At 36.7% G+C, this 51,969-nt stretch overlaps 3 protein-coding genes across 3 annotated transcripts; all 3 read right to left on the bottom strand.

Annotated features, from left to right (window-relative positions):
• Positions 1 to 18,000: 18,000 nt before the first annotated feature.
• On the bottom strand, positions 18,001 to 19,044 carry LOC140006865 (uncharacterized mitochondrial protein AtMg00810-like). The gene has a single exon (XM_072049534.1). It carries the CDS (start codon positions 19,042 to 19,044, stop codon positions 18,001 to 18,003), a length of 1,044 nt encoding a protein of 347 aa, XP_071905635.1.
• A 97-nt stretch (positions 19,045 to 19,141) lies between these two features.
• Positions 19,142 to 22,132, bottom strand: LOC113743566 (uncharacterized). Its single transcript, XM_072049533.1, has 4 exons — positions 21,382 to 22,132; positions 21,191 to 21,330; positions 20,837 to 21,052; positions 19,142 to 20,017 (listed from the first exon to the last, which is right to left on the bottom strand). Exons 1-4 carry the CDS (start codon positions 22,130 to 22,132, stop codon positions 19,142 to 19,144), a joined length of 1,983 nt encoding a protein of 660 aa, XP_071905634.1.
• A 12,521-nt stretch (positions 22,133 to 34,653) lies between these two features.
• LOC113688424 (uncharacterized) lies at positions 34,654 to 35,568 on the bottom strand. The gene has a single exon (XM_027206236.2). The coding sequence runs from the start codon at positions 35,566 to 35,568 to the stop codon at positions 34,654 to 34,656; it is 915 nt and encodes a 304-aa protein (XP_027062037.1).
• Positions 35,569 to 51,969: the final 16,401 nt, after the last annotated feature.

Genomic DNA, 51,969 nt, shown 5'->3' with positions numbered 1-51,969 from the left:
TAGGGTTGCATTTTTTATTTTAAGACTTTTTCGCCTCGCGCGCGTATCAAACTATTCCCTCATTCACGTATGTATGATTGGTTGATTGGATGTATATTTTACTTGTTTCATGTAGCGCTTTGCATTGCATTTGGGTGGGGGACTTACCCTAGAGCCTTGCGTGGGTTCTTGATCCCTCCCCTCCAAACGAGCACTAGCATACGTGCATATGCTTTATATTTATCCCTCCTTTATTTTTCCTTTTAGTGGCTTGTCACGCCACTCCACCCTATTAGGATTTTAGGCGACTCACTTGGACTTGTGATCACGACACGATGTGTGCGTAGCATGTTCCAATGGGTCACTCAATCTTCCGCTTAAAGCTATTGGTTGATAGCCTTTAGCTTTTGGTCGAAGGTTGAGGATTTTGATAGATTCACTCAAACATGTAGCCGTGACACGATGTGTGCGTAGCGGTGTTTGGGGAATCGCTCGAGCCACCGACAAAGAACCTTGGGATTGATAACCCTTGGTTTCTAAGTCTGAAGGCTCGGGGACCTGAGCTCATCGAGTCTAGATGCATTAACGAACCCCAACCTCATGCATCCATATTAGAATTGCCTAGGGTAGAGTCGACCTTACCCTAAATTAGGGACACGATTCACGAGGGGAGGGGTCCAACCCCTTTCTCCTTTTTATTGCTTTATCTCTCTGTATTGTTTCGCTACAGTGTGTTATGTGTATTTATCTGACTGAACTAACTTTTCTTGGTTTTGTGTCTCCATTGCATTCACAAACCCTAGCAAATAAGAGGTCTGGCATGACCTTCTTTTAGAACCCACCCTCGTAGATAGGTTATTGCACGTTTAAAGATTTTGGTATATTGCATTCATAGATTAATAATTGCATGGCATTCTAAGCCTACCTTGGCGTACAAAAGGTCTTTTTAGGTCATGATATCATTTCAAATTGCATGTTTTACTGCTTTAATAAACTGGCATCATGCATAAACCCTAGAAAGGGAATGCCATTTAGGCGATCCCGTGCTAGGAATAAGCCACCTTGTGTCTCGGATACTTAATCCAGTGAGACTTGCACGTTTACATTTTGTACCATCCAAAGGGGTAGTGCACAAGGTAAGGTAGGATCCGATCATTTTCATAGAGTGATCTTTGGAATATGAGCGTTTAAAAATCACTTTTTGGCCATTTTATCAAAAATTGGTAAAAATCCCGTGCGTGAAGGACATTAATTTGAAGAAATTCACAAATGATTCCTCCTATTGAGACGATAAATAAATTGAGGCCAATTTGATTTTTTAGAAGGTCATAGGCTAGTGCACTTCAATAATTTTGAAATAACCAATGGTCGGATGATTCAACCAATCCATTTTGCCAATTCATTCAACAAATCATCAATTCATTTGACCAATTTACCCTTTTTAGGGTCATTCGGTCGATTTTGAATAAATCATCAATTCAATTGACCAATTTACCCTTTTTAGGGTCCTTTGACCAATTTACCCTTTTTAGGGTCATTCGGTCGCTTTTGAATAAATTATCAATTTAATTGACCAAATTACCCTTTTTAGGGTCATTCGGTCGATTTTGAATAAATCGTCAATTCAATTGACCAATTTACCCTTTTTAGGGTCATTCGGCTGATTTTTGAATAAATCCCTAATTCAATTTCATTCATTTGACCAATTTACCCATTTTTAGGGCAACCGAGCCGATTTTGAATAAATCAAGTTTCGTTCAATCTATTTGATCAATTTACCCTTTTTAGGGTGATCTGATTAATTTTGGATAAATTTCATTCAATTCATTTGACCTGTTTCCCTTTTTAGGGTAATTCGGTCAATTTTAAATAAATTGTCGACTTCATTCAACCCATTTGCCCTATTAGGGTTTCATTGTCAAATTCCAAATTGGAAAATCTAGTCAATTTTGAAGAAAACCGTCCATTGCATCTAACCACTTGATCAATTAGGGTTTTGACCCGTAATTCGCTGAGAAATTTTATCAACGAATTCCAATCTTTTCGATAGGAAGTTCGTCAAGGTCAAACCCGTGCGTTTTTGCAAATTCTTGTACCGATCAAAAGTGATCCATCCATTCGGACGTTGACCTCATTTTGATAAATATCTCTCGTCACCCTAATTGACCAAATTCTTTCAAAATTATTTTTCGCTCAATGAGTTGATCAGATCCATCAGGTATGGTATGGTGCCTACCTTAGAGGATTGCATTTTCATGCTAGGCCTACCCTTGGCATAAAAAGGGTTCCCCCCATAGGACATGCATACCGATTTTGCAGTTTTGTCTACTAACTCGGGGTATTTTTCTTTTGTTTCCCCCCTCCCCTGCATTCATAAAAATATTTCAATAAGACGAAAATGTTCTTCTATATCTGATGATAATTTTAATCCAATAAAGTTTGAAGATTACAAGTGTTATTTGATTCTTGGGCGGATCCTACGATGAAAACCCTCTGAGAGATGTTATAATTGTTTTCCAAAGGGAAATTTTGTATATTTGAAAAGGAGACAAAAGTGTATATGTGGAGCTCTTTACAAGTTTCTCCCTTCTCACTTGTATCGTAATTGAATGAGAAAATTTGTTTCAAACTTTTTCAGCAATAAACTGTTTGGACAATCATTGTTTTGTGTATATTTATGTACATTTCATTCTTTATTCTTACTCCTTGGAGAGTTCATGATGAATTTTGAGAAATAAGACCAAATTGAGGTTTTTTCAACCTCTAGCCTGAATTTCACAAGTGTATACTCTCTAAAATCCTCATGTACACTAAGTTGGTGATCCGAGCTATCCAATAAGAGTGCTAAAAAGATGGTCACTCAAAAGGCCCAATGAGATACCTTTTCTCCTTCATTTAACCCCAAAATAAAGTCAGTCACATTGATTGATAAATTGCAAATTGGGACAATCTTTGCTTGGAAAAATCTCCATTGGTTTAACCGGATTCAATTCACATCTAAGTGAAAGCAGAAATGTGCATCATCCTTATTCGTTTGGAAAATTTGGAATGATACTTTGAGCATTTGTTTCACTATCTATACAGATTTTTATCACTTGCTCTCCCATTTGAGCCTATGAAAAGAATAATTTCGTTTCAGATAAGAGCCCTAATGATCACTACCCTATATTGGAAAATTTTCAAATATCAAATAGGGGAATGGATTTTCAATAACCGTTTCGTTACTTTGGTTGTCATGAGGTGTAAGAATGATGCTTTGGCCGTCGTTTCTACAACCTAAACACTGATCACCCCTTGCATCCCCATTTTGAGCTAAAATTGGTGGTTCTTTTCTAATGCACTCATGGTTGTACCCCACATTGGGGAGGGAGATTGGAGAATTTTCAAAAAAAACAAAAAAAAAAAAAAGAAAAAAGGGAAAAAGCAAAAATGCTAGAATAAGGAGGGAACTGCAAATTGGGGAAATTTGATTCCACTTGGGTTCCAAGTTTGAAAAAAGAAAAGGAAGGGTTTTTGTCCATGTGAATCGCCTATGTTTCACAAATATGGATGAGCAAGGGTCTTCCTCAGTCAATTAATTCAGATACACGCAAAAAATTTCGTATTAACGAAAGTTTCCTTTCAGAGTTGTTGTAAGGAATGGAATACAAGTCAGGCCATCTTCTTTTCCAATCAAACACTTTATCCCTAGTTATCCCTTTTGAGCCATCAGAATAAATTATTTCGTTTGGCAACCCCTGAGAATCGCAAACCCCGCACTGGGGGCGAGTTTGAATTGAAAAGAAAATTTCAAGAAGTGAAGAAGTGAAGAGCAACAAAATCAAAAGCAAAAAAAAGAAGAAAAGAGAACCTCAGTTCAAAAATAAACTGGGGCAAATTTTATGAAAGTTCAAAAGAATGGCAAAAGGCCGAAAAGTCAAAAGAAAAAGAAAATGAAAGAGAAAAAGCCTCAATTGAGCAAAAACTGAGGCAAATTCTGATTTTACCCTAAAATAGGGTTGGCGCAACAATGCGATCTCAGATTCTTCAAACCAGTTCTGAAATCTGTTTTCAAGCCTTAACTTTTCTAAGCACCCCACCTGACCCCATTACAAAGCCGAAAGTCCTGACTTCTGTTCTTTGCACTGGCTTTGTCAAGGAAATCTCTGATGTCGAAAATTTTAGCTGTATTTCTGAATTGATTAGGTGTGAGGTTGACACTGCTCTTCATGTGAAACCCCGCGAGGTTATTTTTGAAAAGGGGGAAAAAGAAGAGAAAAACGAGCGAAATGAATGCCAAAAAAAAAAAAAGAGAGATTTGATGCCGAAAGACCCTGTTGAGTGATGACAAAAAGTCAAACAAAGTCCAAGATCTTGGAGTCCAAATTGAGGGTAATTTTGAGAAAAACGCGATCTTCGGTGCAATGTCCTTGAAAATTATTTCTTTCTTTAGCTATCGTTTTCAAGCCAAATTACAAGCTGATAAAGTCCATCGTTGACTTATTCCTTCATGACAATCCAAAGTGGCGATTATGCTCGTAAGCCATCAATCATTTGTGATCATGGGAGTATAACCAGTTTTCACAGGTTTAGCTATCGTTTCTACCCATTTTATTGCAAGCCTATCAAGCTTGTATGTTGACTAAGTTTTCTTGGAAAATAAGGGTGACAAACTATTTTGCTTTCATGAAGACGTGATATCGAATGAGCACAAAATAAGACAAATCTTGGCCTCCCATTTCCAAGTCAGAAATAACGCCCATTACCCAAAGCTTCGATGCTAAGGTAAGGAAGAAATATCTTGTAATTTGGCATTATTTTGAGGAATTCATCATGAAATTTCTGCATGAGTTCAAACTTGACGATTAAAGTTTCTTCACATTGTTGTATGTGCACTCTTTTCTAAATTTTAGAAAGTGCGGTTTTTCTTTGTTCAAGTAAATGGGAAATCATCTAAACCAATTTTTGCAATCAAATGGGCCCAAACTGGGGCAAAATTTTTATTTGCAAAATTTTGCAAAATAAGCCCACACAGGGGCAAATATTTTTGTAGGCCAATTGAGGATTTCGTCCAAGAATCAAAATAATGCATTTTTCAAATCAGTCACGCTCATTTGAGTGCACGTAAGCCCTGTGCAGGTATTCACAGTTGAAGTCGACGAAAAGCATCTGGCGATGTAGAAAGCCGATGCCGAAGAAAGAGAAGAAAGAAGGGAAAAGGGCCCTACACTGGGGCAAATTATTTTTGGAAAAAAATTCTCTCGAAAAATCAGAAAAATTCAAAAGTCAAAAATCGAAAATCAAGTTCAAATTTTTGTTTCTTGGAAAATCAAAATTTAATTTCTTATATCTTGACAGATCAAATCCAATTTTACATTTCTGTCCGGGTCTATCCCAATTTTACATTTCTGTCCGGGTCTATCCCGTGGGTCTATCCCAATTTTAAATTTCTGTCCGGGTCTATCCCGTGGGTCTATCCCAATTTTACATTTCTGTCCGGGTCTATCCCGTGGGTCTATCCCAATTTTAAATTTCTGTCCGGGTCTATCCCGTGGGTCTATCCCAATTTTAAATTTCTGTCCGGGTCTATCCCGTGGGTCTATCCCAATTTTACATTTCTGTCCGGGTCTATCCCGTGGGTCTATCCCAATTTTACATTTCTGTCCGGGTCTATCCCGTGGGTCTATCCCCAATTTTAAATTCATGTTCGGGTCAGTCCCATTTTAGAATTCCTGTCCGTTCAGATCATTTTTGCAACCGAATAACACTGGTAAGTATTTGGTGTCTACTTCTTTGTCTCAAGTTTTTTCAAAACTCAGACAAAGAGGGGCAAACTGTAGACACCAAATTTTTGGTGTAATTTCATTTTTTTAGTTTTTATTTGCCGTGTTCATTTTTAGTTTTTAGTTTCCAGTTTTATTTTTATTTTTAAGTTTTATCATAGAATATGTTGAAAAAGAAAAAAAGAGAAAAAGAAAAGCATTCAAAAAAAATATGTTTTAGTCATTTTGTTTTTATTCAATGCTTTCTTGAAAGAAAAATGAAAATGAAAATGAAAAAAAAAGGGAAAAAGGAAATTTGTTCACAAAAATATATTTATTTCTTTAAATGCAACCTTTTTGCACTTTAGTTATTTTTATTAAGTTATTTTGAAAAAAGAAGAGAAAAAAGGAAAAATGAAGAAAATTTGGAAAAATGGACATTTTGTTGTTTTTATTTATTTATTTAGTTTGTTTTTTTATTTGTTTTCATTCTTATTATTATTACATGGTTTTGGCAATTTGTTATTATTTATATTTTATCATTTCTGTATTTATTAAGTTTAAAGTTAAAAAAAAAAAAAAAAAAAAGAAGAAGAAACGCGTAGCATGAAGGCTGCGTTTTTGCCGCAGCTTGCAAATGGACTTTGGGGAGCTCCTTGGCTGCAAATTGCAGAAGAAGGACTGAAGGTTTAGGGTGAGGGAGGTGCCATATAAATAGCAAAAGAAAGCTACAGCCGCAAGGCAGGGGGAGCATTAACGGACAAAGAGAAAGAGAGTCTAAGGAGAAAAAGGGAGAAAAATCTGAACCAAAGGGGGGATTTTTTGGAGAGCATCGACAGGCCGAAAGAAAAACTGAGCAAGGGTTTTGGGGATGAGAGGGGAGTTCACGGCTAAGAAAATTGGAGAGGTCTGAGTGAGGAGCAAGAGAAGAGCTACAGGAGAAACCCACGAAGAGAGAGAGAGGGCCGGGAGAAGACAGAAAACAGCAAAGGAAAAAGAAAAGAAACCTACGGGCTGAGGGCTTTTGAAAGAAAAAGAGAGGACTGGGCGGCTGAGAGTTTGAGAGCTTCGAGAGAGTTGAGGGCCGCGAGGTTGGAGAGCCAAGGGAGAACTAGAGAGGGGCGGCGCAGCAAGGAGGAGGAGCCCCAACGTCACCATCATCATCTTCGATTCATCAAGAAATACAAGTACTGCGTGAGTTTTCGGGACTTTGCTCATGGAAATCCTTGTTTTCTGTCTACCCTTCTGCCTTTCCTGTATCATGTTCCCCAAGATTCCGTTTCTTTGTTTATGAGTGAAAAACCAAGTCTTGTGAATGTGCGTGGGTCGTGTTTTGAATTTATATTGTGGAAAGTTTGTGAATCTAAGAAAAAGCCATCAACTTGCATTTTCTGTCCCAAAATTTAATGGACATGGCTCGCGGTTTTATCTTGGATAATAACTGATATCACAAAGATTTGATTTTTTTTTTATTCGAGAATGGTGGAATCTTTGTTGCTGTTTGAAACTTGTTGTTGCCGCATGAAGTTGCTAGATTTTGAAACATCAGAAATTGCATACGCTTCCTCCCAATTTGCATGTTCACACACCTGTTTTGTTTCCTTTGCCTGAGATCTCGCTGTGGTGACCTGATTTTGTCTTTAGTATCTTAAGGTTTTCCCTTCCATTGTATAAAACCATAAGCTCCATGTTAGCTAGAACAATCATTCGTTAAAATGCTGCACCACGACTTGCACAGCAACCTATTAGCCCCCACGCACATTTTGTTTTGTTAATCTTCATCCGGATAGTGATGGCATCATCATATTGTTTGAATCTATTCCATGGCCTGGTAACATTTCATAATTAGGAGTCTTGTGGAGTCTTCCTTCTGGAATATATGAGGATTTTGTATCGAGTCAGTGCTAGATTAGTATAACCGAGCATTCTTCTTGATCATGTTTCAGCCGCGCAAAACAGATTTTTTTTTGTTTCCTTCTTTTCGAGTTGCTGAAGTTGTCCTGTTAGCTTACTTTTAAAGATTCATTTGTTGTTCCTGGGTTGCATTGGTTCTTTCTTTTGCTTTGGGTATCACATGGTGCAATGGGTGTGTAATGGACATATCGTTCTTTGCAAAAGAAAATTTTTCTCAAACCAGAAAACTAGCAAGCAGAATGTAGTCCTGATGTTTTTTTTTCGGTCTATTGGCTTCCTGTTATAACTAAGCAAAGCTACCTGTTTGGTTTTTGGTCGAAATTCATTTGTCTATCTCATGGTAATGGTTAGTTTGTGCAAGTTATCTTATGGAAAAGGAATAACGCTAGTCTTGGTGGTTCGAATAAGAAATGGAGAAAGCTGCTGCAGTTTTAGTTTTTCGAATGATTGCATGTTGTCCCAGAATGTTACCTGAAACTTTTCTAAATTGTTCTATCTATTTGGATGATGGTGATTAGGTAGTTTGTTGCTAGTTAAAAGCTTTCATATTTGGGTTTGAGATCTGAATTAGAAGACACGTTGTACGTTTGGGTCTTGTTTCGGTTGCTGAAGGCTGAATAAGAAAGATTGCAGAAGTGAATTGAAGTTCCTTCGGTGCTTTGCATGTTTTGCATGGGAAAATTTTCCAAATATTGCAATCTAGTCCCTAAAGTTTCTCCTTGTGCTACTACGGCCCATAAGTTTAGAAAAGTTAAACAATTTCGTCCTTTGACATGTTGTTTTCTCTTGGTATGCTTTAATTTGATTTCTTGGACCAGAATATTTCATGGGTGGTGGAGTGAGTTTTCGGAGATTTGAGGATTTATGACAGTTTCATATTTTTGGTACAGATTTGGGAATTTGATTGTTTAAATATAGAGATTTGTTTCTTATTCTTCTTGTGTAATTTTGGCATTTGTTTTTAAGACATTTCATTTTAAGCCATCAACTCTAAAAGTTTATTTTAAACCCTTTTCAAATTTGTTAGTTATCTTAATTAGGTCCCTATTGCTCTAATTTCTTGCGTATAGATGATTTTCATTTTATAAAATACCTTTAAGTGATTACACTTTGTGTTTGATGTTTAATTTCCATTTCTATGCTTAATGGTTGTTTTCTCTGATTTATTTGATAATTTAAGTGGTACCTTGACCTTTTTATTATTTTGGAGGGTAAGTTAGTAATTCCACTACGTTAGGGCGTCGCTTCAAGGGAGGTACACTCTATCCCTCATTTGCACTTCATTTGACCCTATGTGCTCCTACGTGTTATGTGAATATGCCTGTCTACTTCGCTTTCCTTACCTCCTTGCATGCGTTTACTTACTTTTACTTTTATTTAAGTTTTTATGGGGTATGTGTACACCTCTTGGCTTGTAATAGATAGTGCTCGGAGAGCATCTGGTCCATTCACCCTTTCCCTTTTATGCTTTTATGGGGTATGTGTACACCTCTTGGCTTGTAATACGTAGCGCTCGGAGAGCATCTGGTCCATTTCCCCTTCCCCTTGGTTGCTTGTTTTTGTTGCTACATGTTTAATTGCTTTAGTAGGCTCTTGCATCTAGTCGAGCATGCTAAGTGCTACGTGCTACGTGTTTACGAGCGTTTTGGCATGTCTACTTGCTTTCATAACCATGAATGAATGGAATGGATGAATGTACGTCACCACACTAGTCCAATGCTAGTTGTGGCTCATTAGGCCATCCCTTTTTGTTAGTGCATATTTGCCTGTTCACTACACATCATGCATTTTTCCTTAGTTTTATCATCTGGCATGCTCCTCGAGCCCCTTTTCCCCTCATTTTAGGATTTTTGCATCTCATGCTAGTTATAGGGTACATTTGTGTGAGAGTCCCCTTAAATATGGGATATAGACGAGTGTGGCTTTTCCTAAAGCCTTAGCACGCTTGTATCCTCTCTATAAAAGGGCAAATTGAGTCACGATTTAGGTCTCCCCGTACCCAATATGCATGAATTCCCTAGGCTCATGCATTCTCAATCCACTCTATCATCACACTTTCGCTTTTGTCTCATTTGCACACATGCACCTTTTTATCACTTTCACTTGCACACGAACACTTTTTTATCTTCACTTGCACACGAACACTTTTATCTTCACTTGCACACGAACACTTTTATCTTCACTCGCACACGAGTACTTTCATCTTCATTTGCACACCGACACTTTCGCACTTTTCTTTAAATTGCATACATGCATTTTGCCCACTAGCACTTGGAGTATATTTTATACGTTCAAGGACATTTTCTTTGTACACTTCCACTCACACTATTGTTTTTATTACTTTTTCACACAAACGCACATTTTTCATGGCATGCATTCATCCACTCATTTTTTCACGTCATTTAGGTTTAGGTGTGACCTCTCCAAAAGGATCATTGTTGGGCTTCACAATTAATGTGATTGGCATCACTCAACCTTTGAAGAGAAATTTCCCCCATGTCCCCCTAGGTCTAGGTTTTTGCATTCATATAGACATATCCAAACACGCGATGCATACCTTGGGTAGAAAAATTAGGAAAATTGGTTTAAGTCACGCAACTAGCCTTGGCTAGGTCGAAGGGGTGCCTTGGATTTTTATCCTTGCCTTCCCCTTCGTCAAATGTGACCCCCGATCCCTTTTTTGGTTACGTAGACCCAAAAGTTCTCAAAAAGGGTTTATTTACTTTTTTTATTCAAAAACAAAAATCATTTTTGGGTGACTTGGTACACCCTAACTCTATACCAAGTGGCGACTCCATTTTTGATACAAAAAAACCCTTTTGAACTTCACTTGGCCAAATCGTCGCATTCTAAGTCCCATGGCCTTTTACTTTCATTCTGCACACGTTCACATGTATGTCACACACCATCACACACACACACCGATTTCAAAAGTGGGGCGCGACAATATCCATTGGAGAAGTTGGCCAGGTTGTATTTGGATGAGATCATTAGGTTGCATGGAATACCTGTCAGTATCGTATCGGATAGAGATCCAAGATTTGTTTCGAGGTTCTGGCAAAAGATGCAAGAAGTATTAGGGACTAAATTGAACTTTAGTACCACTTACCATCCCCAGACGGATGGACAGTCAGAGAGGACAATTCAAACTCTTGAGAACATGTTACGGACTTGTGTTCTGGACTTTGGAGAGAGTTGGAGTAAGTTTCTGACTTTAGTGGAATTTGCCTACAATAATAGTTTCCACTCTTCTATTCAGATGGACCCGTATGAGGCACTTTATGGTCGGAGATGTAGGTCTCCAATTTGTTGGGATGAAGTAGGTGAACGAAAAATTTTAGACCCGACTACCGTGTCTTGGATTGAGGAAGCTAATGAAAAGGTAAAATTAGTACGGCAAAGGATTCAAACTGCTCAAAGTAGACAAAAGAGTTATGCCGATAATCGAAGAAAGGATTTGGAGTTTACTGTTGGAGATATGGTATTTCTCAAGATTACGCCTTTAAAAGCAAGCTTGATGTCCGGAAAAGGGAAGAAACTACAACCAAGGTTTGTAGGGCCTTATAAGATTATTCAACGAGTTGGAAATGTAGCCTATAAGCTGGAATTACCACCGAGCTTATCTCGAATTCATAACGTGTTCCATGTGTCCATGCTTAAGAAATATCATCCAGACCCCTCTCATGTTTTACAACCGGAGAATATTGAGATCGATGAAACCCTGACCTATGAGGAGAGAAAGGGTAAAACTTCTGGATCGAAAGGTGAAAGAATTGAGGAACAAGCAGATACCACTAGTGAAAGTTCTATGGAAGAACCACGGAGTAGAGGAAGCAACATGGGAAGTTGAAGAGACAATCAGAGAGAAGTATCCAGACTTGTTCATCAACCAAGGTAAATTTCGAGGACGAAATTTTCTTAAGGGGGAGAGGATGTGAGGACTCGTAAAAACTATTATTTTTTAAGCCTAATTTATGGCTTAATAAATTATCTAATTGGATTTTTACTACGAGGAATATTTTCTAGTCTCAATAGACCTAAATACATGACAATGTAATTTCGTTATATTTTTAAAGTGTCTCGTTTCAAAAATTATTTTTCTTAGGAGCTTGTTTAGAGAAAAGGTGAAAATACGTTTGGAGAATTTTTGCCAATTAGGAGTACAATTAGCCCGGAAATTTTGGGACATGTACAACGGCTTTAAAATAGGTAATTTTAGATTTAAATACTTAAGTGATATTTAATAGTATTATCGTTATAAGAATTTCTTGGAGGTTTCGCTTAATAGCGTTAAAATTGTCGGTACGCGTTTTCACACGCGCGGCTTTATTTGAGGGACTTTAAACCCTTATTTCGAGACAATTAAGAGTGAATAATATTTATATGAACATAAGTACATTAGAGGTTTAGTGCACTAGTGAACCAAACGCGAGAGAAATCGAGCCCCAAACGCACCAAACGAGCCCTAATGAGGGTTGACTTTGGAGTGAATTTACACCACTCATTTTAATCTTCTCTTGGAAGCTAACTTTGATCAAAATTTCACTCTTCCTTCTCTCACCAACAGCCGGCCAGCCTTCCCTCTCTCTCACTCCCTTGCTTCACAAGTTTCTTCATCAAATTAACCACAAAACTTCAATCAATCTTCACCAAACTTGAAGACCATCTAGCAAACTACTTGGAGGTTGGATCTAGCTAACTAAAGGGCTGCATTTCACGGTTTCTTGGAGCCTCTTGAGGACCGAAAATTTCTGGTTTAAAGCTCTAAGGAGGTATAACCTCATCCTACACCTTAAACTTGGATTATGATGGTAGAAATACATCTTTAAGCTATTGCATGTGTATGGATGGCTTGATATTGTTGGAAAATTTGAAAAGTGGGCTCTTTGAATTCCCACACTTGGGTTGTTGCTGATTAGAGGATTAATGTTGGATTTAATGGTAGTTTAGTGGTTAAAATGATGGATTTATGGAGTATTATTGTTGGAAACTCAAAGTTGAAGTCATGACAAGAAACTTCCGAAACTGCCCCTGTTTTGTTCGGCCATGATAAGGCCAATTTTTGGTGATTTATTGGTGTGAACCTGATGTTTATATGTTATGTTATATGTGTAAAAATTTTCATTGGAAAACATTAACGTTTAGATAGGCAAATGAATTTATTCGTGAACTAGGCAAGCTGGAAAATTATTTTCGGATAACCCTGTTCAGTGGTAGTATTTTGACCATAACTTCGTCCTCCGATGTCAAAATTGAGTTCCGTCAGTGGCATTCGAAACTAGACTTCCATACCTTTCCAACAGTATAAAATACGTATTCTAATTCCATGTGTAGGAGCCGAACCATTTGTTTTAAGATAGCTGTCCTGTCTCTCGGATCTGCTGGAATGGTTTGTAGAGGCAGCAACTTGAGGCTCAATTTCGAGCTGGTTTCTTGCCAAATTTCAGAATGTTTCCTTCTGTGAACTTTTAGTCCTATGAATTTATTTTCCAACGCCATAAACCATGCTCAATTCCGAGTTAAATTGACGGAGTTGTGACCAAAACAAGAGGACTGCCCTGTTTTGGAAAAACGTAATATTTGGACTGGTTTGGGTCAAAACCCGGGAGTGATCTTATTAATTGAATTTTTTATGTTAAACCATCACCAAAGGTATCATGGATGTATCTTAGACTCTTATTTCACAAATAAACCATGGTTGGATAGCTTTCTTGGTTAAACGATTTGAATTGGGAAAATGTAAGTCAAAAGGCAGATTGCCTTAGAAATTTTCCGGAACTTTGGATGTTTAGTTAACTACCTTCCCGAGGGTATTTTTCCCTGAAATTTGATAGACAAATACCTTTCATATAGGAATAAAATACTGCCAATTTTCGTACCAATCCAAGTTCGTTTCGATACCTAATTAAATTTCTAGTGTTGGAGGTTCAAATCTGGAAATTCTTCTCCAGTCTTGAATTCCCCCAACTTTGAGCTACCATATCTCGGTACTCGAAACTCCGATTCTTGATCCGCTTGTTTTGCTATAAACCTCACTTGTAACTCTAATTGAGTTACAAATTTCAGAGGCCGGTTTGTAACGTGTGAATCGTGCCGAATTTTCAAAGTTGGCCGAAATCCAACTTAATTCTGCCTTGTAAACCGAGTCTGTACCTTCAAGCTCATTTTTGGGCACTTTCCACTTCGATTCGTGGAAAAATGTCTTCTAGGAACTTATAGTACTTTCTAAGAGGTTTCCAACGGTATAAAGTTTTCCAATTCTCGACTTGTGCCGAGTGAGTTACGATTTTTCAATGATTCATAATAAAACTAAAATTTTCCAATTTCAAGGAAATAGAGTTTTTTCGAAAAACTCTTTAGTCTTTTGATATTATCTAAACGTTTTATCCCCGATTTCCTAGATAAAGACTTAAATATTTTGAACGTTATCAAACCCCACTCGAACCTCGATTTACGAGTAATTGAGATTCATTTTCACGGAATTCCCTCGATTAATGCTAGTGAACGAATTATTCCTCGATATTTGGGATGTGAATGATAAATTCACTATTATTTGCTCAGGCACACACGAGGACCTTCAAGAAAATTCCCCGGTGGACGCTTGAACTTCCCTTGACCTTACTCACACCTAATATTTGGTGAGTGTCAGGTGTATGTAAACTTGTTACATGTTTAATTGTTATTAATGATTGGAAATCTTGAAAGTGGAGTCGAGTGTGTACTTTATCACACTCGTTCTCATTAGAAATGAAATTTTAATGATTGAAATGCATTGAATGAATGAAATGTATTGGTATGCTAGCTGCATACGTCGTTGGAGTGAATCTCCTCGACACACAAGTGCACATGGGGGACGCCCAAATCTCATTGGCCGACCTTGGATTCGAGCCGGCATGGGCTTGGTCGGGAACCTTGGCAAACCATGAGATATATAAGCTTGACCTATTGAGAGGTCTTGCTTGGCATACTCGAATAGTATTGCCACAAACTAATGACAGGCGGGCCCGATACAGGGGTATGTAAGGTGAAAGGGGACAGGTTAAGTGGAGTTCTACGGACTAAACCTGCCCGATTGACGGAGTGTCAATTCGTGGAGGTTATTGCTCGTGCAAGTGGAACTCAGCTCCTGAGAGCTACTATATCCTTGAATTGTTTCTGTTTACTTTTCTCGCTCGAATTGTTAATTATTGCAATATTATTGCTTGACTTGTAAATTGAGATTGTTATTTGAGCAATGTGCCTGCATGTGTGTTCTTGGCCTCACGAGCGTTTTGCTCACCCTGTAGATTTATTTTCCTTAACAGGACCGAATCTCGAAGAAGTATGGAGAAACCCTTCGTTGTACTTTTGTTTAAGATTCCTACTATATTTTGGCTAGGCCCTGGTTTGGGTTGTACTTTTGGGAATTGAAATGTAAAAATTTGGGCCCTGACGTGTATTTTGAATTTAAGTCGTATTATGATTATCGATGTAATGGTTACATGTTAAGTGACTTGTTAAGCTTGAACGCTTCCGCATTAATTGTATTCATGATGCTCTCTTCGAAATGTTTAGTTCGGTTTTAAATTGAACGGAATTGCTTGAGTCCTGGCGAGAGCTGGGCAGGCGTCCGCGGATACCCTTTGGTCCGCCTTAGGGAGATGTGGGGCGTCACAGAAAAGGTTCATAAATGCGTAATTTACTTCTTAGGAAATACAATGGAGAGTTAAAGAAACTATGGGAGAGTCGAGCATAACGACTCTAAACAAAGCACTTGTTGGGAGGCAACCCAATAATAATATTTTATTTGTGTGTTTTTATGTGTTTCTTACATTTTGGTGTGATTTAATTGACTAATTAGATGTATTTCACTTGTTTGTAGGAGGTACAGGAGTTTCATCATCCATCTTGGAAGTACAATTGAAGAGCAAGTGTAAAAAGGGAAGTTTTCTTACCAAATTGTGTTTTAAGTGCTTAAAATTCCCATGCATATATATACATTGTGCATTTCAAGTATATTCAAGTGAGTTTTGGTGATAACATGGTTATAAATGCTCATGGACTCATTTGATGTGCATTTAATGCCCAAAAATGTCATTTTGGTGTAAAAGTGCAAAAATGATCAAAGAATCTCACCCCTCGATTTTCAATGAAGATGTGTTTGATGTGTTTTGAGAGATTGGATATTGTGTTTATGGTATATTACATGTGCGTGGGAGGTTGGAATTGATAAAAAGTTTGTCTAATGTATAATTTGGAATTGGCCGAAAAAGGAATAAAAAGTTTGAAAGATTGCAGTTTCTGCAATTATTGCAGATAAAGACAGATCCGAGCTCGGATCCAATTCAACCCAGAAGAATCCGACCTCGAATCCATAAGATACAAGCTCGGATCCAATTCAATCCAGATGGATCCGAGGGCTCGTCTATGTTTCTGGTGAGACGGATCCAAGCCCTATCGGATCCGAGGACTTCCAGAACCGATCCGACGGATTGGTTTGGGATATGAATGGAACCAAGGGCTCGGTTCCTTATTTTCCAGCTTTCCTCTCCTTCTCTCTCCCCAAAACCCTAGCCCCTCTCCACCAATCTCCTATCTCATCCATCAATCATCCAAATTTTCACCACACAAACATTCCAAATAGTTTGGTGATCAAAAACCCCAAGCTATTTCGCATCAAAACCACCTCAACGAAGGCCGCACTGAAATCTCGCAATTTGAGGTCGAATTTGGGCTTGTGTCTCTTCCATTTTTGCATCATTATCATCTTCCATTATCACTCCACATATTTGAGGTAACAATTTGCGAATTTCTTTGACATTTTATATTTCCTATTTTTGCATTTTTCTAGTTTTTTAGCATATTTTGCTAATTGCTTAATTATTGAAATTTCTTGATACAATTGTGCTACATTGTGCTAAAATAAGTTATTACAATTATTTTTATGCTTAGTATTAAGTGAATTGTGGATTTGGTGATATTTTTGAGTTTTTTTTTTCTCTCAATTTTTGGGCTTGAGCATTTTAGTGATTTAGACTTGTGAATATTTGCTTTCATTGAATATATGAACTTGTTCTGAGGAGTATAAGTCACTGTTGTACCAATTGAAAATGATATGCGATTAATAGAGCAAATTTCATTGGGTAAAAGAGTGTGTTTATGATTAAATTAAGCAAATTCAACCTTTTTGCTTGAAATTTCTTATCTCTTTGAGTTAGTTTGCGATTGTTTTGGTAAAATTGGAGATCATTTGTATGCACTTTATTAAGAATGTGTATAGCCAATTTTGGTGTGATTATTGGATAAAGTTATGAATATATTGGCATGTACATTCTTGAAATAATGGTTAAGGTTCAAGGTTGTTGCATATTATCCTTTAAGAGTCATTTCTATTTGAGAGTTTAGTTTATTCTTGACTTCGACATTACTTCTCAAATGATTGAACTCTTTGATGAGATTTTACCTGAAACTATGCTATTCAATTGTTGAAAGTGAATATTCAAGCCAAATGTGGGATGGTAGAGTGAAATTACTGTTATACAGGTGCATTTGAGTTTGAAATGAGTTAAGTAGGATTTTTGGTTGCTTTTTGGTATATTGTGGCAGGGAGTTTAGCCCTTTTTCAAGGGGAAACTCTGCCGAAATTTTCTTAAATTCCTATTTAACATGTGTGAGTAAGTTATATTGTTTCTAATGAATATTTCTTCTCGTTTATGTATAGGCGTACAATGGCTCGCACAAGAAGGGCTCGTATTCGTACTCCTACTCCTTCGTTGAGTGAGGAAAGAACTCCTTCACCTGAGGAGTCACCAGTGGAGGAATCCCCTTCACCTGAGTCACCGCCACGCTCCAGGCGTAAGACAGCTTCCACTAGCTGTGACGAGCCACTTTCGGACTATGATACCACGTGATTCATTTTGCTTGAAAACCAACAGTGGTATGAAACCGGATTGGACAAGGAGATCATAATTGAGAAGCATCTGGCACCGAAGATGGACAATCATTACAAAATCTCCACGGCATTCAAGCGACTTGGATGGGAGAACATTTTACAATTGCCGAAGCATTACTATCCCAACCTGGTCCGGGAGTTCTACGCCAATGTAGAAAACTGAACAAAAAAGAAAACTGAATTGTTCTGTCATATCTTTTGTTCTAGACTCTGTACAACATTTATACAAATGGAATTGGACTTTTGTCAATTCCATGAAATCTGTAATTTCCTAAAAATTAGGAGCTAATTTATTCTATCCTAAAATACATTAGGAGTAAATTATTCTATCCTAAAATAGAGCAGAAATCATGGGATATAGCAGAAATCATGGGATATAGCAGAGATCATGGGATATACATAGAAAAAGATATTCTAGATTTTCAACACTCCCCCTCAAGATGGTGAATAGATATTTTCCATTCCCATCTTGCATGTAATGTCTTCAAAGTTGGAAGTTGGCATTCCCTTAGTTAAGACATCTGCCAATTGATTATTTGATGCTACATATGGAGTGCAAATCATGCCACTGTCCAGCTTTTCTTTAATAAAATGTCTATCAACTTCGATGTGCTTTGTGCGATCATGTTGCACTGGATTGTGTGCAATGTTGATGGCAGACTTGTTGTCGCAATAGAGTTTCATAGGCCCTTCACTCTTGATTTTAAGATCATCAAGTATTATTTTGAGCCATAGCAATTCACAAACTCCATGAGCCATAGCTCTAAACTCTGCTTCAGCACTTGATCTTGCAACAACCGATTGCTTCTTACTCCTCCATGTCACTAGGTTCCCACCAAGAAATGTACAATATCCTGAAGTTGATCTACGATCTACAACAGAACCTGCATAATCAGCATCAGTATATGCCTCTATGAGCAATCCTTCATTTTTCTTGAACAAAATTCCTCTACCTGGTGTCCCTTTGAGGTAGGATAGAATTCTATTGACAGCCTGCAAGTGTTTCTCTCTTGGATCATGCATAAATTGGCTTACTACACTTACAGCAAATGCTATGTCCGGCCTTGTATGGGACAAGTATATCAGTTTCCCAACCAACCGCTGATATCTTCCCTTATCTACTGTGCTATCATCCTTCCCTTCATTCAATCTCAAGTTAGGCTCAATGGGTGTGCTTGCTGCCTTGCATCCAAGATTGCCTGTTTCTTTAAGCAAGTCTAAGACATACTTTTGTTGGGAAACAAAGATGCCCTTTCTTGAGTATGCCACCTCAATGCCTAAAAAATACTTCAGCCTCCCTAGTTCTTTAATTTCAAACTCCTTTGCTAAGCACTTTTTGAGTGTTTCTCTTTCAATTGGATCATTCCCGGTGATGATGATGTCATCTACATATACAAGTAGAGCTGTAACACCTCCTTTTGAATGTTTTATGAACAAAGTATGATCTCCTTGACTTTGTTTGTATTGCATTGCTAACATCACTTTAGTAAATCTTCCGAACCAAGCCCTTGGCGATTGTTTTAATCCATATAAAGCTTTCTTTAACCTGCACACTTTCTTTTCAAAAAACATTTCATTAAAAACCCGGTGGAGGTTCCATGTACACCTCTTCTTCTAAATCCCCATGTAAGAATGCATTCTTCACATCAAATTGCTGTAAACACCAACCAAAGTTAGCGGCTAAAGACAAAAGAACACGCACAGTATTCATTTTTGCAACGGGTGCAAAGGTCTCTTGGTAATCTATCCCATATGTCTGTGTATATCCTTTTGCGACCAACCGAGCTTTATGCCTTTCTAATGAACCATCAGCTCTATATTTCAAAGTAAACACCCATTTACACCCCACTGTTTTCTTTCCTTTGGGTAGGTTTACAATTTCCCAAGTCTTATTTCTCTCTAGGGCATTCATCTCCTCTTTCATAGCATGTAACCAATTCTTATTTCTAAGTGCCTCTTGTAGTGTTTGTGGAATTGAAATAGAATTGATGGTGGTAAGGAAAGTTTTAAGTTGTGGAGAGAATCTATGGAAAGACACGAAATTTGAGATTGGATGCTTAGTGCATTCTCGTGTTCCTTTTCGAACAGCAATAGGCAGGTCTAAATCATTAAATTCACAAGGAGCAGAGTCAGATTGAACACACAAAGGAACAGAATTTTCAGTACCTGATTGTGGTTCAGATTCTTGGATTTGCACAGGTTCAGAAATATGAACTTTCTTCCTTGAGTAGACCTTGAGTGGTGTAGTTGGATTTAAACCAGATTTTCCCTCAACTCCAAGATCAGGTTCAATTTCTTTACTGGCATGTTCAACTTCAAATTCAGGTTCAGGTTCACTGCTAGTATGTTCTCCTTTAGAATTTGGTGTATGGTCCGGCTTGAAAGACTTTAAGTTTAGTGTAGAACTTTGAAGATCAAGGAGAAATTCCTTATCTTCCCAAGAACTCTCCCCCTGGGGATGAGGATTGTTACTTTGAGAGTAAGGTTCATTTTCAACAAATGTGACATCCATAGAGGTAAAAAATTTTTTTGAAGGAGGATGATAACACTTATATCCTTTCTTTGTGTTTGAGTATCCCACAAAAATACATTTTAAAGCTCTTGGATCAAGTTTCCCTCTTTGGTGTGCATGAACATGTACAAAAGCAACACAACCAAACACTTTTGGTGACAATGTGCAAGAGACATTAAAATCAGGGTAAAAACCAGAAAGAGCAGCAATGGGACTTTGATTATTTAGTACTTTTGAAGGTACTCTATTTATCAAATGTGCAGCAGTTAAAACAGCCTCCCCCCAAAAAGTTTTTGGAACTTTATGTTGAAACAAAATTGCTCGAGTCACATTGAGTAAATGCCTATTTTTTCGTTCAGCAATCCCATTTTGTTGGGGTGTATCTACACAAGATGACTCATGTATTATACCCTCTTTTTGGAAAAAAGATGAGAGAATTTGATTAAAATAGTCTCTTGCATTATCAGATCTTACTCTTTTAATCAAACTTCCAAATTGTGTACAAATCATTTTATGAAACATTGGAAAAATACTGCTTACTTCTGATTTTTCTTTCATAAGAAATAACCAAGTAGTTCTAGTACAATCATCAATGAATGTGACAAACCATTTTGCTCCAGAAATACTAGAAATTCTACAAGGCCCCCAAATATCAGTATGTATCAAAGAGAAAGGTCTAGTAGATCTTGTATTACTCAATGGAAATGATAGTCTATGATGTTTAGCAATTTCACATGTATCACAATGGAAACTACTAACATCTTCATTCTTGAAAAGTGAAGGAAACATGCTTTTAAGTAGCATAAAAGATGGATGACCAAGACGGAAATGATGAAGCCAAATTTCAGATTTATTATTTGAGGAGCAGGTGAGGGATAACTGATTTTTGTTCTTCTTGTTGCCACTCATCTCCTCAAGGTAATAAAGCCCGTCATTCACCTTAGCAAGTCCAATCGTCCTCCCCGTAACCAAATCCTGAAAAACACAGTGAGTAGTATAGAAAATTACTCTACAGTTCAGATCTTTGGTAATTTGATGGATGGATATGAGATTGGAGGACAATTTTGGGACATGCAACACATTATTTAGGGACAAAGAATTTGATAGATTTACTGTCCCTTGGCCTGCAACAGTTATAGGAGATCCATCCGCAACAGTAATTTTTCTATTTCCAGGACATGGGTTGTATGTTCTAAATCTGATTGGGCTGTGAGTCATATGGTCAGTAGCTCCTGAGTCGATGACCCAAGAGCCTAGAGAAGACATGCTTGAGGCACTTAAAGCATAAGAGTTAAGGTACTTACCTGATTGAGCCAATGAACACGTACTAGAGGACTTTTCAAGGGAATTTAGGAGGTTTCTTAGCTTTTCGATTTCTTCTTTCTTGAATTCTCCCATACCAGTCTGGTTGGATTTTTCTTGTGTTTGGTCTTCTCCAGCAGTTAAGTGGGCTTTTCCCCCTTTGAATCCTCCTTTACGACTAAGGACTTGTTCCTTCCCATGGAGTTTGAAGCAATCATCTCGCGTATGGCGTGATTTTTTGCAGTACGTGCACCAAATTGTGTCTTTATTTGACTTTGTAGAAATCATTGCCGAGCCTTCTAATGTTTTAGGCTCTAACATGACTTCTCGCCTATTCTCTTCAGCTCGAACCAATGATATTGTCTCATTCAGAGATGATAATCTTTCCTTCCCCAATATCTGGACTCTGACCTGATCAAATTCCACATTCAGACCTGCAAGGAAGTCATAAACTCTATCCTTTTCGATAAAGTTTTTCAAGGTGGCTGCATCTTCACTACACAACATCTGAACACACCGATATTGGTCCAGTTCCTGCCATAGATTTTGCAAAAGGTTGGCATATTGAGTAACAGAAAGGTTGCCCTGTTTAGTGGCTGAGATCTTTGTTTTGATCTCATAGATTAGGGCAGCATCTCCTGCCTTTGAATAGGTCTGTCGAATAGTAGACCATATATCTTGAGCTGTTGATAGGAACATGCAAGTATCGCTTATTTCAGGTAACATGGAGTTCCACAGCCATGACATGACCATAGAATCCTCTTCATCCCAAGCAGCGAATTTAGGATCTCCCTTTTTCGGTCCAGTTCCAAGCAAGTGGCTGATTTTGCCCTTTCCTTTGAGAAATGTTTGAACAAATTGTGACCACTTCAAATAGTTTTTCCCGTTGAGCCTGTAGGCTGCCTGGATATTCTGCAAATCCCCTGTTTGTGGAATATTTGAGGTCTCTTCTGATTTGGTATTGGAGTGGATTTCTGATGTTTCAGTTTCAGACATGTTGGAGGTTTCAAAGAAAAATTGGCAATGAAGGCCTAATGAAAAATATCAGCAATGAAGGCTGGAAATTGCACTTGGCAATAAAGACTTGAAGAGAGGAAAGCACTCAGCAATGAAGGCTGACAAGAAGAGGTCCCAAGAGCAAAAGCTCTGATACCATGAACAAAAAAGAAAACTGAATTGTTCTGTCATATCTTTTGTTCTAGACTCTGTACAACATTTATACAAATGGAATTGGACTTTTGTCAATTCCATGAAATCTGTAATTTCCTAAAAATTAGGAGCTAATTTATTCTATCCTAAAATACATTAGGAGTAAATTATTCTATCCTAAAATAGAGCAGAAATCATGGGATATAGCAGAAATCATGGGATATAGCAGAGATCATGGGATATACATAGAAAAAGATATTCTAGATTTTCAACAAAAACAAACAGAGCCACAGTGGCAACCTCATCATCTTGTGGGTTCGAGGCAAGAGAGTTGCTCTCAATCGGGATACACTGAGACACTTCGTCAAACTCAAAGACGAAGGAGAAGATGTTAAACTGACCAAGAAGTTCAAGGCACGTGATCCATGGCAAGTGGGAGAGGCCGTGGCATGTCTTAAGGGTCAGTACCGTGAGCGAGGAAGTGCAAAAAAACTCACGGTATACGCCGACTCCTTCGAGCATCGGTACCACCTGATCTTCTATCTTTTTGCCTTTAATGTGGTGCCGAAAAGGAGTGGAAAACGGGAGCTCCGCAATAGTGATCTATACTTTCTGGATAAGATGATGCATGGTGTGGGTGCGCAGTTGACCGGTATTCCTCTACCCAGCATCATCATCAGTTATATGCGGACCACAGGTCGCATGAGGGCCGGTGAGACTTGCTTTGGGTTTCCTCGCCTACTCTCCCTCATTTTTGAGAAGCTCAAGGTTCCTCTTGGAACCGAGCAAACTATCACCACTAGGTCTGTCGACGAGGTCATTGTCTCGATACTCAAATCTTTGAGTATCCCTACAGATTTTGGAGCTGCTTTGATTCAGGACACTGGAGAAGCATTGACTTCCACTTAGCCTCTACCTCATACTGAACCACAAGTGGAAACTCAAGAGACGGAGGCGCAGCACACTCTTCCTTCTCCCGTTCCGTGACCACCTCCTCTACCGCGCTCCAAGTGGAAAGAGCTCCTCAATGCCATTTGCTGTATGGAGACACGAGTCGTCGAGTGCATTGACCAGACGGAGCGGATGATGACTGAGCGACTCGACCGACATGATCGCCGTCTTCGTGCGATCGAGGATCATTTCCATATCCGCCGGTGCCCTACTCTGACACCTCAGCAGGAGGAGGGCTATATTGGTACATCACATGGTCCTCATGGAGCCGAGGAGGCCGTAGACCCTCGTTCTGAGCAGCCATGAAGCTCCTTAGCGGATTGGATCTTTTATTTCTTTATTTTTATTTTTCTTCTATTAAGATAAACTTTGTAGATTTTATTTTTCTTTTATTTTTGGATCATTTTGTGCTACTTATGTTTTTTCGTACCTTTTGTTTCACTTTGGCCAGAATTGGGATGATCGTGAGGATTAAGGGCTTCAAATTGCATCACCACCTATTTGAGGGAAGTTCAGTTTCTTTAACCTTCCTCTACAATGAGGACATTGTCGATTTTAAGTGTGGGGGAGTGATTACTTTATCTTATGGGTAATTGTGTCTTGAAGTGCATAATTTTTAGTTGTTTATGGTTTGGAAATGTTGGAAATATATTTGGAAATATTGTCATGAGGATAATTTTTGTGAAATTGATGTTGTTGGCAGGGAGTTTTGTCCATTTTTATGGGAAAACTCTGTCAAAATTTTTCTAAAATATGTTCCAATATTTTATTGCAATTCTTTCAAATAATGGCCAAAATATTCAATTTTAAGTGTCTAATTCTTCCATTGGATAAAATATTATATGTATTTTGGGAAGGTTTGGTCCTCATTTTGCTTGGAATGAATTATTATGCAATTAAGGATGTTTACATTTTAGAAAGTATATTCGGCTAAATAAGAAAAATTATGCTTAAAATTTTGCATGTTTAATAATATTTCTCATTTTTACTTAATTTTATAAGTAAGTGATTGATATAGTTAAGACAAGGCCAGAGTCTTCGTTTAATTATGTTAGAGGAAAAAGAAATTGATGGTTATGTTAAAAAAAAAAGAAAAATATATATATTATTAATTTTCTACTCCAATGATTCATATACTGAGTAACCGTATATTATTAATTAAGAGTATGCTTAGCAATTTGAATAAGTGAAATGTTGAGTAATCGGGAATTTTCTCCTAAACGTGTCGATTTTCACGTAAAAGACGTTTTCACTATTTAAGTAAAATAAAGTTGAATAAATCCCTCTAAATTGTTAAGTTTTGGGATGAGGAAGGCCATAAAATTGACTATGTGATTTACTTATTTGTGGAATTAGGATAGAATGAGAGATTGAGTTGAATTTGTTGAAATTAAGGCATAATTATTTTTATTTAATTGAATATTATGAGTATTTAGTTAATCTGAGAAATGGCATAATGATTGGTTTCTAGGTTTTGAGGAATTAAATTTGACAAAATTACGTATATTATTTTATCTATTGAATCATTGAAGTAAGTTTTGTGTAGAATTGCTTGAGGATAAGCAATGATTCAAGTGTGGGAGAATTTGATAAATAAATATTTAACGTATATTTTGTAACAATTTGGTATGTTTTGAGAAGATTAAAGCCATATTTGAATTCTTTTGGTGATAATTGCTTAAATATTATTTAAGTGTTCAAAACTTGATAAATGAGTGGATTAATGCGTTAATTTTGTGAAATTGTGAAGCTTATTGATGTATGAAATTCATGCACGAGCTGAAAGAAATGTAAGGATCATCCAGAGTACAAAGTACAAAAGAAATTGGGAGCAAAAATGTAGAAAAAGGAAAGAAGTGAAAAACTGGAAATTTGATCAACACGGATCCGAGCTCGGATCCGTGTGAACAAGGGGCGATCCGAGCCCTCGTCTATACTTCTGGAGCAGTGTATCCGAGGACAAACGATCCGAGCTCGGATCCATTTTCACCCCTCGGATCTGAGGCTCGGATCTGTCTCTCTCTTCAGCAAATGGCACAGCCGTTTTTCTTTATCTTTCTCACAACTTTTCCAGCTATTTTGAGGGACAGAAATCGGTGGCACGTGCTTCTGCAACAAAAGAGAAGACCAAATGAGTTGTAGACAAAAGGAAACATCATATCTTTGACTTCTTTTTACAAAATCTGAGTGGAGGAAATTATGAAATAAGAGGAATAGACTTTCTACCACTTTTTATGCAGAAACACAGGGGAGAAGCCAGAGAGACCATACGTAGCTAGTTTTCCTTCTTGTAACATTTTCTCTCTAGCTAAGAGTTCTTAGAGAAACATTTTGAAGTTTTCACTTGTAATCATATTGTGCAAGAGCATATCAGGAATTGGAGGCCTTTACCATCAATTGGCTAAGCTTTCTTTTATCTTTCTCGTACTTGTACTTTATGATGTTTTGCCTTAATAAACTTATGAGTTTGATTGTTAAATCATTCATGAGTAGCTAATTTTCTTAATCTAAGGAGTAGATGAAACTTATGGCTAAATAATACTAATTGAATGTGATTTACACTTGTTATATCTTGTATTAACTTGTCTACTTGTGTAGCTGTGATTACTTGTTATTGATTGATCATCAATAGCATGTTTATAGTTGTTATTATTCAATGAGAATTGATAGTAACAATGGAAACACATGAGTAGAGTTTAAGTTGTATGTTCATGAAAATAGAGATATACTTAGGTGGATAATTTAGCATTTCATGAAATAAAACAGAGTAGTAGTAGCATTTCACCATGAAAATAGGGAAAACTATATTGCTCTAAGCCATTTCATCATGAAAATGAGACTTGGTAATTTTGGAAATGAATCTCTGGTTAAACAAGAAGAATAACAAGAGGTAAATCCATTCATTTGTGTTATTTATGCCATAAGTGGAATCTACATCCCTAGAGTCATCCTTAAGTGAAATTTCTCCATTTGAATTTAGCATTTGTTAAAATAGAATTACAGATCAGATTTGTAGACATTTGTATTACATTTCCTTGCTCAAATTCATTCAATAGTCTAAATAATAGAGAAAATGAGGACCTAGTAATTGGTTAATTTACTCCTTGTGGAATTGACCCGATACACACCTTGTATTACAATTTCGACCTGTATACTTGCAGTCCAACGGGAGTAAAATTGGATTTAAACTTGCATTGATATAAAAATAAAAGCCATTTTTGTTGTAGTGCACATATCTCTTTTCTTAGACTGGAACTTAGGATGCAGGCAAAATACATCTCTAGAAATTTTTTCTTCATCTCTGTCCATGTTGTGATACTTCCTGCAGGCAAATATTACAACCATTCTTTAGCAACTCCCTTCAGTGAAAAAGGAAATGCTCACCTCTTTATCTGCTCAACCTACGCATCGTCTTCTCAACCTCAAGATCAAAAATTAATTCACCCACACGAGAAGAACGAGATATCAACTAGCAAAAATACTAGAAAATAAAATAAAATAAACTCAAAAAAAACCAACAACAATCCCCAGCAATAATGCCAAAAATTGACAGATGTCGAATGTGCACAATAATAAAATTCTACTCATGAAAGTATATAACTGAGTATAATAATAAGCGCGGTCCTCTTCATAGGGATTGGAAAAATTTGTCTCCTTTCAAGAAAGAATTAAATGGCGAATCTTTCTGCAAAATAAAAATAAATTAATTCACTTATTTAAATAAAGAAAATAAATTAAAATTTATCAATAATAAGAAGAGCTATAGCTAAGGAGAAACTTTAGAAATTGTTCATACAACTACTCATTGATGCAATGGTAATTTCATTTATTCATTAATAAACATGTTCTAATTGCCAACAATCTCTGACAATCAACTTTTCCTTATTATATTGATAGTTAAGGTACAACCGTTAACTATTTCTCTAATCAGAAAACAACTCTAAGTACAACTATAGGATTCAATCTCCTAATTGCCTAGGAGCCAAAAAAGCCTATTCTAACTAATAAACATTCTACGAGAGTTTATTTAAACAAATCCAATCATACTAGTTACCACTAATTTAATGCAGTCAAAAAATTATGTATTTAACTATCTTAATTGGTAGTATGTTATTATGTTAATTCAAATAATGGGTCCTTGATATTCAAACAACTGAATAATCATAACCATTAAAACCAGAAACATACAAATAACAGTGATCTCACAGTTGTTGTTGAATCAAATCATCAATTGTCCCTTGATTAGAAAGAGAAAATAAGTTGCTCCTCATGGAATTAACCTAATCAAAAGTGCGAAAATTGCAAAGGTCATATTGCCAAAGGATATCTAAAATCGTTGTCTTTCTATGGAGAAAAAAAATAGAACACTCAAACCCTACTGGCTAATTGTTTTCTACTTCGTTTTGCTCTCTCCAACTTATCCACATTTCTCTAGGAAAAGGAATAAAAATAGAGAAACATAAAGAAGACTACTATGTATCCTATTCAAATTGGAAGTCTTCACTTCTGAAAAGAAGTCGTGTTCACTACTGCAATAAATTAGGATTTGGAAACATGTGCGGAAATTTCGAACTTCTCGGACTTTCTTTGGACGCACCGACGCCTAATTGCATCGAAGTTTTCTGGAAAATCACCCATTTAACTCCTTTTTGTTCCACACCCCTACAAATAACACTAATTATTAAATATAAGTAGAATCTATCAATTAATGCAATAATTGGTCAAAATCAAGGGAAAAATATTCACAAATTTACTAATAAAATGCGTCCTATCAATATGTATACACATACATACATGCATACATATATACATACATATATGTATGTATATGTATTAGAGCCAGAGGAATGTATGTATCTATACATGCATACATATATAACCGTTATTGTTCATGTAAGAACTATTATATGTATGTATATATGTATGTAAGAGCCAGGATAACATACATATATATATGTATGGATATAGATATATGTATGTATGTCGGTACATATATGTTTATATATACCTACATACATACATACATATATATATGTGTGTGTGTGTGTATGTCTGTGCATGCACGTGCGCGTGTACACACACCCATGAATTATATTAAAATTATATATATAATATGTTTCCATATAATATATTATACATATTTGTGTACATATGTGTATGATATATGTGTATGTTGACCTTGGTCGATCAATCCTTGGTTTTGATGATTAACAAACCAAAATGTAGATTTGGGCTAATGTTTTTATGTGAGCAATTTGTTAGAACAGATTCTTGTGACACAAAAGAAGAAGCAAAAACAGGGCACTCATGTGGGACGTCCGAAAGGAAGCTATCGGACGTCCGAAAGGATGAAGAACATCAGGAAGGATATTCTGTCGGACGCTCGTGAGGAAGCATCGGACGTCCGGATGGATCGGACACACTCTTCGGACGCACATCGATCGTGTCAGACGTCCTAAAAATTCCACGAAGATTTGATAACTCTCTGGACGACGTTCGGACGCAGGGTTCGGACGTCCGACAGGTGGTTTGGACGCAGGGTTCGGATGTTCGACAGGTGGTTCGGACGTCCGACAGGCCAACGGCTAGTTTTGACAGCATTTAATATTTGACCGTTGGAGAGCCTTTTGGAGTCATTTCTCACCTTCTATAAACACCCCACAGCACAAGAAGACGAGGGACTTTTGCCAACACAAAATACAAGCTTACAAGTGAGATTTTTGAGTAGAAAGATTCTTTGTTGGTTGTATAAGGGGTTGGGAAAGTTGGGTTGAGAGGTTGCTCAAGTGAAGGTTACTCTCTAGGAGGAGTAAAACCTTGGTGAAGGTGAATCTATCACTTGAAGTGGTAAAACCTTGGTGAAGGTTGCCTCATTTGTATAAAATAGTTCTTAATTAGGTGTGTGATCTTTCAAGTGTAGGTTGTTGAGGGTTAACTAGAATAGTTGTAAAACTCCTTGGCTCAACCAAAGTGTGTTTGGGGTGAGGAAGGAGTGAGCCTTCACTTGTACATCTTGGTTAGCATCGCCATCTATTGAAGAGGCTATTGGATTGATATTTGGTTTGCATTTCTTATCTTTTCTCTTTAATTAAGTTTTCTTTATTGTGCTTAAATTTGATATATCTTTGTGCATCATTGTGAAATTGTTTGTACTCATTGGGTTGCACCAGGCCTTACAGTGTATTATACACATATGCCTATATCATACACTGCACATGTATATATGTGTGTATAATATGTATATTATATATATTCTAATTATTACACATATATATGTATATTTTAATATCTGTATCATAATGTGCATACTTATGTGTTATGATTTATTTATTACGTACTTTTCTTTTATATATGCAATATTACACATTAGGTTTTTTTTAGATAATATTATGCTCTCATTGAATCAAATAATAAGTTCTTCTTAAACACGCCTAATTCTCCGAATAGAAGGCATTCTTAATCTATCCAATCTGATCTCCCCGCGAGCCAGTTTTGGAAGCATACGAAAACATTCATAGACCTTGATATGCTGCTCAGGATGAGAAATGCCTACATTGGACAACGCATCAGCAACTTTGTTAGCCTCCCTATAGCAATGCGAGAATCATGCAGGATCCTCAACTAATTGCCAAATCTGTTAGACCTCTCTTCAGAACCGCCACGGGCACTGAATCTGCAGCTGAAGAATCCCAACTAAGACCAATGAATCCGATTGCACACATAGATTACCAAAACCCCGGACACACGTTTGAAGACCAATCAGAAGGGCCAATGTCTCTGCATGAAGGCAAGTAGTTTCCCCAAAGAAAGCCGAAAAGGCAATCAGAGGCAACCCAGTTGCATCTCGAAGAACTCCACCGCTCCACCCACTCCTGGATTGCCCTTAGCACAACCATTTGTATTAAGTATGAACATCTCACTCTCCTTCGCCTCCCAGCGAACAAGTTTGAATCCATAGGCAGGCGAATGCGACCAATCATAAAACTGACAAAATGTTTGCACCCCAATCTTTTGTTTGAACTGGATCTCCACAATGGATTTGACCTTCGAGAAAATGGCTTGGCAAATAGCAGTAGAACGCATCAAGACACTCTCAAATATCGCTTTATTTCTAGCTTTCCAAATATGCCAACAGGTAAAACTTGGGAGAATAAGACAAATAACCGCGGTTTCTCAGATTTTTGTGACAACAACCACCAGTCAACTATGCGAGCGCGCAAGAAAGATCCAGAGCAAATAACTCCACACAAACCTCCAAAATAATTCCAGACTTCCAATGCTATGTGACCATTGGAAAATACATGCTCGATAGATTCTTCAGACGCAACTTGACAACAAAAACATTTTGAAGGCAAGTTAAAGCCTAGTCTACATAAAGTATCTGGCAACGGCAACCTCCCCATCAACAACCGCAACATAAAAAATGACACTTTCAAAGGGATTCAAAGATGCCAAACCTTAGATAGAACCACAGACGTGTTGCGGACCTGCCGTATGTCACGAAAAGCTGATGCTAAAGTGAATTTTCCAGACTTCGTTGGCATTTAAATTACTTCATCCGCACATTCTCTATCAGGAACCGGATGCTGTAAGATGGAAGGAATAATACCCCTTGGCAAGATTTGAGATAATAGATTTACATCCCAATTCCTATTTATGATCAAATTGGGAAACGAAAGATTTGGAACAACTGTTGCTCAAAGAAATAAAGCACCACTACCCAACCAGTTGTCGTACCAAAAATGGCAGAACCCGTCATTGACTAGCCATAATATAAAGAGCTCCACTTGTCGACTCACGTTCAACATCTAGCTCCAGACTGCCGAAGCAGTCAGCATCAATTCTGCTTGACAAGGGTGGATCATTCTGCAGTACTTTGTTTGCATGAAAGCAGCCCACAACGACGACCCCATTCGAAAACTCCACCATTGTTTACAAGAGTGAGCTGTATAGACGTCTTTTAGCCTCCTCCGAAACCCCACTCCACTCTCCTCAACCGGGTAGCACAATTGAGACCATCGTATCCAATGAAACTTCAATTCTTCAGGCGTTGATCCCCACAGAAAATTCGAGCAGACCTTTTCTATAGTGCTAAACACCGAACGAGAGAGCACAGCAGCTAACAACAAATGCACTGGTATCGATGACAACATATACTTGATTAAAACTATCTTGCCTCCTGAAGACAATAGCTTTGATTTGCATGACAAAACCTTCCCCAAAATAGACTGACACACATCCCCAAAATATGATGATTTACACCAGACAAAGTAGAGTAGAAACCCCAAATAGCGTATAGGGAAGGGTTGCCAAGCAAACCTTGTAACGCGCTCAATCACCCTTCTCCTAGCCGGTGACAATGACGGATGAACCAAATAACCATATTTTTTAGCATTTATCAGCTGACCCGAGCACTTCTGATACACCTCCAACACCTGCATAATGTCCTTCAAAGAGGAAGAAGACCCATTCGCAAATATAAGCACATCATCTGCGAACGCCAAATGAGTTACCGAAGGGCAACCATATGGAACTTTAAACCCCAAGAAGCCCGAATGCAACACAAGGTTATTTAAGCCTCTCGACAGAGTCTCGGCCCTTATAATAAATAATGCCGGTGATAGCGGGTCACTCTGGCGTAGCCCTCTCATAGATTTGAAAAAACCATATGAAGGGCCATTGATAATTACCGAAAACCAAACATTAGACAACAACCGCCATACCGGATCTATAAATTGCTCCCCAAAACCAAACTTCCATAATACACCAATAATATGCAACCAGGACACCCTATCATAAGCCTTAGACATGTCCAGCTTCAAGACGATGTTTCCACCCCTAGGTTTTTTACCAATACCCGATACCACTTTCTGAGCTAGCAAGTAGTTCTCCGTTATATTGCGGCCCTTAACCAAACCTGTCTGCTGGGAGAAAATAATCTTTGGCAAAATACCAACCACTCTATCAGCCAAAATTTTGGGTAACAACTTTTGAAAAAATTACACAGGCTAATCGGCCTAAATTGAGAGAAATCCCGAGGATTCGAAACCTTTGGAATCAACACAATCGAGATAGAAGTAATGAATCAAGGCAGCTCTGCCCCACAGAAAAAACTCAGTATCGCATTATGAACATCCTGAGTAATAACTTCCTACGCAAAGGTAAAAAATTTACCCGTGAACCCATCCAGACCAGCTGCACTAACCCTATCCATTAACATCACCACTCGATGAACCTCCTCTATAGAAGGAACCGCCTCTAAGAGCCTATTATCCTCCCCCGAAATCATAGGTGGAATAAGATGCAACATATCACAAGTAGACCCTAAAGGTCCCGAGAAAAAGTCAGAGAAATATGTTATTGCCTCACTCGCTATATCATCATCCACCTCCACCCACACATCATTGGACTTTTTTATTCTATGTATCATTTCTTGAGCCCGTCTCTGTTGCACTACCGCATGAAAACACTTAGAATTGTGATCTCCACTTTGAAGCCATTTTACTCGAGTTTTTTGACTCCAAAACTGCTCTTCAATGGACAATGCCTAACGCAACTCCGCTTGAGTCTTCTTGAGTTCAACTTGTGCCTCCTCCGAATCATCTTGATCCATGGCCTCTTCTGCCTGTTGAACCGCAGCCTCTGCCACACAAACAGTATCGGATACATTTCCAAAACATTGCTTGTTCTAGTTCTGAATAGTCCTCCTCGCCACCAACAATTTAGAGCACAAAACACGTAATGGAGAGCCACTCACTTCTTGACTCTAGACATGTCTTATCACCTCCAAGAGTTGTGGTTTAGTCATCCAGACATTCAAGAATCGGAATGTCCTCGGCTTGTTATCTAACCGAGATGTAAACGAGATCTTCAGCGACGCGTGATCCGATGGGCGTCTCGCCAAATGAACTACAAAAATGGATGCGGAAAATCCAAACATTCCCCATTAACTAATAGCCTGTCCAATCTTTTCAAGACTCTAGCACTGCCTCTCCGATTATTACACCACGTGAAACTAACTCCCGAAAAACCTACATCAAAAACTCCAGCCTCTTCCATGAAAGACATAAACTCCACCCCCTCAGCTACAACAAATGGACGACCCCCCCTCCATTTTTCATGAGGCGTCAGTATGACATTAAAGTCTCCCCCAATGCACCAGGGAGTAGAACTAGGCTTATCAGCTAATAAGTTTAGCCATAAGTCCCTTCGCTCCTCCATAGAACATTTTGCATGAACAAATGACATAATGATTGAATCAGGCAGCAACAGATATTTAACAGATAAAGATATATGCTGATCCGAATTATCAACAATCGAACACACGAAAGGACTACTGTAGAACACCCAAATATCACTTGAACGATTAACAACCACAAAATCAAACAATAATCGTAACCGAATGGAGTCAATTTTAGACACATCTAGCTTTGGCTCACATATCATAGCAAATTTAACATGATACAATCTTACTAATTTTATCAATCTTCTTAGATTAGGGACTTTAGCCACTCCTCTAATATTCCAAAAGATGCCATTATTCATGAGATAAACTTGGAATGAGTTATGGGAAGATGTCGCAGGTCGAAGCTGTCTATCAGAGGGAATTCGAGCTCGCACGTCTTTCCCTCTCGCTTGCCAGAAATCTCGTTCAACCACCACAGATTGATCAACGTTCAAAGCCACCACCAACGACTCCAGCGACTTCTCTTGTCGAACCACCAGCCTTGGAGATAAATTTCTTGCGACATTAGGCAACTTAACTTCAGCTTCTCCCTATTCTCCGTGTGCCGCATCTTCCTCCCCATTTAGTTCAGCAGCCAAACTCTCCAGCTGGCTACTGTTTAACTGGCCAATCTGTCCCGTAGCTATGAGCTGTTGGCCAGCGCCCAAAGAGTGCATCGCGAGGGCCTGCTGCATCTCAAAGTCCTGCCCTCTTTTAGACACTAGCTCTGCAACAATTACTCATTGCCCCCCTTCCAATGTTCCCTCCACCCCGTAACATGTATTCTGATACCCATGACTAATACTAGTCATATCCACAATAACACCATCCACTGCAGCAACTAATTTGTCACTAGCGTGGCCCCTTGAGTCACACTCATGCTGCTCAATTCTATCACCTTCATCGGCTCGCACAGCAGTCCCAGCAGATTGTCTCCCCTCCATTCTAACTATTGTCCTTTTTTCAAAATCATCAGAGCCAGCTGATGGCGCATTCGACTTAGGTACAGCCTGTAGAACATCAATGTCCTGGCCCCGTTCACAATTGGGTTGCTCACAGGGACATATATCTGTGGGTCATGCATCCTCAGGTTCCGATTATTTTGGCCGAGATGCAACTCAAAAGAACTCTTCTTACACTCATCTAGTGAATGACCCAAGCGCCAGCAAAAGGAACAGTACCATGGCATATCCTCTGCCACAATTCTTTGCCAGGAACCGATCTCCCCTTCGACAGCCACACATATCCTCGAAACGACTGGTTTTGCTTCATCAACCTCCACGCACACCCTGGCCACACTGGGGCAAGTGCCAGCAGCCATTGCCGAATCCAAGAATAAGGGCCTTCCGACTAGAGACAGAATAGAAAACAATGAATGCTTGCCAAAATAATGAATCGGCAGAGCCGGTAGAGCCATCCAAACCGGAACCAGAGAAGATTCCTTATGCATATGAGACTCCCTGGTCCAACGAAAAACTCGCATCGAAAATTTTCCTAGTTGCCAAATACCTTTCGTCCAAATCCTGTTGAAATCTGCCTCAGCTACACATTTAATCAACACATGTCTATAATCCATCAGCCCAACCGAGACATGGTCTCTCAGGTTTAACGCAGCAAAGAACTTACGAATGTCCTTCAGAGTAGGTCGACCATGAGAGAATTTCCCAACTAGAGCCCAACGAAACGGAGTCGCAAGTCTGTCTGTATCTTCTCTAGAAACTAAAACCGCAGCCTCACCTTTGTACACTGTCGCCGGCCGAATTTCGTCGCTGGCTATGAAAACAATTGGGAGAAAGATTTTTCCACTGAAGGGCAGCCATGAACAAACCCTGGGAGAAAGATTTTTCCACTGAAGGGCAGCCATGAACAAACCCTAGTGCAACCCTTCGAGGCGAATGCCCTAGCAGCTCTAAGACGGAACTAAGCTATTACACATTATGTAATGTATTAGTAATATATTATACACATGGTATGAATTGATCATGAGATATCACCTTTGCAGACCTCAACTACTACTTTCAATAGTGCCCTGTTATTGTTGTTACCTTTGCAGTTCTTGAAATACAAGATTTATTTACAAACTAAAGCTTTTCATTAAGTCAATTTTAAAAAAAAAAGTTAAATGAAAATGTATTGTTTGAATAACTATGAAATCTTTAATTAATTAAACTCTTTATGCCACTAAGATTTAGGGGTTGCTCCTTTTGGATTGATCTAAAGAATTATTTCAAAAATTATTGTTTTCTTTTTTGCAGAACTTTCTATTTATCTAATTTTGAATGCAATTTTACATTGCGATTTATGTCTTAACGTCAAGATTCAAAAATAACATGTTTTCTTCTCATAATACAATACAACAATGACGAGAAATTTGAATTAGACTCAAACTTCCGCTGCTGCAAGTGCATAAGTCATACACGACAATGTAGAATATTTAAATGTCGATCCCATAGGGAATATCGATCAATTGTTGAAAGTATTTGAACTCTTTTATTATTTAGGCAATCACTAGTGCTACTTAAGTAAACTACACTACAAACATGTACTAAAATAAAGTAAAAACTACAATAAAAATCTCCTTGGATTATAGAATTCGGAACTACTCTTGCTAGTAAATTTCTCTTGTTAATTGATTAATACTACATCGATTAGTTATGGTGTAATTTCCTATAATATATGATGCCCGTTTTCGTCGGTGTACCAATCCTACCTATAGTTAATCCATACAACTCTTGTGGTTGTAAAATCAACTAAAATCTCATGAAATAAAACAAGCCACAAAGAAACCTCTACTTTTATGGGCATACTCCCTAAATTTTGCACTTCCTTGAACTAACATTGAATCACAACATTCATTGATAATCCAACACCTTCAAATAATTACAATTAACTGCCAATTAATCATGATTAATATAACTAAAATGCTAAATAATTTGCTCAAGATAATAGCATCAGTTAACCAAGAAACTATCATATAACAATCACAAATAGTTCGTCCAAAATCCAGGTCATGAAACTTAGCAAATCAATAAGCAAATGAAAACCAGATCCAATCTTGTATTATAACCAAATACAAGAAATGAAGAGTTAGAGAGAAGAACCCTTGTCAAATAAGCTTCCAAACTCTCCCTCCTTCATTCTCAATCTTCATCTAAAATTAGCTAAACACAAGAGTAGATGAACCAATCTAATCCTACACTACCTAAGAAATATAGAGTTTTAGCTATTTTGTGGCTGTTTTGCTCTTTTTTCAGCTACAAAAATTACCCATGGAGATCCCTTTTATAGGGAAGAAGAAAGGAAGCAATAGTTGAACAAATCGTTCAAGTTAGAAAGTTGTAGCCATCCAAAATCCAATGGATGGATTGTAAAGAATCTGTGGATGGATTGCTTACTCTATTTTTGGTCTCTGAGGTGAAGTTTCTACCTTAATTCCATGGATAGAATCTATTCATGCACATTAGAATCTGTCTGTCGATTCACTATCTCAATAAAGTACTTTAAATTAGCTCTCGTGCAAAATATAAAAGTTGTAGATTGAATTAGGTTTCCAATGAATTAAATATCAAGTCATTTATTGGTGTAAGGTGTTGAGTTATGCTCAAACTACCCCTAATTGGTCAGAAGATAAGTAAGTGTGTTGGTTTCGAGGATCCTTTTTGTTTTTTCACTGCACTTTATTTATTCATCATTTGCACTTCATGTACACTTGAAAACCACTTTATGTCATCAAGAAACATTTAAACATATTCTTATTTCATTCCAATTGATGCTTGGATATTCAAAACCTACAAATCATGAATTTTTCATTGTTTAGTTCGATAGGAATGTAATTTTCCTAACTTTAACCTCAAACTATAAAATCCAAATAAATTTCTAATTATTTGACTTGAAATTAAATGAAAAACACTAAAACACACATAAACACCCAGACACAAGTATGCAAAATGAACACTTATCAAGCAAAAAGTCAAAATTAAGAACACGGTCCTACACATATCAAATCAACCTCTTTAAATGACTAAATCACTTCATTGACATCCAAATTATTACCAATAAATTAAAACAAGAGAAATACTCTAATAATCATGTACAGTATATAGTAGAAGATATGAAAGGATTTGAGAAATAAGCAAGAGTCTGACTCCACTAGAACTTTTGCCAAATTCACTCCTAGAGATAGCTTCAGTCCAGCAAGAGATTGAAAAGAAAAAAGAAATCTCAAATATGAATATTTGCATGAATTTGGAAAACATGCCTAAGGTAGAGGAGTAAATATTGCATTCTTTGAGGGTTGAGAATCAAAAACTAGAAATAGGGGAAATGAAACAAATGGAAAACAAACTAATTTAGTACGATATTAATTACTCAAAATCTAGAAATTCAAGAAAATTCTTTACAAAATACTAAGTATTCTTGGTCTAGAAATCAATCTAGACCCTATTCAGAAGAAGTAAAAATTTGGGGGTCTAGGATTGATCAACATCAAGAATAGTACTCCAAGTTATGATTAATTGACTACTATAAAATAAATGATCAATAATATTACTCCTGAGTAGAAGAAGACAAAATAATGCATCATAGACTTGAGAACCATGATCAAGACAACAGAGTTGATCAAGATTCAGTACAAAGTACTTGATAAAAGTTGAACCCTTCATTATTGGCAAAGTAAACTTGTAGAGGAGGTGTTGCTTCCATGATGAATATTCAAGATTGTATCCATTGCTGCAGTAACAAATGAGAAATTGCCAAATATAGAAGGATTGTCGGTGGACAAGTGTTAGGTCCTAAAGTAACCTAAGAGGTGAGGTGAATTAGGTTGATAAAAATTAAAGCAAATAAAGACCAATTTTCACCCAATTATTCAACCAAAATAATTTAAGTAAACAAGAACTCAAACAAACACAATAATAATAGATATAAGCAAATTAAGTCATAAAACAAATAAAAAAATAGAACAATAAGTAAAAGTATTGCAAACTAATAAAACTCCCAAAATTCTTCCAAAGTTGAAGTTGAATCAACCAAGTTCTTTCTTCATTTGATGGTGACACTAACCAATTTGTACAAGTGAAGGCTCACTTCTTCCTGACCCTAAAAGCCTTTAGTTAAGCCAAGGAGTTTTACAACTCTCATAATTAACTCTCAACTAATTACTACAATTGAAAGTTCAGCCAATCAATTAAGCACTACTTTACAAATGAGGATCACCTTCACAAAGGTTTTATTTCTCCTCTTTGAGAAGCCTCACAAACCCAACTTTTTCCACACCTATACAATAATCAAAGTATATTTCTACCCAAATATCACTCTTTAAAGCTTGTATTTTGTGTAGACAAAATTCATTCTTCTTCTCATACTTGGGAGTATTTATAGATGATGAAATTTTGCCTCAAAAGCATCTCCAATGTCAAAAAGCTAGCTATTAGAAAACTAGCTGTTAGAGCTGCTCAACGTCTAACAAGAACCCTCTACGCCCAAGCCCTGCATTCGAAACTTGATTAGATGTTTGATCCAAATTTTCTGCATTTGACAGATGCATCCGAAAGAAGGTCAGAATGTTCTAATCTTTACTCTCAATATTTCAGACGACCGACAAATGAGATGCGTTTGATCCTTGAGACACCGTCATCTTCTATTCCTTCTTGACTTTCTTTTCTTCTTATTTCAATGACTAAGAACCTATCGTAAATCATTTCTTATGTCAATACATTAGTCGAAATCATCATTTTGTTTCATTACTATCAAAACCAAGGAATGGTCAACCTAAGTCTTCAATCTCTCCCTTTTTGATAATGACAAACAAAGTGATGATTTCTTTGATGAAATAAACAAAGTAATGATACCAATTGTAAGGTCCCAAAGCAATCTAAGATGGGGGTGAATTAGGTTGATTAAGAACCTAGTTGGATTAGAGGCAATTTTGCACAATTAAAATTTACCAAGTTGTCTAAGTGATCAAATCACTTGTTTACACAAAAACCAAGTATAATCAAGTAGAATAAAGCAATGAAGAGCAAGTAAACAAGTGAAATAAAGGAATCAGAGAAATGATAAGATAGTGTAAACCAACTCTTCCAAATTTAACCAAACTTGAAGTTTTGTTCCACTAATGAAATTTCTTCAATTTGGTGAAGCAAACAAATCTTGTAAAATAGAAGGATCACTCTTTATTCACCCCAAGCACTCCTTGGTTGATCCAAAGAGTTCTACAACTAACTTCAATTAACCCTTACAATGCTACAAATTGAATGTCTCACTTAAGCTTGAAAAGCTTTTACAATGATTTCATCTCACAAACAATCCGAACTGTAAAAGGAGAGTACTTTCTAATTAAAATTACTCTTGAGTATCCTTTTCTATTTTTTTATTTTTATCTTTTCTTACTGGAACCCATTGTCATTTTGGATTTCTTCAATGAACAAGAATGTCATTATATATTTTTTTAAAATTTTAGATGGTTGAAAATTGGAATCCTCTGCTTCGTAGTAAAAGAATGCTAGTAGAGAAAGCCGCTAGCAAAGAAAGGGAAATTGAAAAATAAAGGCAACCATGGTTATACTTATTTTTTAGGGATAATTTTAGGAACTTCCCTTGAGGTTTCAAACAATTTCACTCGACTCCCTTCAGGTTTAAGAAATTACACTTACATCCCCTGGCATAATAAAGTACATAAAATACCTTTCACTTGGTAGACACTTCTCAATTTAAAGCAACAGATTTACAAAACCCAAAATCTATATTTCTATTTCTTATCTATTTTTGCTCCTTTCTTTCTAATTAATATACTATTATACCCTTTTTTATTATCTTCACTTTTATGGATATTAGCAAATTGAAATTGCAAAATTAATAGAGGGAACAGATTATATGTCAAACTAGAAAGAAATGACAAGTCTTGCAGTAATAGAAAAATAAATAATGAAATTGATTATTGAAATAGGAAGAAGAACCAGAGATGTGGAATTTGTCATATTTTGCTTGTTGGCAAGAAAAATTTTTGTAAAATGTCAATAATTGCATAAGGATTTCTTTCATTAAATTAAAAATTTTTTATTATGATTTTATTGTGGAGGTAGAGTCATAAGATATTTGTAATGGTGCTTTTAGGCTAGATTAGCTTGTATTAAAAAGGCATTTGAGTATTGAGATTTAATTTTGGGGTATAAAATTAGTTGTCAATGCATGTGTCTATGTTTGTGTATTTTTATTTTTTTGCATGGCAAGCATTGATGTTGTGTATGCAATTTGACATATTTTAGACAGTTATTTAGATTTGGAACTTATGATTGGATGATTGCTCAGGATTAGATTTGTTTATTTGTGTAAAATGTGGAAGAAAATGATTGAATATACTATGTTTTTCTTTCTTAGTTTTGTGGAAAAGGACAATTTAGGATTTTTGAGAGAAAATCTAGTTTGTTGGACTTACATTGTTATATAAATAGTAAAAGTAGGGTATGTATATGTAATTTTAAAACTTGAGTGGAGCTCTCTGCAATTATTAAAAACCTTAGGGAAAGTTTGTGAAATTATCCATATTTTTTATTCTGGGTTTGTTTTGACTTTAGAAGGCTACAACAATTTTCAAATAATAGTCCAAACAATTACATAAGTTTAGGCCTAGAATAGTTTGTGGCACAATCAAAACGGCCCATCTATACTGGACACTATCTTCTTTCTCTTTAATGAAAAGTGAATGAAAAATTCATAAGAAAATGTGCTCCCTTTCTCCCTCATAAATTCCCAATTAAATTAAAGATCAACTAAAATTCTAACTACTATTTTTTCTTGGTTTCTTTGTCGATCTTCGTCTTTTATTGTCTTTTTCTTTATAGAAAGGAAAATCTTAGGTTTAAAGCTTATTAAGGAGTTAGATAGAAATGAACTCAATTTTTGCTCATATAGCCTCGAGCAAAATTGGATGATTGATTTGCTATATATTACTGGAAAAAAGAGTTCCAATCATTCGATGGGCCTTGTTTTCTCTGGTTGCATGTTTTATTCCTTCATCTTGTGCCAATCTTTTGATGTTGAGTGAACATGCTTCTAAATAATTTTTTGGTTCCTGTAAGGTGTAGTTTTTATAAGTTTTGAAGCTTTAGTATGTGAAGTGTTCAGAGTTTGATGTAGTTTTTGAGAATTTAGAAAAACATGTGTTCTTTGAGGTATACTCTGATTCCGAGCTTACCCTGGTGATTATATATTGGATTATAGCTGGTTTAAATGATTTAATGTTTGTGATGTTTAGTTTTGAGGAAGAAAAATAAGAAAAATATATTGATATGGTGATTGGAGAAAGTATGACAATCTATATTCTGGTAGTCACAACTATACCATAAACCGTGCTATCGGGAAATTTTGTTGCATGAAAATGATCATAAGTTGTTGTGTTATAGCAGCGAATCTAGAAAAATGCTGAATAAAATAAATCTTTATTAAAGACTAGTTCCGACTATTTGCAGGTCCATTTTTCCATTATCTGCTTAAAAGCATATCAAGTGCCTGTCATTTGCTGTTTGCTTTGTACAAGAATAATTTGTTAATGTGATTGATGTTTTGTTCTTTTTCACTTAATTTGTTTTGCTATTCTGTATTCAATAGAAGGCCCTAACGGCATCACGATCGTAAAAAATTTTCAAAATTAGTAGGAACTAGAGGGAATCTGGCATCGGATCCTTCTAGGATCAAGTTCGATTCATCAGCCAGGTCCTGGACGGAGAGGTCTAGAATTTTGCAATGGGGAAATGGCCTCGGATCTAGCTTGGATCAAGAAGGATCTAGCCTCATATCTTCATTGGCATGTTGAACTGGCCAAATCTGATTCTGTGCAGACAAGGATCCAAGGCTGGATCCTGTAATAATCAAAAACTAAAAACTTGCTATTTTAGAACCTTTTCATATATTGGTGGTTACCCCTTTAAAGGGTTAATTCCACTTTGTCCCCCCAAACTTTGGACGATTACCCACTTTAGTCCCTAAACTTCAAAATGGGACACTTAAGTCCCTAAACTTATAAATACCTCCCACTTAAATCCATAAACTTATAAAATGGGATACTTAAATCCCTAAACCTTCAAAAAAATGGGACACTTCGACCACCAACAGCATTCAAGATTTGTTAACAATTTTCCTTAAGTGGGAGGTATTTATAAGTTTAGGGACTTAAGTGTCCCATTTTGAAGTTTAGGGACTGAAGTGGGTAATCGTCCAAAGTTTGGGGAGACAAAGTGGTATTAACCCCCCCTTTAAATGATGTCTAAAACCCCTAAAGAACTTCTATTTACATGTGTTAGCGCAGAGAAACCTCGACTAACACAAACTAAGGAAAGGACATGAAACCATTGAACAAAGAATGTGACTTTTTGGACATTATAATCTGATTCTATAGAGGATTAAGTAGAAGATGGTTTGCTGTAGAAAATCACTTTCCTACTACGAGAGTTCTCTACAAAAGCACTCCATTATTCAAGTGGTTGGAAACACTTTTCAAATTATCTTAAAAGATATTTGTCTAAATAGATTACACTTGTATTGGACAAATAAAATTTAAAGGAAAAGTGATTGTAAATCAGGATTTGAAGATCTTTTATTCTTGTTTATTCTTGCCATTGTCTTGTACCATTTTCTTGTTATAGCACCAACAATGACTATTCCAGGCTGTCTGGTGATTTTAAAATGAAGTGTGATCTCCTTGTTAATTGGCCTGCTATGTATGACGTGTTTGTAATAGCAATTTTTTCATATCATGTTTTTTCTCTAGCTAGTTGGCAGCTTGCGACTGTCATAGGGAAAAATTTCTAACAAATGGTTGACTAACTGGATGGAAAAACTAAATTGGGCATGAAAATGTTTGTGCACTTCTATGGCAATGTGGTGTAGTGGGTTGGCTATGGAGGTAAAAAGGCTGTTGACAATGCTAAAAAGGTAGTAATTCTTTGACAAAACATGTGGCTTTCCTTGTGACATATGCTTTGTCTGACCAAGAACTTCACGTCGTTGAAGTTGATTGCAATTTTTGAAAGTTGATCTTAAGTTGTTATTAGACTTAAACTGAGATCCCAGATGGTAATAATGTATGTGCGCTAGATCCAGGTAGTGGGTTGTGATGGTTTCAAAAAAACTCTGATAATCGAAATCTAGCATTAGAAAATCTGAAATCCAATGAGATTGACGGTAATTTGGGGTAGTTGGGATTAAGCAATGAAAAGTAAAAGATGCTGATTGACTCTTGTCAAGGTACAGGACTTCAAGAAATCATGATTTTGAGAAACATAGTAGTTATGCATGGAAGAATGGGATTGTTCCTAACCGCAAGAAGTGATTAACTTGTTTTTGCCTGAAGCTAATAAACTTATATTAACCTGAAAGCTATTTTGCTTCTAGCAAGGTTGGACAGAGCTGAAATTTGGATAAGCAAGTTTCTTGAACTGTTGGAGGAGTAAAGTTATGTTATTAGTCATTGAGAGTAGATGCATAGTACTATAAATTGAAATGGGATTTGTGCACGTATGGCAATTTTGTGTACATATTTTTAGGGGAATAAGAAAGTGTTGTACCTTTTTTTTTTTGCACAGTATGAATTTGAGGAGTGGCAGGAATGTTTTTATTTTTCCAACAAATAGTTATCTTTTATTTTGAACCAAACTATATTGGTGGTGATATTCTTGAATATGTTGTTGGAGTTTCACACCCCATATCAGGTGTAGGATCATACAAGGAAGCCATCAAGAAAAGGTTGTGTTTTCTTGAGGTGGCTAATCCGCCAGTCTCGCTTATGTTTAAATTATTGGAGTTGATTCCATTCGGAAATTTCCAATCGAAATGGTAAAGCAAAAGAGCTAATAGATGCTCAATATTGCCTAAGCCAAATGAGATTCTAGGGAAATCCTCCTTCCTGTACCAAATGGGAGATACTCGAAATGAGTTCCTGCAAAATCAACAAACTTGTTTTCAAATCTCGTCTAAAACTTTGGGTCATCCCAATACTTAGGCTCCCATCATTGTACCCAGGCATTAACTAAGACTTGTTCTCATGTACCATACACAAGACATAACTCCGTCGTATCCCGTGGTTATCCCTAAGGCACAAGCTAACAAAGCTAATAAATTTAAAATGTATCAGTATATCATACAAACATAGATAATATTTCTTTTTCACAACCAAAAGAAGATATGATTCCACCAGTTCACTCCTATACATCTAACCTGGTATAAATATAGATAAATAGCTAGTTACAAATGCTTACAGACTAAACAAAAGCCAATGTTAGAATATAAACTTTCAATCCTTTATTGCAATCCTCTCTCCATTAGGATCAAATTCTAAATGCCCAAATCCTTGACTTGAACCTCTTTAGAAGCTATAATCTCTACAAAAAAATGATAAGTGGAGTGAGCAACACCTTGCTCAGTAAGTAGCATGTGTATTTTCTTATTGGCTTGAGTACGTTAGTAGGCATACTAAAATCAAATATTCATTGATACATATGTACAGAATTCACAAAAATGTGGTCATCATTGATACTAGGGTTAAATACCAAAAACTTCCCTGTGGTTTGACTAATGTTCACTTTACCTCCCTATGGTTTGGAAACCTACAATTTAACTTCATATCGTTTCAACTAAAGTGAAAGTCTAACAGAAAACATCTAAATAATGCTATTTCTGTCAGACTTTCACGTTAGGTGAAACGACAAGGAGTTAAATTGTAGGTTTCCAAACCATAGGGAGATAAAATGTACATTTGGCAAACCATAGGGGGGTTTTTGGTATTTTACCCATTCTCAAATGCACGAAACATTCTTCCAAGGGTTTGACTTATAGAGGGGCAATTTTGACATTTTACTTTCAGACATTAGTTTAGATGTTTTCGTCAGACTTTTACTTTAGTTGAAATGACGGGGAGTCAAATTGTAGGTTTCCAAACCATAAGAATGTAAAGTAAGCATTAGTCAAACCACAGGGGGATTTTTGGTATTTAACCCTTGATACTAGATCTTTTACTAAGAAAGAATCAAAATGGCTAAATTTGTTAGTTTGTTAAAAGTTTGTCATTTATATAGGAAAAGTCAATCTAGAAGATATCAAAACTAAAGAGACACAATTTCCTCACTTTAATGATCGCCAAGAGATTGCATTAGTCTCCTTTATTGGGCAAAATTACCAAAATCGTTTCCTCACTATAATGATCATCAAGAGGCTACAATTAGTCTCCTTCAATGGACAAAAATGCCAAAATCGTTTCCTCCTATAATAGTTATCAAGAGGCTGCATTAAGCATTTTTCTTTTGTCCAATATTTTGAGTTTAACAAGCTTGCTTTCCATTTCAATTCACAGATTATTCCAACAGATACTTATTCAATATCGACAGATGGAATCAATTTTCCCATTTTATTGGCTTTTGATTGACTTGAAAGATGAAACCTTTAATGGAATGCTTTAGTACCTTGTTAACGTTTGAATTGTTTACGAGAATTTTGTTGAGATTTCTTAAACAAGTTTTGCAGTTGGTATATTTCTTTTTTACTTTTGTTCATTGTCAATTTCTTTATGTATTAGCTTCCTCATGTACTGCTTTTTTTACCTTTCGGGCTTTCAGTTGTTCAAGATTTCGTTGGCCCCTTTGCGCAAATAAGTAACAATATTAGGAGTACTGATACATATTCAAGATGGGCAGATGGTTAATTAATTATGCTAGCCTGATAGGTTCAATCAATTTTTCCATTTTTTTTTTGGTTTTTGATTGATTTGAAAGATGAAACCTTTAATGGAAAGCATTAGTACTTTGTTAGTGTTTGAATTTGTTAACGAGAATTTGTGCATTGTCAATTTCTTTCTGTTTAAATTCCTCCTACAACATTTTTCTTCAATTGGTTGTAATGGAATTTTTTCTTCTCCATGGCGTGGTTTTTATTAGCCAAGCAACAAATACTTAGAAAATGTTGCAAAATACCTATTAGCAATTCAAGTGTTCCTCAATGTGTTTTCATACCTCAAATCACAATCTACACCTTCAACAAAACAACTATGCCAAAAGGTACCATTGTCCGCTATCCTATCAAAATATGGCATATTGAAACCATGAATTTATCTTTTTTTTTTGGTTGGTTGAATCCTAATTTATCAGACAAAGAAAGTTACAAGCACAAGATTGAAAAATGTAAACGGGACTAAATCATACTAATCATGTAAAGCAGAGTTTATGCCATAGCATATAGCACAAGAAAAAAAATTTGACTAAGTCAAAACTCTTCAAGACACTTTGAAAAGAAGATAATTCAAGGACATCCGAACAAACTCTTCCAAGAAAAGCAATACTTAAGGCAAAATTGATTACATTGTATTAGATCATTCCTTAAAAACCTGGAATTGGTTAATATTATAACCCATTACATGAAAAAGGCAAATATTGCCGGCCTAACATCAGTTCAATAAAGGAAAATGTCTCAATATGGCTAGAAGACATGAAAGTCATTAACAATTCAGACAACAAAAACTAGAGAAGGAGTCTTCAACATAAATAGAGGTACATGGTGCCCGCAATTCAATTGAAGATATCCATATAAAATACATCATGATTGACACTGTCTAGAAATGCAGATACTATATTTAACCATGCATTATTATAGAAAAAAGGACTTGTAGTCGGTAAAAAGGACACTTTGAACATGTAAAGATACAAGACTATAATAAAAGACAGAATCAAGGTAACTCTTGCTATAGTATTAGCAGCTGTGGTAGTTGATATTGCTGGTCCTCTTCATCTTGGGTTTCCAACTGTTGATGTTGAATTTTCTAGCCCCGCTGTTCTGACTCCTTGAGTTCTTGTCACCTTGGCAAACCCACACAATATCCTCCAGACCAAGTCTTATGATTTGAAAAGAAAGTTGGATGAGAAAACAAAATTTTATGAAAAAATTAAGGAAGAACAAATTTTGTTGAGAAAAAGAATGGATGACTTTAGTAAATTTGATGAAGGATCGCAAGTTGTTCAAGAGACTCAAGCTGCTACGTGTGTTGATCCTGTCAAAGTTCCAGTTGGTCCGATCACTCATTCATGTGCTAAAAAGTTTAAAGACTCATTGATGGCTTTAGTTCGTGTTGTTCAAGACCAAGAAGGCACCTACAAGTTTATTGAGGGCGTTCGGTTGGAACGTCAACCTATGAAGACTCTCATTTATGTTGAAGGCTTGGTGGCTTCCAGCAAACTAGTCATTAGAGTCGTTTGGCAAAGGAAGAATGCGGGAAAGTGAAGCAAAAGTAGAAATGCTGACCAATCCACGAGGGCGCAGGTCGCGGATCTAGGTCTCATATTAGTTTCTTGTGCTTTTAATTTGATCTTCTGGTAATGTCTTGAACGTAGTTTTAGATCTAGGCTTGTGATTCTCTATTTTTTTTCTTAATTCGTGTCATGTTTTTATTCTTGAAAAGAAAAAAAAATTCATTACTGTAGCATTACTGTTTATCATTACTGTAGCTATTATTCTCCATCCAGAAGTTACTATTCATCCGAAAAATTCTATCCATAGAGTTTTTTGAAGAAATATGAAGTTCATACCTAGGGTTTCTTGAAGTTTTGGAAAGTTTATTGATAAAATCTTTTCTGTTCGAAAATTTCCAGCAAGTCTCTTGAAGTTCTTGAATTTCTTGCACCAAACTTGAAGATTTCTAGACTTTCTTGAACTACAAATCTTGAAATCTTGAAATCTTTTTTGGTGGTACGGTTTTCAGTTCTTGAGAAACAAATATTAAAACCAATTCTTGAAACCAAAACTGATTCCTTGCACCAAAACAGAATTTTTCTTGAAACAAAATCCGTGACTATTTGGAGAAAAAAAAATCCCAACAGCCTCAATTTGTTCTTGAATCCGTTAGTTACCACCTGGAAATTGAGTTTGGAAACAAGAAAGAAAAAAGCAACGTGCAAGTGTGAATGAGAAAGAAATGCCGCGCACATTATCATACTTTTCCAAGTCCAAATCGGATTCCATTGTGACTACCATAACCGGATGTTGTTGGTCCAAATTCTTCCTAGAAAAAAGCTAACCACCTTACAAAATGCTTGTTCCACCAAGAAAAGGATAGCAAATCAGAAAATTTTGAGCATCCAAGTCCAAACCAGAATCGGCGTTGCAAGATAGGAAACCCGTGTCTTACTTATACCAAAGTACAGCTCAAATTCCCGAGTCATAATTTCTAAAATTCTCACAAAATTTTCAGCATACTTAGTGTTCAAATTCTATAAATTTTCTAGTCCATCTTGACCGCATTGTTGTTCTTGTTTTATTGCTAAATCCGAAATTTCAAATTGCTATCATCTAGTGTTAGCTATTGGTGGGTTGACTTTACCTAGAGGAAAGCTCTAGTTTATTCAAGGCAAGAAAATAACAACCATTAGAACCTGATTGTGAACTCATTAGAGTGATTGAGTGAAAACACGAGTGTTGAGAATAAACACTAACGGAATATGTGAGGAAAACATACTTGTTTCTTTGCTTACTCTTTTTTCAGGTTACTTAACTTGTCGATTGGAGAGGGATCATCCATTGTTGACCCTAAACTTTCTATGGAAGCCATGATGAGTGAATTTCGATGATTGATGAGATTAGAACTTGAGCCATTATATGAACGGTTAGATCAAATTGAAAATTCCCAGAATTGAAGTAGATCAAACCAGAGAAGGAGTAACAAGGATGAATATGAACCTTCCAATGATGAATTTGAGGAGGAGGATAGACGACATAGGGCTGTTCGAAACAACAATAAGAAAGGCAACAATCCTATTAAGGGAATAAAGCTGAAGGTTCCTTCATTTCAAGGAAAATATGATCCAGAAGCTTACTTGGAATGGGAAAGGAAGATTGAAGTGATCTTTGAATTCAATAACTACACGGAAAAGCAAAAAGTAAAACCTGTAGCAATTGAATTCACAGATTATGCCATGATTTGTGGGATCAATTGCAAGCAAGTAGGAGGAGAAATCGTGAACGTGTAATGGAAACTTGGGATGAATTGCGAGGGTTGATGAGGAAAAGACTCTTACCTAACTATTACCATCATGAACTACACATTTGGCTTCAAACACTCACTCACGGGAACATGTTTGTGGATGATTAATATAAAGAGATGGAGATGGCCATGATGAGGGCCAATGTGCAAGAAGACTCGGAAGCGACAATGTCAAGGTTTTGAATGGAATGAGACCCAAAATCGCTAAAGTGGTTGAACTCCAACACTACATGGACATTAATGAGATGTTGGATAAAGCTATAAAAGTGGAAAGACACCTCAAGAAGAGGAGTAATACTCATCCAAACACCTCTTACCAAACTGGAAGTTGGAAAAATTCCAAGCCAAGGAGGGAGGACAAGTTTGCGACCTCTGCACAACCTCAAAGGCCGAAACCAAGTTCCACTAAACCAATCCCTAAAACTAAGATAAAAGCTGGTCAAGAAGCTCATAAACTGTACAACCAGGACAACAAATGTTTCAAGTGTCATGGAGTTGGTCATATAGTATCTCACTATGCAAACTAACGTGCCATGATCATAACATCCAATGGGGAGGTAGTAACGGATGATGAAGATGAATATTAAGACATGCCATCATTAGTTGAAGAGGATGAAGAAGAAGAGATGGAAATTAATGAGGAAATTGGTTGCTTGGTTGGTCGCAAGGTACTAACTGCTTGAGCTAAGGATGCAGAGGACGTGCAGAGTAACTTACTCTACGCGTGCTGCCATATTGAAAATAAAGTGTGAAAGTTTGATTATTGATAGTGAAAGTTGTCCTAACGTTGCTAGTTTGCTCATGGTTGAAAGGTAGGAACTTCCTACCACCAAACATCCAAATCCATACCGTCTACAATGGCTCACTGAAGGTGGTGATGTACATGTCTATAGACAAGTGAAGGTACCATTCTGCAATAGTAGATATGAAGATGAAGTGATTTGTGATGTGATTTTGGGACGTCCATGGAAATTTGACAAAGCTATCAACTTCGAAGGATGCACCAATAAATATTCTTTTATGCATTGTAATAGGAAGATTAGCCTTATTCCACTTACCTCTAGACAGGTCTATGAGGATCAAGTGAGATTACAAAAAGAGTATGAGCTAGATTGTGATAAGAAAAACAAAGAAAAAATGAGAGAGAAAAGAAGGGGAGTGAGGTTGAGGAAAATGAAGAGAAAAAGACTATAGTAAGCTCGGCTAGAGGAGAAAAAAAATAGAGAAAACAAAATTTGAATGCAAAGGCTATTGATGTTAGGAGAGATTTAATGTGCTAAAACCTTTATTTGTACTAGGGTACAAAGAAGTGTTAGATATTTCTAATGATCTTACTAACACTTTACCTTCAAGTGTTTCATCTCTTTTGTGGGAATTTTAAGACGTTTTTCCAGAAGGGATACTAGATAGACTACCACCTTTGCAGGGTATTGAACATTAGATAGACTTGGTTCCTAGAGCACTGTTGCCTTACAAAGCTGGTTATCGGATGGGACCTAAAGAGACCAAGAAGACGCAAAAGTAAGTGGACAAATTGCTAAGGAAAAGATGGGTGCGAGAAAGTCTTAGTCCATGTGTCGTACCAGTTATTCTTGATTCTGAGAAAAATGGTGGATGGAGAATGTTCACCGATTGTCGAGCAGTCAAGGTAGTAATGGTAAAGTATCATCATCCGATCCCTAAGTTAGATGATATGCTAGATGAATTGCATGGTGCCATTTGCCATTGCTCTTTTGGATCTCACTGAGTTTGGACTAGTGTTCTACCAGTTTCCTTATTTCATCCATTTATTATTTTTTGCATTCAGGATTTGTACCCATAAAAGGTTTAGAACTACAACAAAGTGTTGCAAATTTCTAAAATAAGTGAATATAGGAAGAAAATTGTGATGTAAAGGAAACTAAGTGTTATGACTTTGGAGTAAAATTATCGCTTTTCAAGTCTATAGTACAGAGTCTTGTCTAACTTGTGTTTGGAGTAAAATTATTGTTATGTGATTTAGGAAGACAGATTCTTCTTTTGTCTAACTTGACTTCAGCACACACACTCTTTCTTTCTTGCATGATCAAAATGAGTTATGTTTTTACTTTTCTTAGTTATTAGTCATAATTTTAGAATATTTTAGGTGATTGAAAAGTATTGCAAGTCGCTCTCTAGGGTTTCTCTCTCTAGACCTTGGCTACGGCTTTCCCAAGCTGATCTCCAGACATGGCTAGCCAGCTGGCCTTTCGGCAGTCTGCTGGAGGGCTT

This window comes from Coffea arabica, chromosome 5e, assembly GCF_036785885.1.
Source record: "Coffea arabica cultivar ET-39 chromosome 5e, Coffea Arabica ET-39 HiFi, whole genome shotgun sequence".
Taxonomy (NCBI): Eukaryota; Viridiplantae; Streptophyta; class Magnoliopsida; order Gentianales; family Rubiaceae; genus Coffea; species Coffea arabica.
Note: the sequence above shows the minus strand (reverse complement) of the source record. Positions and strands in the feature narration are given on the sequence as shown.

Coding starts and splice junctions, on each gene's coding strand:
- LOC140006865 (XM_072049534.1), bottom strand. CDS start 19,044: ATGTTAGCAATGCAATACAAACAAAGTCAAGGAGATCATACTTTGTTC.
- LOC113743566 (XM_072049533.1), bottom strand. CDS start 22,132: ATGGTCATGTCATGGCTGTGGAACTCCATGTTACCTGAAATAAGCGAT. Junction 21,053..21,190: donor CTGTTGCAGGCCAAGGGACA/GTAAATCTATCA, acceptor TGTGTTTTTCAG/GATTTGGTTACGGGGAGGAC. Junction 20,018..20,836: donor CACTTTTCAAGAATGAAGAT/GTTAGTAGTTTC, acceptor CCTCATCCCCAG/GGGGAGAGTTCTTGGGAAGA.
- LOC113688424 (XM_027206236.2), bottom strand. CDS start 35,568: ATGGCTGCCCTTCAGTGGAAAAATCTTTCTCCCAGGGTTTGTTCATGG.